The sequence below is a fragment of the Lolium perenne genome, chromosome 7, assembly GCF_019359855.2.
Source record: "Lolium perenne isolate Kyuss_39 chromosome 7, Kyuss_2.0, whole genome shotgun sequence".
Lineage (NCBI taxonomy): Eukaryota > Viridiplantae > Streptophyta > Magnoliopsida > Poales > Poaceae > Lolium > Lolium perenne.
Genome location: NC_067250.2, coordinates 71,886,245 through 71,958,061, shown reverse-complemented (window position 1 = coordinate 71,958,061; position 71,817 = coordinate 71,886,245). Strand labels below are relative to the sequence as shown.

General features: G+C 45.1%; 4 protein-coding genes and 1 pseudogene across 5 annotated transcripts; 3 read left to right on the top strand and 2 right to left on the bottom strand.

The window, feature by feature from the left end:
* Positions 1–25,115: 25,115 nt before the first annotated feature.
* Positions 25,116–26,244, top strand: LOC127317117 (uncharacterized). 2 transcript variants are annotated; one of them, XM_051347642.2, is made up of 2 exons: positions 25,116–25,266; positions 25,432–26,244. In XM_051347642.2, the coding sequence occupies exons 1-2, from the start codon at positions 25,167–25,169 to the stop codon at positions 25,989–25,991; spliced, it is 660 nt and encodes a 219-aa protein (XP_051203602.1). In that variant the 5' UTR covers positions 25,116–25,166; the 3' UTR covers positions 25,992–26,244. The 2 variants fall into 2 exon arrangements, with proteins under 2 accessions (XP_051203602.1, XP_051203603.1); XM_051347643.2 differs by having other exon boundaries at positions 25,121–25,260.
* A 3,325-nt stretch (positions 26,245–29,569) lies between these two features.
* On the bottom strand, positions 29,570–33,210 carry LOC127317118 (mannan endo-1,4-beta-mannosidase 6-like; annotated as a pseudogene).
* Positions 33,211–35,181: 1,971 nt separating this feature from the next.
* On the top strand, positions 35,182–39,503 carry LOC127317119 (putative BPI/LBP family protein At1g04970). Its single transcript, XM_051347644.2, has 6 exons — positions 35,182–35,636; positions 37,476–37,615; positions 37,976–38,321; positions 38,399–38,647; positions 38,855–38,980; positions 39,111–39,503. Exons 1-6 carry the CDS (start codon positions 35,223–35,225, stop codon positions 39,306–39,308), a joined length of 1,473 nt encoding a protein of 490 aa, XP_051203604.1. The 5' UTR covers positions 35,182–35,222; the 3' UTR covers positions 39,309–39,503.
* Positions 39,504–43,543: 4,040 nt separating this feature from the next.
* On the top strand, positions 43,544–45,580 carry LOC127317120 (heat shock 70 kDa protein BIP5-like). The gene has a single exon (XM_051347645.2). It carries the CDS (start codon positions 43,591–43,593, stop codon positions 45,571–45,573), a length of 1,983 nt encoding a protein of 660 aa, XP_051203605.1. The 5' UTR covers positions 43,544–43,590; the 3' UTR covers positions 45,574–45,580.
* A 4,272-nt stretch (positions 45,581–49,852) lies between these two features.
* Positions 49,853–56,836, bottom strand: LOC127317121 (protein HOMOLOG OF MAMMALIAN LYST-INTERACTING PROTEIN 5). The gene is made up of 7 exons (XM_051347646.2): positions 56,613–56,836; positions 56,418–56,518; positions 52,344–52,453; positions 52,090–52,165; positions 51,807–51,944; positions 51,147–51,218; positions 49,853–51,044 (listed from the first exon to the last, which is right to left on the bottom strand). The coding sequence occupies exons 1-7, from the start codon at positions 56,704–56,706 to the stop codon at positions 50,157–50,159; spliced, it is 1,479 nt and encodes a 492-aa protein (XP_051203606.1). The 5' UTR covers positions 56,707–56,836; the 3' UTR covers positions 49,853–50,156.
* Positions 56,837–71,817: the final 14,981 nt, after the last annotated feature.

The following is a 71,817-nucleotide window of genomic DNA, read 5'->3' as shown; positions in this document are numbered from 1 at the left end:
TAAATCTGGGACAGTGACAGAAAGTTCTAAGGTTGTGGATGTGTTGTTGCCACTAGGGATAAAACATCAATGCTATGTCTAAGGATGTATTTGTTGATTACATTACGCACCATACTTAATGCAATTTTCTGTTGTTTGCAACTTAATACTGGAAGGGGTTCGGATGATAACCTGAAGGTGGACTTTTAAGGCATAGATGCATGATGGATAGCGGTCTATGTACTTTGTCGTAATGCCCAATCAAATCTCACACTACTCATCATAACATGTATGTGCATTGTCATGCCATCTTTATTTGTCAATTGCCCAACTGTAATTTGTTCACCCAACATGCTATTTCTTATCGGAGAGACACCACTAGTGAACAGTGGACCCCGGTCCATTCTTTACATCGAATACAATCTACTGCAATACCGGTTCTTACTGTTCTCTGCAAACATCATCATCCACACTATACATCTAATCCTTTGTTACAGCAAGCCGGTGAGATTGACAACCTCACTGTCACGTTGGGGTAAAGTATTTTGGTTGTGTTGTCCAGGTTCCACGTTGGCGCCGGAATCCCTGGTGTTGCGCCGCACTACACTCCGCCGCCATCAACCTTCAACGTGCTTCTTGGCTCCTACTGGTTCGATAAACCTTGGTTTCTTACTGAGGGAAAACTTGCTGCTGTACGCATCACACCTTCCTCTTGGGGTTTCCAACGGACGCGTGTTGTACGCGTATCAAGCTCTTTTTCTGGCGCCGTTGCCGGGGAGATCAAGACACACTGCAAGGGGAGTCTCCACTTCCAATCTCTTTACTTTGTTTTTGTCTTGCTTTATTTTATTTACTACTTTATTTGCTGCATTATATCAAAATACAAAAAAATTTAGTTGCTAGCTTTACTTTATTTACTATCTTGTTTGCATTCTCCATATTAAAAACACAAAAAAATTAGTTACTTGCATTTATTTTATCTAGTTTGCTTTATTTACTATTGCTAAAATGGGTACTCCTGAAAATACTAAGTTGTGTGACTTCACAAACACAAATAATAATGATTTCTTATGCACACCTATTGCTCCACCTGCTACTACAGCAGAATTCTTTGAAATTAAACCTGCTTTACTAAATCTTGTTATGAGAGAGCAATTTTCTGGTGTTAGTTCTGATGATGCTGCTGCCCATCTTAATAATTTTGTTGAACTATGTGAAATGCAAAAGTACAAGGATGTAGATGGTGACATTATAAAATTAAAATTGTTTCCTTTCTCATTAAGAGGAAGAGCTAAAGATTGGTTGCTATCTTTGCCTAAGAATAGTATTGATTCATGGACTAAATGTAAGGATGCTTTCATTGGTAGATATTATCCTCCTGCTAAAATTATATCTTTGAGAAGTAGCACAATGAATTTTAAGCAATTGGATAATGAGCATGTTGCTCAAGCATGGGAAAGAATGAAATCTTTGGTCAAAAATTGCCCTACCCATGGACTGACTACTTGGATGATCATCCAAACCTTTTATGCAGGACTGAATTTTTCTTCACGGAACTTATTGGATTCAGCTGCTGGAGGTACTTTTATGTCCATCACTCTAGGCGCCGCAACAAAGCTTCTTGATAATATGATGACTAATTACTCTGAATGGCACACGGAAAGAGCTCCACAAGGTAAGAAGGTAAATTCTGTTGAAGAAACCTCCTCCTTGAGTGATAAAATTGATGCTATTATGTCTATGCTTGTGAATGGTAGGACAAATGTTGATCCTAATAATGTTCCGTTAGCTTCATTGGTTGCCCAAGAAGAACATGTTGATGTGAACTTCATTAAAAATAATAATTTCAACAACAATGCTTATCGGAACAATTCTAGTAACAACTATAGGCCATATCCTTCTCATAATAGTAATGGTTATGGTAATTCTTATGGGAATTCTTACAACAATAATAGGAGTTCACCCTCTGGTCTTGAAGCCATGCTTAAAGAATTTATTAGTACACAAACTGCTTTTAACAAATCTGTTGAAGAAAAGCTTGGCAAAATTGATATTCTTGCTTCTAAAGTTGATAGTCTTGCTGTTGATGTTTATCTTTTGAAATCGTAAGTTATGCCTAATGAAACTAAAGATATTAAGTCATTTGCTACAGCAAACGCCATCCAAGTTAGAATTAATGAAAATATTAGATTGATGGCCGAATTGCGTGCTAGGTGGGAAAAAGAAGAAGATGCTAAAGATAATGTAGATAAAGTTTGGACTATTACCACCACTAGTAATGCTAATGCTTCACATGTTGCTACACCTCCTACTATCAATGGTAAAATAATTGGTGTTGGTAATGTTTCTACTCCTAATGCAAAGCTTGCAAAACTGCCTGAAACTGCTAAAACTGCTGAAATTGCTTGTGATAAAACTGCTGAATTTTTTTCCAATGTTGGGGACAATGATCCCATTGCTTTAGATCATAATGGTTTAGATTTTGACGATTGTCATATCTCTGAAGTTATAAAGTTCTTATAAAAACTTGCTAAAAGTCCCAATGCTAGTGCTATAAATTTGGCCTTTACAAAACATATTACAAATGCTCTCATAAAAGCTAGAGAAGAGAAATTAAATCGTGAAACTTCTATTCCTAGGAAGTTAGAGGATGGTTGGGAGCCCATCGTTAAGATGAAGGTCAATGATTTTGATTGTAATGCTTTATGTGATCTTGGTGCAAGTATTTCCGTTATGCCTAGAAAAATCTATGATATGCTTGACTTGCCACCATTGAAAAATTGTTATTTGGATGTGTTGAGGTCAGAAACCCACCGACGAGCAGCGACGGGCAACACAGTAGAGCCGGGAACAACTTAAGGCTGCGGCTGGCCCTGGTCCCTCCGAGCGACGGCCCGCAAAGCCTCCGGCACGCACGTCCGATGCTGGTGCAAGGGCGTGCCACCTGACCTATACCTGGTCAGGAAGGTGATGGAGATGCCTCGCTTAGTTTCCTGCATGGCATACACGTAAACATTAAATACGAGCCTCGATCGGCTCTCAGGTTATCCTGTGAATCGGCTCAAGGAGCCGATCCACCCATGATTCGCACGAGGTGTACGAATATATGGTGGTCCTGCTTGATCAAGATAAAGCTAAAACGATCTACGACGATTTAGGGTTTTCACCGCATAATCGGATCATCCTACTCACGATTGGGCCTCGCGGTCACGTACGGTGATCGTAAGCCGATCCTAGACAAGGCCTAAAAACCAACACGAGGTTGATCCCCGGAACATCCTGTCTAGGGCTAGCAAACTACACCCTACGCATCGCTGGATCCTCCAACCCTTTGTAAGGCCTAACTATTGCAGATATTAAACTAATCCTTGAAGAACAAGGAGCAACCGTAACGGATCGGATCTACTAAATAATGATCAAGCGGGGTGCCGCCCCTACACCTAAGATAGGTGTAAGGGCGGCTAGATGTCTAAGGGTTGCACTACGACAACATATGATACGAAGAACAATGCTAACCCTAACACATCTAAGATAACTACGTTGCTCGCCATCAAAAAGGCTTCAGTACGAGCAACGCATGGCAACGAATAAACTTGTACTGCCTAGATCGCAAGATGCGATCTAGGCAGCATGATGCTTACCCGGAAGAAACCCTCGAGACGAAGGAGTTGGCGATGCGCCTAGATTGATTTGTGGTGAACGATGATTGTTGTTTATTTCATAAACCCTAGGTACATATTTATAGTCCGTAGACTTTCTAACGTGGGAATAATCCCAACCGTGCACGAGGCAAACTCTAACTAACCGACACGTAATCTACTATGTTACAGATACACGGGCACACTAGCCCAAACTTTGTATAACAGGCCGATTCACGTATTTCTTCCAAGTATATTCTTCAAATCCATCTTGATCGCGGCCCACCTCTGACTTGGTCAAATTCTGGTGATAACAGAATGTTAATCTTGCTGATAAATCTACAAAGAAACCTTTGGGGAGGATTGATAATGTTCGCATTACGCTTAACAATAACCTTGTCCCCGTTGATTTTGTTGTGTTGGATATTGAATGCAATGCATCTTGTCCCATTATATTGGGAAGACCTTTTCTTCGAACTGTTGGTGCTATTATTGATATGAAGGAATGTAATATTAAATATCAATTTCCTCTCAAGAAAGGTATGGAATACTTCCCTAGAAAGAGAATGAAGTTAACTTTTGATTCTATCATTAGAACAAGTTATGATGTTGATGCTTCATCTCTTGATAACACTTGATTCACACTTTCTGCGCCTAGCTGAAAGGCGTTAAAGAAAAGCGCTTATGGGAGACAACCCATGTTTTTATTTCTGCACTTTTATTTTATATTTGAGTCTTGGAAGTTGTTACTAATGTAGCAACCTATCCTTATCTTTATTTTATTGCATTGTTGTGACAAGTAAAGTCTTTGATAGTAAGGTTCATACTAGATTTGGATTACTGCGCAGAAACAGATTTCTTGCTGTCACGAATTTGAGCAGTAGTCTCTGTAGGTAACTCAGAAAAATCTGCCAATTTACGTGAGTAATCCTTAGATATGTACGCAACTTTCATTCAATTTGAGCATTTTCATTTGAGCAAGTCTGGTGCACCTAAAAAATTTGTCTTTACGGACTGTTCTGTTTTGACAGATTCTGCCTTTTATTTCGCATTGCCTGTTTTGCTATGTTTGATGGATTTCTTTATTCCATTAACTTTCAGTAGCTTTGTGCAATGTCCAGAAGTGTTAAGAATGATTATGTCACCACTGAACATGTGAATTTTGATTATGCACTAACCCTCTAATGAGTTGTTTTGAGTTTGGTGTGGAGGAAGTTTTCAAGGATCAAGAGAGGAGGATGATACAATATGATCAAGGAGAGTGAAAGCTCTAAGCTTGGGGATGCCCCCGGTGGTTCATCCCTGCATATTTCAAGAAGACTCAAGCATCTAAGCTTGGGGATGCCCAAGGCATCCCCTTCTTCATCGACAACATTATCAGGTTCCTCTTGTGAAACTATATTTTTATTCCGTCACATCTTATGTGCTTTACTTGGAGCGTCTGTATGCTTTTGTTTTTTGTTTTGTTTGAATAAAGTTGGATCCTAGCATTCATTGTGTGGGAGAGAGACACGCTCCGCTGTTGCATATGGACAAATATGTCCTTAGCTTTACTCATAATGTTCATGGCGAAGGTTGAAACTGCTTCGTTAATTGTTATATGGTTGGGAACAGAAAATGCTACATGTAGTAATTGGTATAATGTCTTGAATAATTTGATACTTGGCAATTGTTATAGCTCATGTTTAAGCTCTTGCATCATATAATTTGCACCTATTAGTGAATAAATACATAGAGCTTGCTGAAATTTGGTTTGCATGATTGGTCTCTCTAAAGTCTAGATATTTTCTAGTAAGGGTTTGAGCAACAAGGGGGACGGTGTAGAGTTTTATAATGCTTGCAATATGTTTTTATGTGAGTTTTGCTGTACTGGTTCATACTTGTGTTTGCTTCAAATAACCTTGCTAGCCTAAGCCTTGTATTGAGAGGGAATACTTCTCGTGCATCCAAATCCTTGAGCCAATAACTATGCCATTTGTGTCCACCATACCTACCTACTACATGGTATTTTCTGCCATTCCAAAGTAAATTGCTTGAGTGCTATCTTTAAACACTTCAAAATTTATCATCTTTGATTTGTGTCAATGTTTTATAGCTCATGAGGAAGTATGTGGTGTTTATCTTTCAATCTTGTTGGGTGATGTCTACGGGAGCTTCTATTCTTGTAGACAGTGTTGGGCCTCCAAGAGCAGATGTTTGTAGAACAGCAGCAAGTTTCCCTTAAGTGGATCACCCAAGGTTTATCGATCTCAGGGAGGAAGAGGTCAAAGATATCCCTCTCATGTAACCCTGCAACCACAAAGCAAGAAGTCTCTTGTGTCCCCAACACACCAAATAAGTGCACTAGTTCGGCGAAGAGATAGTGAAATACAGGTGGTATGAATAAGTATGAGCAGTAGCAACAGCGCCAGAAAAGTGCTTTGCTATCCAGGACTGGCGTGTGATTGATGGTGGTAATATTGCAGACAGTACAAATACAGTAGAACAGTAAACAAGCAGCGATAGCAGTATTTAGGAACAAGGCCTAGGGATTATACTTTCACTAGTGGACACTCTCAACATTGATCACATAACAGAATAAATAGATAGATGCTAGACTCTACACCCTCTTGTTGGATGATGAACACCACTAATTGTGTAGGATTACACGAACCCTCAATGCCGGAGTTAACAAGCTCCACAATATTCGATATTCATGTTTAAATAACCTTAGAGTGCAAGATAGATCAACATAACCAAATAGATCACATCAATACCATCATAGTAATAGTTAACTTCATAATCTACAAGAGATCACAATCATAAACTACGCCAAGTACTACATGATGCACACACTGTCCACTTTACATCATGCAGGAGGAATATAATACTTTAATAACATCACTAGAGTAGCACATAGATGAATAGTGATACAAAACTCATATGAATCTCAATCATGTAAGGCAGCTCATGAGATCATTGTATTGAAGTACATAGGTGAGAGATTAACCACATAGCTACCGGTACAGCCCTTAGCCTCGATGGAGAACTACTCCCTCCTCATGGGAGACAGCTGCGTTGATGAAGATGGCGGTGGTGTCGATGGAGAAGCCTTCCGGGGGCACTTCCCCGTCCCGGCGGCGTGCCGGAACAGAGACTCCTGTCCCCCAGATCTTGGCTTCACGATGGCGGTGGCTCTGGAAGGTTTCTCATACCGTGGCTTTTCCGTATCGAGGTTTTAGGTCGAGGGGGCTTAAATAGGCGAAGAGGCGGCGTCAGAGGGTCGAAGAGGCGGTGAGATGATAGGGCGGCGCGGCCAGGGCCTGGGCCGCGCCGGCCTACCTCCTGGGCCCACCAGGGCTCCCCTCTGGCGACTCTCGGGTGTTCTGGAAGCTTCGTGGAAAAATAGGATGCTGGGCGTTGATTTCGTCCGATTCCGAAAATATTTCCTTACTAGGATTTCTGAAACCAAAAACAGCAGAAAACAGCAACTGGCCCTTCGGCATCTCGTCAATAGGTTAGTTCCAGAAAATGCATAAATATGACATAAAGTGTGCATAAAACATGTAGATATCATCAATAATGTGGCATGGAACATAAGAAATTATCGATACGTCGGAGACGTATCAGCATCCCAAGCTTAGTTTCTGCTCGTCCCGAGCAGGTAAATGATAACAAAGATAATTTCTGGAGTGACATGCCATCATAACCTTGATCATACTATTGTAAGCATATGTAATGAATGCAGCGATCAAAACAATGGTAAATGACATGAGTAAACAAATGAATCATAAAGCAAAGACTTTTCATGAATAGTACTTTCAAGACAAGCATCAATAAGTCTTGCATAAGAGTTAACTCATAAAGCAATAAATTCATAGTAAAGACATTGAAGCAACACAAATGAAGATTAAGTTTCAGCGGTTGCTTTCAACTTGTAACATGTATATCTCATGGATAGTTGTCAATGCAAAGTAGTATAACAAGTGCAATATGCAAGTATGTAGGAATCAATGCACAGTTCACACACGTGTTTGCTTCTTGAGGTGGAGAGAAATAGGTGAACTGACTCAACATAAAAGTAAAAGAATGGTCCTTCAAAGAGGAAAGCATCGATTGCTATATTTGTGCTAGAGCTTTGATTTTGAAAACAAGAAACAATTTTGTCAACGGTAGTAATAAAGCATATGTGTTATGTAAATTATATCTTACAAGTTGCAAGCCTCATGCATAGTATACTAATAGTGCCCGCACCTTGTCCTAATTAGCTTGGATTACCGGGATTATCGCAATGCACATGTTTTAACCAAGTGTCACAAAGGGGTACCTCTATGCCGCCTGTACAAAGGTCTAAGGAGAAAGCTCGCATCGGATTTCTCGCTATTGATTATTCTCAGCTTAGACATCCATACCGGGACAACATAGACAACAGATAATGGACTCCTCTTTAATGCATAAGCATGTAGCAACAATTAATTTTCTCATATGAGATTGAGGATATATGTCCAAAACTGAAACTTCCACCATGATTCATGGCTTTAGTTAGCGGCCCAATGTTCTTCTCTAACAATATGCATGCTCTAACCATTAAATGAGTGGTAAATCTCCCTTACTTCAGACAAGACGGACATGCATAGCAACTCACATGATATTCAACAAAGAGTAGTTGATGGCGTCCCCAGGAACATAGTTATCGCACAACAAGCAACTTAATAAGAGATAAAGTGCATAAGTACATATTCAATACCACAATAGTTTTTAGGCTATTTGTCCCATGAGCTATATATTGCAAAGGTAGATGATAGAAATTTTAAAGGTAGCACTCAAGCAATTTACTTTGGAATGGCGGAGAAATACCATGTAGTAGGTAGGTATGGTGGACACAAATGGCATAGTGGTTGGCTCAAGGATTTGGATGCATGAGAAGTATTCCCTCTCGATACAAGGCTTAGGCTAGCAAGGTTTATTTGAAACAAACACAAGGATGAACCGGTGCAGCAAAACTCACATAAAAGACATATTGTAAACATTATAAGACTCTACACCGTCTTCCTTGTTGTTCAAACTCAATACTAGAAATTATCTAGACCTTAGAGAGACCAATTATGCAAACCAAATTTTAGCATGCTCTATGTATTTCTTCACTAATAGGTGCAAAGTATATGATGCAAGAGCTTAAACATGAGCACAACAATTGCCAAGTATCAAGTTATTCAAGACATCATACCAATTACTACATGTAGCATTTCCCGTTTCCAACCATATAACAATTAACGAAGCAGTTTCAACCTTCGCCATGAACATTAAAAGCTAAGAACATATATGTTCATATGAACCAGCGGAGCGTGTCTCTCTCCCACACAAGCATTTATTCAAACAAAAACAAAAAACAAGAAACATACAGACGCTCCAAATAAAGTACATAAGATGTGACCGAATAAAAATATAGTTTCAAGAGAAGGAACCTGATAATTTGTCGATGAAGAAGGGGATGCCTTGGGCATCCCCAAGCTTAGACGCTTGAGTCTTCTTGAAATATGCAGGGGTGAACCACCGGGGCATCCCCAAGCTTAGACTTTTCACTCTTCTTGATCGTAGTATATCATCCTCCTCTCTTGACCCTTGAAAACTTCCTTCACACCAAACTCGAAACAAACTCATTAGAGGGTTAGTGCATAATCAAAAATTCACATGTTCAGAGGTGACACAATCATTATTAACACTTCTGGACATTGCTCAAAGCTACTGGAAGTTAATGGAACAAAGAAATCCATCCCACATAACAAAAGAAGCAATGCGAAATAAAAGGCAGAATCTGTCAAAACAGAACAGTCCGTAAAGACGAATTTGATTGGGGCACCAGACTTGCTCAAATGAAAATGCTCAAATTGAATGAAAGTTGCGTACATATCTGAGGATCACTCACGTAAATTGGCATAATTTTCTGAGTTACCTACAGAGAATTTTGCCCAGATTCGTGACAGCAAAGAAATCTGTTTCTGCGCAGTAATCCAAATCTAGTATGAACCTTACTATCAACGACTTTACTTGGCACAACAAAACACAAAACTAAGATAAGGAGAGGTTGCTACAGTAGTAACAACTTCCAAGACTCAAATATAAAACAAAATTACTGTAGCAAAATAACACATGGGTTATCTCCCAAGGAGTTCTTTCTTTATAGCCATTAAGATGGGCTCAGCAGTTTTAATGATGCACTCGCAAGAAATAGTAGTTGAAGCAAAAAGAGAGCATCAAGAGGCAAATTGAAAACAAATTTAAGTCTAACATGCTTCCTATGCATAGGAATCTTGTAAATAAACAAGTTCATGAAGAGCAAAGTAACAAGCATAGGAAGATAGAACAAGTGTAGCTTCAAAAATTTCAGCACATAGAGAGGTGTTTTAGTAACATGAAAATTTCTACAACCATATTTTCCTCTCTCATAATAACTTTCAGTAGTATCATGATCAAACTCAACAATATAACTATCACATAAAGCATTCTTATCATGAGTCTCATGCATAAAATTATTACTCTCCACATAAGCATAATCAATTTTATTAGTAGTAGTGGGAGCAAATTCAACAAAGTAGCTATCATTATTATTCTCATCATCAAATATAGGAGGCATATTGTAATCATAATCAAATTTATCCTCCATAACAGGTGGTAACAAAAGACTACTATCATTATAATCATCATAAATAGGAGGCAAAGTATCATCAAAGTAAATTTTCTCCTCAATTCTTGGTGGACTAAAAAGATCATGCTCATCAAAACCAACTTCCCCAAGCTTAGAATTTTCCATAGCATTAGCAACAATAGTTTCAAAGCATTCATATTAATAACATTCCCATTAGCATGCATATAAAGTTCCATGGGTTTTTTAATTCTCTCTTCAAACACATCATGTCCTAATTCAAGATAAAGTTCATAAAGTTCTCTCATATTTGTGTTGTTTTCCATTATGCCTAACTAGTGTAAACAAGAAACAAAAAGATGCAATTGCAGGATCTAAAGGAAATAGCTTCGAACACTCACACAATGGCGCCAGAAAAGTACTGTTACCTAGAACCGAAGTATGAGTGCCTTTTACCTTTCCTCCCCGGCAACGGCGCCAGAAAAGTGCTTGATGTCTACGGGAGCTTCTATTCTTGTAGACAGTGTTGGGCCTCCAAGAGCAGAGGTTTGTAGAACAGCAGCAAGTTTCCCTTAAGTGGATCACCCAAGGTTTATCGATCTCAGGGAGGAAGAGGTCAAAGATATCCCTCTCATGCAACCCTGCAACCACAAAGCAAGAAGTCTCTTGTGTCCCCAACACACCAAATAGGTGCACTAGTTCGGTGAAGAGATAGTGAAATACAGGTGGTATGAATAAGTATGAGCAGTAGCAACAGCGCCAGAAAAGTGCTTTGCTATCCAGGACTGGCGTGTGATTGATGGTGGTAATATTGCAGACAGTACAAATACAGTAGAATAGTAAACAAGCAGCGATAGCAGTATTTAGGAACAAGGCCTAGGGATTATACTTTCACTAGTGGACACTCTCAACATTGATCACATAACAGAATAAATAGATAGATGCTAGACTCTACACCCTCTTGTTGGATGATGAACACCACTAATTGTGTAGGATTACACGAACCCTCAATGCCGGAGTTAACAAGCTCCACAATATTCGATATTCATGTTTAAATAACCTTAGAGTGCAAGATAGATCAACATAACCAAATATATCACATCAATACCATCATAGTAATAGTTAACTTCATAATCTACAAGAGATCACAATCATAAACTACGCCAAGTTCTACATGATGCACACACTGTCCACTTTACATCATGCAGGAGGAATAGAATACTTTAATAACATCACTAGAGTAGCACATAGATGAATAGTGATACAAAACTCATATGAATCTCAATCATGTAAGGCAGCTCATGAGATCATTGTATTGAAGTACATAGGTGAGAGATTAACCACATAGCTACCGGTACAGCCCTTAGCCTCGATGGAGAACTACTCCCTCCTCATGGGAGACAGCAGCGTTGATGAAGATGGCGGTGGTGTCGATGGAGAAGCCTTCCGGGGGCACTTCCCCGTCCCGGCGGCGTGCCGGAACAGAGACTCCTGTCCCCCAGATCTTGGCTTCACGATGGCGGCGGCTCTGGAAGGTTTCTCGTACCGTGGCTTTTCCGTATCGAGGTTTTAGGTCGAGGGGGCTTAAATAGGCGAAGAGGCGGCGTCAGAGGGTCGAAGAGGCGGTGAGATGATAGGGCGGCGCGGCCAGGGCCTGGGCCGCGCCGGCCTACCTCCTAGGCCCACCAGGGCTCCCCTCTGGCGACTCTCGGGTGTTCTGGAAGCTTCGTGGAAAAATAGGATGATGGGCGTTGATTTCGTCCGATTCCGAGAATATTTCCTTACTAGGATTTCTGAAACCAAAAACAGCAGAAAACAGCAACTGGCCCTTCGGCATCTCGTCAATAGGTTAGTTCCAGAAAATGCATAAATATGACATAAAGTGTGCATAAAACATGTAGATATCATCAATAATGTGGCATGGAACATAAGAAATTATCGATACGTCGGAGACGTATCATTGGGCAACTTTCACCAATGGACTAGTGGCTTCATCCGCTTATCCAATAATTTTGCAAAAAGAGGTGGCAATGGGGTTCCCAGTCCCAAATTAATTAACTTTCATAATTTTACAAAAAAATAGACACTCCTCCATGGTATGTGATTGTTGGACGGCACCCGAGGATTCGGTTAGCCATGGCTTGAGAAAGCAAAGGTGGGGAGGAGTGTCATCTAAATAAAACTAAAATAAAAGGGCACTCCTTCATGGTATGAGATTGTTGGCAGGCACCCGAGGATTCGGTTAGCCATGGTTTGTGAAAGCAATGGTTGGAAGGAGTGCCACCCAAAAATAAAAATCTTTCATGGGAGCCGCTCTTTGAAAGTCTGTCTGGCAAGGGGGTTAGAGTGCCCACTACCATTCGTTGACAACAACAAACACCTCTCAAAACTTTACTTTTATGCTCTCTTTATGTTTTCAAAATGAAATCTCTAGCACAAATATAGCAATCCATGCTTCCCTCTGCGAAGGGCCATTCTTTTACTTTTATGTTGAGTCAGTTTACCTATTTCCTTCCATCTTAGAAGCAAACACTTGTGTTAACTGTGCATTGATTCTTACATACTTGCATATTAGCATTCATCATATTACTTTATATTGACAATTATCCATGAGATATACATGTTACAAGTTGAAAGCAACCGCTGAAACTTAATCTTCCTTTGAGTTGCTTCAATGCCTTTACTATGAATTTATTGCTTTATGAGTTAACTCTTATGCAAGACTTATTGATGCTTGTCTTGAAAGTACTATTCATGAAAAGTCTTTGCTATATGATTCAGTTGTTTACTCATTGTCTTTACCATTGCTTCGAATCGCTGCATTCATTACATGTGCTTACAATAGTATTGATCAAGATTATGATAGCATGTCACTTCAGAAATTATCATTGTTATCGTTTACCTACTTGGGACGAGTAGGAACTAAGCTTGGGGATGCTGATACGTCTCCAACGTATCGATAATTTTTTTATGTTCCATGCTTGTTTTATGAAAATACCTACATGTTTTATACATACTTTATGTCATATTTATGCATTTTCCGGCACTAACCTATTAACAAGATGCCGAAGAGCCAGTTGCTTTTTCTGCTGTTTTTGGTTTCAGAAATCCTAGTAAGGAAATATCGTGTGGGCCCCTCGTGGCGCCCCCTGACCTACCCTTCCACCTACATATAGCCTTCGTCGAGATAACCCCAGTACCGAGAGCCACTATACGGAAAACCTTCCAGAGACACCGCCGCCACCAATCCCATCTCGGGGGATTCAGGAGATCGCCTCCGGCACCCTGCCGGAGAGGGGAATCATCTCCCGGAGGACCCTTCATCGCCATGGTCGCCTCCGAAGTGATGTGTGAGTAGTTCACCCCTGGACTATGGGTCTATAGCAGTAGCTAGATGGTTGTCTTCTCCTCATTGTGCTATCATTGTTCGATCTTGTGAGCTGCCTAACATGATCAAGATCATCTATTTGTAATGCTACATGTTGCGTTTGTTGGGATCCGATGAATATTGAATGCTATGTTATGTTGATTATCAATCTATCATCTATGTGTTGTTTATGATCTTGCATGCTCTCCGTTATTAGTAGAGGCTCTGGCCAAGTCGTTACTTGTAACTCCAAGAGGGAGTATTTATGCTCGATAGTGGGTTCATGCCTCCATTAAATCTGGGACAGTGATAGAAAGTTCTAAGGTTGTGGATGTGCTGTTGCCACTAGGGATAAAACATCAATGCTATGTCTAAGGATGTATTTGTTGATTAAATTACGCACCATACTTAATGCAATTGTCTGTTGTTTGCAACTTAATACTGGAAGGGGTTCGGATGATAACCTGAAGATGGACTTTTTAGGCATAGATGCATGCTGGATAGCGGTCTATGTACTTTGTCGTAATGCCCAATTAAATCTCACACTACTCATCATAATATGTATGTGCATTGTCATGCCATCTTTATTTGTCAATTGCCCAACTGTAATTTGTTCACCCAACATGCTATTTCTTATCGGACTCCGGTCCATTCTTTACATCGAATACAATCTACTGCAATACTGGTTCTTACTGTTCTCTGCAAACATAATCATCCACACTATACATCTAATCCTTTGTTACAGCAAGCCGGTGAGATTGACAACCTTACTGTCACGTTGGGGCAAAGTATTTTGGTTGTGGGTTCCACGTTGGCGCCGGAATCCCTGGTGTTGCACCGCACTACACTCCGCCGCCATCAACCTTCAACGTGCTTCTTGGCTCCTACTGGTTCGATAAACCTTGGTTTCTTACTGAGGGAAAACTTGCTGATTTACGCATCACACCTTCCTCTTGGGGTTCCCAACGGACGCGTGTTGTACGCGTATCAGTTCTCACCCGGAGGACGTGGATGAACCGAGCGCCGCCACACTGACGCCTTCAATAAGGGAACGACGTCCACAGACGTCGTCGTCGTGGCCCAACGGGCAAGGGTTTCCCCCGGCAATAGCACTCTGCCATCCACACAGGGAAGCGGTCGCCGTCGTAGCAACAACCGCCCCGCTGTCACAACATGTGTCTCGCCGGAACCACGCCGTCCACACGGCCGAGGCTCGCAACCAGCAACCGAGTCTCAGGATCGCCCGCCAACCAGCAGAACTCCCACCGTCTAGGGCCACCGCCCCGGCGTCCCACCTCTGCACACTTACAACCTAGGGGAGAACAAAGGACAACGCCGAGTGGCCACCGACCGCCAACCAAGGCGCAGGCCGGCCACCGCAACCAGCACCACCGAAGCAAGACACGAGGAGAACCGAACCGAACATGCGAAAGCGGCCACCTTCAGCCCCCATGGCTGCCGGCGCCAGCAGATCTGGGACGGAGTTGGCTCAAAGGGGACCAGGCCCCTGCCTTGGTCTGCACCCAAGGAGGCCCAAGAAGCCCCCACCACCGCACCAGGCGGCCTCCAAGTCGAGCCTGAGCGAGCGCTGCGCCGCTGCCTGCCGTGCATCACGCCGCGCCGATCTTCACCCGCGCCACCGTCGCCTCCACCAGCCCGACATGGCAGAGGACGCGCCGCCCGCTGTCGAGGTTGCTTCGGGGAGGAACCATCGCCACGAGCACGCCCAGGGGAGCGCTGTCTCCACGCCGATGTCGGAGCTCCGCGCCGCCACGCCCGACGCCCAACGCGGCGCCCTCACCGGCAGCGGACGGCCCGCGCCGCCACCATCGCGCGAGGGATAGGGAGGCCCCGTCGGTGCCGCGCGGGCTTTGCTCGGCGACGCCCTCTGGCGGCGGCGATGGGAGGGGAGTCGAGGGGTGCCGCCCTGGATGGGCTCTCGGTCGCGCGCACGCGACGCGAGAGCTAGGGTTTTCACCGGTCGTTTGAGTTCTCCTGATGTCCTTTTTGCAAACCCGTAAAACCACTAGTAGAAAAAGAGTCTATAATCCCGGTTGATAAGGGCCTTTAGTCCCGGTTTTGGAACCGGGACCAACCATCCGGGACTAAAGGTCCTCCCCTTTAGTCCCGGTTGTAAAACAAATCGGGGCTAAAGGTTCCGCCACGTGGGATGTTGGCGCGCGTCGAGAAAATGACCTTTAGTCCCGGTTTGTAACACCAACCGGGACTAAAGGTTATTTGTTAATTTTTTTAATCCATTTTGTTATGCCCAATTATTTTTCGCTCCTCCTTTTTTTTCTTTTTTTTCAGAATTTCTAGTATTTCAGTTATTTAACTAGTTTAGTCTCTAACTACACTTAATCCCTAACTATGCTTGTAATCTCTAGTCAAATTCCATCACGCGAGGGAGAGGGAGGCCCCGCCGGCGCCGCACGGGCTTTGCCAAACTTTTTAATTGTATTATAATTGTTCTTTAATATTAAATTTTTTAATAATTTTTTTGCCAAACTTGAAAATCTAAAAAATTGGCTAACTTTATGGTTAAGTACTAGTAATCTTTATGCATGATGAAATTATTAATTTAAAAAATATAAAATATAAAATCCTGAATTTCTGGCAAAAACTAAAATCTTCCTGCTTTCATATTTTCTTTTGGAATTTTGAGAATCTAAAAATTGGCTAACCGGGTAAACCCGGTGAATTCGGATGTAACTTTTTCCCATGATTATTTTGATATATTATACGTTTTTTTCGATGTCGTATGCAAAAGTTAATGCGGGTTTACCATTTTTCAAACCTTTTATGCCAAAAAAAATTGAAAATTTAAATTTGTTAATTTTCCCTAATAGTAGGTTGCATAACATACAAGAATCTGAAAACATTTTATTTTTTGAATTTTCTATCATTTTCTTTTCTATTTTACAGTGTTAAAAATGGCGATCCACCGGTGGGGTGCGTGGAGTTGCGTGGGAAGCCAAAAAAAATCCAAAAACCTTTAGTCCCGGTTGGTAATACGAACCGGGACTAAAGGCTTTTGCCCCAGAGCCCCTCTATTTTACAGTGTTAAAAATGGCGATCCACCGGGGGGGGGGGTGCGTGGAGTTGCGTGGGAAGCCAAAAAAAATCCAAAAACCTTTAGTCCCGGTTGGTAATACGAACCGGGACTAAAGGCTTTTGCCCCAGCCCCCCCCCCCCCCCCCCCCCCCCCTTAGTCCCGGTTGGTAACCGGGACTAAGGGCCCCAAACGGACCGGGACCAAAGAGTTTTCACGATGAACCGGGACCAATACCCCTCATTAGACCCGGTTTGGTTCAAAACCCGGACTGTTGCTCCCAGGGGCTTGGGACGAAAGGCCTGTTCTCCACTAGTGAACGTAATACGTCTTGTTTGACAACTAGGGAAACTAGCTCATCTTGATCAACTAGAAAAACTAGTTAGCTGGCTATGGCAAAGCAACTAGATCGATCTCTGTGGCTAGCTCAATAAACAGGCACTTGAACGACTTGCATGTATTGGGCGTCCTAATATTCCTCAGGTCGCCATGAGAAACCTGAGGCTATCTTTTGCCCTAGTTCGAATGTTTTCGTATGACCATAGCGTATATTTTTTAGACACTCTAATACATCCTGCTTATACTAGTTCTAGTATAATGCTTTACTTACAGGATGTATTTTTAGGCAATTAACTAGCATGGTGGCCCTCGCAAATGCGAGGGCATCAACTTTTATTGTGAAAGTGTTTAAAAATAAACCAATGGTTTTATAAATATTGAAGTCTTACGATTATGTGAAAGTCGATCAACATAACAAATTAAAGTGCAAATTTTCCATTGTGGCTATTACTTGTGCAGTTATGGAAAACTACATGTTGTAGTCTCAGCTCTAATAAGGATTAACCTATGAAATAGACTTATGATATTGTATTAATATGTCAATGAACTATAATAAAATATTTTATCATGTTTAACACATAGGCCGACTAAGCCGTAAAAAATTTAGGTTTACTTTATAGATAACTTTTCTTTGTCTCATTAAATTTTTTGTTACCTAAAATAGGTGAAAGTCTTCACTCCATTAGAAACTAAGTAGTCTTTACCATTTTTTATTAATTTGATGCCATTTTTAATAGTAAAGTCAGAAAAATATTTTCAACACGTTGAGTGATTTTAGGTTTCCACTCATTGAGTTGAGAGACTCATGAGGCTCTCCAAAGTCTTGTATATTCAAGGTTTTGACGATTTGTTGTCTATTACATATGTTTTATATTAATTGACTTGAATTTGTTTAAATTCACATGTATCTATAGACTAAAATACCTTTAGATACATGCAAACCTAGACAATTTAATTTAATATTTTAGAACGAAGAGAGTACGACTCATGTAGCTACTGAACATTTATGGATTTTATTTTTTACTTTTGTCATTGAAGACATCAAGGGGCCTCAAAGTAAGAGTACAAATGCAATATGTTTCTTCAAAATGACTTAATGAAGCGAAAACTGCAAACGGAAGCCGGGCTAGCTACATGTAGCACTTTATTTTTAAACTTTTGAAATTATAGTTTTAAGTTTCAAAAAAATCTGAAAAAAATCTGAAAAAAATCTCAGATGTAGATAATGATGAAATCTATAAACGTGCAAAATCTCAATGTGAAATTATTTGTATTGTAGACAACACAAAAATAACAAAATCTGACGGGTTTTATAGTTTTAAAATGTGCACTATTCACTATTCTCAGATCCACACATTTATTATTTTTGTGTAGCCTAAAGTACTAAGAATTTCACATTGAGATTTTTCATGTTTGTAGATTCCAACATTCGCTACATCTAGAAAAAAAATAGAATTTTTTAAAACTTAAAACTATAATTTCCAAAAAAATTAAAATAAAGAGCTACTATATGTAGCTCGATCTCCATTTATCCACTCTCCTTAATGAAGCTTGTAATAACTTTTATTTATTCCTGAGTTTTTTGGAGACTATTATAGTGCATGTAACCTGCTGGGATACGCTCAAATTAAAGTCTTGATTGCATGAATTAAAAGTCTGACAACCTGACCAACTTCAATGTTGTCTATCCCCTGGATTCCCATTGCAGTTCTACCTATACATCTACGCAACTGATGTAGCCCATCTTGTTTTGATTCCCACGATTCATGTTTTTCCCATGCAGCGATCAGCCATGCATGCACTGCTTGCCCCTGGTTAATAAACATGCATCCAGCTGCTTGTGATTGTCCTGCTGGGTGCCTTCATCGGCTGCTTAATCTCGGTGCCGTGAGCGGCTGGATAATGTTAACCGCGACGGTCATATAGCAGCTGAAGTAGAGGTACGTAGCATAGATTTGGCCAGATCACTAGCTAGATTTTTTTTGATGTTGAGATATATAGCTAGATCGGTATATGGAGAGAGGTTTTGTGTTTCAAAAGTGGTTGCACCTAAACCGTTCCATGCGTGAGGTCGGTATATTGAGAAAAGTTATGCTGGAAACGTGGTGCAGCCGGACTATTCAATGCGAGGACTCGGCATTAGACGTGTCCGTCTACATCAAACATGTGTAGGTATGTAACATATTGTCTAGTAAATCTTAGCCCTTATAATTTGGTCCCACAACAGGATTAACGGTTAAAATAATTTAGCCTATGTGGATTAACGTGATGTCTTTATTTTAAACTTCCGTATTTTGCTTTTAGTATATTATAGATAATAGATACTTTCTGCATATAGGATTCTCTAGTGTAATGCTTTACTAATGAGATGTACTTATTTTTAGGCACTTTTTTCTAGTATAATGCTTTACTAACAGGATGTACTTTTTATGCAATTTGGTTGTAACTTTTCATACATGTTTGCAGTAGGTTCGGTGGTTGTTTTATTTTTGGTTGCCTGTAACTTTTCTACCGAAGAAGCACAATTCATGGAGCTTCCAGCCGCCGGTGGATGGAGAAAGAAGATGTAGAGGATAGGGTTTCCTCTGTTTTTGGTTGGGATCTTTCTTAGCCTTTTTATTTTGTTACATCTGGACTAGCTGCCGATGGATTTGGTCTTCCCGCACATTGTCTCGCGCGTGGGACATGCGTGTCCCAGGATTCTTTCTTTCTTTCGATCGCGTGTCGCTATCTACTTTTGGCCCCACATGCTATTTTAGGAAAGATCTTGGTTCGGACAAGAGGGGCACCGTGTAACGCAACCTGGTAACTGCGCACGGCGTAGCAACGTCCAATATTCATTTCTTCTTGGTTGTACTTTGAGGAACTTGCAACGTTTTCTAGGGCTGTTGTTTTGTTTTGTACCCTCAAACCTTGGTGTAGTTTGGTTCGGGCCTTGGGCCTCTTTTAAGTTATTGGAATGACAAAAAAAAAGGTTAGCAATTGCCTAAAATGCCAGCCCAAATAAGGCATGAACCTGTCCAAACTGGAAGTTCTCTTACTCCCACTCATCATGGGTGAACGCCCACTACTTTTTTTTTGAGGTAAGAGTGCATTATATTGCATGGTTAACACATACAGAAATGTCTTGTGTTACAATATCCCAAATAGGGTTAGGCAAGGCAGAGGTCCAAATGCAACTACATGCAGATCTAGCTAAATTCGCCAAACCGTCTGCTGCCCTGTTGCTCTCTCTTTTGGCATGGTTGATGCGGTAGATGTATGCATCCCTCAGAAGCTTCTTTATCTCGTTGATTGTTGCCCAACACAACGATCTGTTCGGTTCAGTAGACTTAAGAGCTGGGTCCAGCTCAAGGATGACGAGCGTGGCACCCAGGCCTGACAACACTTTGATCCCCATCAGCGCCGCCTTAGCCTTTGCTTCTTCAACACTTCTACAGCGACTGATCGGCGCACATGCAGCGATGATGACCTTGCTCTTGTCGTCCCTGGCAATAGCTCCCGCTTCCCCTGGAACGTCCACTACAAGACAAATGATCACAACCAAATTAGGATTGGAGTGTTTCTTCTTCTTTGTTCTTTTTTTTCTCCCACTTATTTTTCAGTTTTCATTTTAATTTTTGTTCTTTTCTATTTTCTACTTACTTATGTTATTAATTAATATTTTTTTCCCACATTTTCCTTTTTTTCTTTCATGATAAATATATTTATTTGTATGAAATACATGACCAACTTTCTTCAACAATGTTTTCACATCATGAATATTTGCTCCGAAATACATGTGATCACTTTGGACATACTAGGACATTTTTACACATACATAAAAATTTATTTTGAAAATTTTCAATAGATTCAACATACAAAACAAAAGTATATCTACATGTGGCATAATTTTCATTTTTAAGCAAACATGTTCCATGGTAAATTAGCCCCGAGATTCGATATAACATACATGATCAGAACTCACAACTCTATAAGAAGAAAGCTATTAAAATAGGATAAACCATGTTTACTTAAGAAATTGTTGTTCTTATAGATTGTTTTTTGTAAAAATAATATTATAGAATAATTCTAATCCAAAAATAATATAATATTTATTAAAATGTAAACTTGAATAGATTAAGCTTAAAGCTTCTATTGCTTTGGTTTAGCACGGAGTAGGAGGAGTCTCGTAAAGACATGTAGGCACGCATGCACACACGCACTCAAGGGTGGAGGTGTCGCAGTAGCGCATCTGAGTTGTGTAGGTCAGGTGTGGGAGAGAGCAAGAGTTGAGGGGCCTTGCCTGCACCTTGTTGTTTTTCTATTTTCCGAAAGTATTCTTTTGTCGATTGAGTTTATTTACCACGTCTATCAAATTTTCCCTTTGATGAAAAAACAATAGTCCTCTTACCTGCTATACGTACTATATCCATGTACATGCTAAAATTAATGGATGTCTTGTACTTCCTCCTTTCCAAATTAGGATGCCTATAGTTTTTTAAAGTTTGAGCAACTATGTACAGAAAATATATTTCATGATGGTTTTAGAAATATTAATTTAGGATTATATGTTGACACTTTTTTTAGATAAAACCCTAAAAGAGGGGCAAAGCCCCCTGGTTCCATTAACATGCAACCAAGATTTCACAGTGACAAGATCTAGAGCGAAAAGCTCGAGAATGCAGAAAACATAAAAGGGCTCAACAGTTTGACATCCTCAGAGACACTAAGAGACAGAATTACATCCGAACACTTTCGAGCAGCTTCTTACAGGCAATTTCCTGATGCCAACGGTTCAGAAGGGAGGGTGCTGTAGGTCCGACATGATTTTTGTCAGTTGCAAGCCCAAACACCAGGCACCAGCATGTTCATATCCAGGCAATCCGAAGCAATTCCCCACGATGATGATCTAGGAGCATCAGATTTTCGGCTAGCAAGCTCGACAATTTGTCCAGGCACAACAACCTCCAGCTCCGAATGGTCGAGAGCAATCTGCTTGTTACCACTTTGACACCTGGCCATTTTAACCCCTGAAAAGTGAAAACACATCTCATTACGAGTTGACCAAAGTGTCCAGAGAACAGCAGTAGAGAACATATTCAAAACAGAATTTCTATTTTCACTAATCCACCATCTTGCTACTGATTCAAAGTCAGCGCCAATACATTTGTTAAAAATAGAGGAAACCATTTTCCAAAGGTATTTTGCTACCACACAACCAAAGAAAAGGTGATTACATGATTCTTGTTCATTGCAAAATAAGAAAGATAATCATCCACCTTCCTCCGTTTATTCAGATTGTCCCTAGTTAGGAGCTTGTTATTGGATAAGGTGTTGACACTTTTTACTATATAGTTGATCAAACTTTTAGAAATTTAACTTTATCCAAATATTATAGTCATCCTATTTTGGGATAGAGGGAGAAGTAGTACTCCTATTTACCTCTCCCTGCCCCTAAGAGCATCCCCACTCGTTGGCGCTCCCCACGCCCAAATCCGGCGATAATTTCGTCCGGATAGGACGAAAAAATGGCGTGGGGAGGGCCAGTTTCCCAGCCGCGATCCCAGGCCTAGCCATTGATTTAATTTTGGAAAACGTAAACTTGACGAAATACGGCAAAAACCTGACGAAATTTGGCAAAAACGACTGAATTTAGACTAACTTTAATGATATTTACTATATAGAGGGCGAAGTTCATACATAGAGGCCGAATTCGACTATATTTCGAATTCGGCTAGGGGAATACAACTCTAAATTTTAAAACACGGCGCTCTACATGCCCAAATGGCGGTAGAACACCGTGTAGTTGCCGTCGTCGCCATCGTCGTCGGAGCCGTCGTCGTCAAACTGCGGCGGCGCGACCTGGCTGCTGCCCTGGCCGGCGTCTCCCCACCGGCCGCTGGTGCGAGGCGGGGACGGCGATGGCTTGTACCATTCGTCGTCGGAGGCTTCGAGGTCGACGACGGGGACGGCGACGCCGGATGGAGGTGTCGCAGGCCGGCGGTAGCGAGCGACGTCAGCGGCGGGGGTTGGAGCGGCGGCGCGGGCGGCGAGTTGACGCGCGGCGGCCAGGTCCAGCAGCCGCCGCTGCTGCTCTGCCTCCTCGCGCTCCCAGTAGCGCCTCGACCACTCCAGCGCGGCGTCCTCGGGGAGGGCGTTGTCGGCGGGCACCAGGTCCTTGAGCGACCTGGCGATCGCCTCCGCCACGGCGGCATCCTCCTCGGCGAGCTTGTTTGCGGCGGCGTTGATGGCGGCCGCGGCGTCCTCCTTCTTCGCTGACTTCCTCTTCCGCCCACACTGCGGGGAGGAGGGTTGGTCGCGGATGACGAGGGCGCCGCTGTTGCGCCCTCTGCTCGGCGGTGGAGACGCCGGCTCCTTCTTGACGCGCGCCGGTGTCGACGGAGACGTCGCCTCCTTTTTCACCGGCGCCAAGGATGGCCTCGACGCCGATCCGGAAGACGACGAGCTGGCAGCCATGCGCCGTGGCTGCCAGATGTTTCCCCGGCAGCGGCTGGCCGATGCCCTCGATGGAGGGGGCATCGTCAGCAACGGGAAGTTGCCGCCCTCGATGTGCTCGAGGACGTTCACCAGCGTCCTATCCGGCGCGCTCCACCAACGTCGGCGGCCCGCGGCGTTGTTGCGCGGAGGCGGAGGCGGCGGGCCGTCGTAGGAGGCGAGCTCCTGCTCCCACCGCCGCAGGAAGTACGAGTTCCACGCCGTGTAGTTGTCGGGGTGGTGGCGTGGCTCGGCGCGCTCCTCGTCCGACATCGTCAGTCGAGCCTCCTCGATGGCGACATCGAGGGCGTGGCCCCGGGGCGGCGGCAGGATTGGTACGCCGCCACCCGCCGCCGGGAGGCCTCGTGTCCGGCGGGTAGGGGTACCCCGCCTGGTGGAGGAGGTGCCCCTCCCACGCGTGGAGCGACCGGCGGGGGAAGCCGTTGTTGGATGCGCCGTCGTCATCGTAGAACGCCATCGGGAGAGTGGAGGGAGAGTGGAGGGAGAGTGGAGGGAGAGTGGAGCAGGGATACGCGTCGCGGCGAGCGGAGCGGCGTATATAGGCGCGGCTGGCGCCGGCGATTTATGCCGCGTGGAATGCGACGCGTCCGCGGCGAACTGACCGGCGACAGCCTTTACTGCGCGCGGAAGATGATGCGTGCGCGGAATACGATGCGCGTGTCGCTGACCGGTCGGGGGCCACCTCCGCGGCGAAGACGAAACGAAAGCGCGAGAGAGATTTCTCGGCGTTTCGCGCGCTTTCGCTTCGTCCGGACTCCCCGAGCGCTCCCCGGTAGGCCGGGGTTGGCGTGGGCTCGCCGGATGGATGAAAGTCCAAATCCGGCGAAAAACCGAGAAACCGGGGGCGCGGCTGGGCCATTTTCGCCGCCCGGATGAAAAAATGGCACGCCGGGAGCCTGTTCGGGGAGACGAGTGGAGATGCTCTAAAAGAACTCTCATCAATTTGACTTGACATTAAATGCATCTATCTACCACCGTGCCGACCATTTCATGGATCCCGCGCAGCAGACTCACGGGAAAGTGAACTCTCTCTCTCAGTAGCAGAAGTGTTGGGTCAATCGCGGCAAGCTGCAAGGATGTATTTAATTGGCGGCAAATTAGTGATGCTTGATTCAGGCCACGATATAGAAATAATGAAATGTATACCATGGATTGATCATTGATGGATATATAGCTCTGTAGCATATTAGATGTGTCTACAGCCTACATCGATCACAACACGTGCACGTATAAATTATTCGCATGTACTCTCTCCATTTCAAAATAACTGTCCCTGCTTCTAGATATGAATGTACTACACACTATAATGCACCTATATTTTTTGGGCAATCTCTACTTTGTCAGCTGACCTAGCTCAATTAGCCAGTTGTTCTACACTCTCCACCGCACCTAAATCTGTGGATGAATGCCAATGCCCGGCTCCATGGGCTAAACCCTAATCAAGTTTGACAGCGATATATACCAACAGCCAGCCCTATCAGGGCACGCAAGTCACAAACTTTGAAACTTTAGCTCCTGTCCGTTAACTTGATGATAGGCGCCAAAACCGTGCATGCATTTGTTCAGAAAAAAAAAATGCATGAATTAATGCGTCCACTGTTGCCCATTCTATAAATAGGGGATCAGCTGAAGCAATATCATCTCATCCTAAGCAATATCATCTCGTCCACAATGGCTCTCAAGTCTCTACTTCTAGTTGGTGTCGTACTAGCTTCTTTGCTGCTTCTCTCCCAGCATGTAGCAGGTGCTAGAGAGCTCACGGAAGGTAAAGGTATGCCCAATTCTCTCTCTCTCTCTCTATCGTTATATTAACCTACTGTAGTTATCGTTCATTACATATTTGCATGTGCGCTGAATCGTGCAGCTTAACTATTGACTACTAAACTGATGATTTTTTTGCGGGGCTCAATTGATGATATTTTCTTGTATGATGAAGAATCTGAGGAGAAGAACGTGAAACCTGAAGGAGGGCATGGTGGAGGATACGGAAACAATGGAGGATATGGAAATAATGGAGGATATGGAAACAATGGTGGAGGATACGGCAATAACGGTGGAGGATATGGGAATAGTGGTGGTTACGGAAACTCCGGTGGAGGTTACGGAAACAATGGAGGATATGGAAGCAACAACGGAGGATATGGAAACGGTGGTGGAAACCAACACGGTGGAGGATATGGAAACAATGGTGGCGGAAACAGTGGAGGGTATGGAAATCCTAGGTATGGTGGGGGTTATGGTCCTGGTAACGGAGGTGGAGGATATGGACCGGGCTATGGTCCCGGGAGTGGTAACCAGGGATATGGTGGCGGAAATGGCAATCCTACCTACGGTAGTGGCAACAATGGTGGATATGGGAGTGGCTCTGGCGGTGGGTATGGTAGTGGCAGCGGAAACGGTGGTGGTGGTGGTGGAGGTTACGGGGGAGGATATGGTGGTGGAGGCAATCCTGGAAGCGGATACGGTGGAGGGGGTCAAAACGGTGGGTGGCACTAATAAGAAAAAAAAAGCTAGATATGCACATGTGATAAATAAAACATTTTGGATATGCTAGTACAAATGTGGTCCGGATGCTCACATATAGAAGCAAGGTCCATAAGAGCAACAATTGGAAGATCAAGCTAGCATTGTGTGGCCTCGATCGTGTCTACGCATGATATATGTGCTATATATGTGGCTTCTGGATGTCGTGGCACATGCATGTTGTACACAGTGGTATAAAATATTTGATCAGTTTGTCGTTTCCTAACTTGGTGGGACTATATTAATATTCATATATAGAATCCCTTCGATGTAAACTACTGCCTACTTTCTAAACAACATGGACATAACTTTAAATTAGTGAAAACTTAAAATCGTATAAGTTCATTCAATTTTATAAACAAAAATATAACCATTTAGAACATTTAGCAAATATACAATGGAAATATATTTTAAGATGGATCTATTTGGTATTGATTTAATAATCTAGATGTTCATATTTTTATCTATATAATTGATCAAATTATAATACGTCAACTTTTAATGCAAAATATATAAGTGACAGAATAGTGGGATTATATGGTCCTTGTAAAATGCGAGAGAGCCATCTTTAATATACTGATTTTTATTAAACTAAATTCACAATTTCAATGATGTATCTATTATGCAATAGAATACAATATGGACTATTAGCCACCATAAAAGCAATGCTAAATAAAATATCAGATATGGAGAAAACATATTGAATTGTCTTGAATTATGAGTAAATCGGTACAATGGTCATTTTGCTACAAACCAATTGACATAGGCATATGTGTAATTTTACATGGTATTAAATCAGTAGAATTTTAACCCGACTCTTCACTTTGCACATTGATATACTTCGCATAAAAGATTATCGGGCCGGTTTTCTTGTATGTGTACTATCCTCAGGTGTTATCAGTGGTAACTAACCGAGTTGCTCCCGCAAATGGGACGGCGTCATCTTAACAACACTATATTTTTCAAAAGAGATTTATGGTTCCATAGATATTATAAATAATACAACCAGTATTGACAATATATCTATTGCAAGATTTACCACATTATATTTTGCTTTATAGCGGGATTATCTTTATCTTGATTCCATTTAGTTTTCATATTATTACAAGTATCGTTTACCAATATATCAAATTGGACTTTTTTTATGTGGAACATAATTCTTAAAGTGCAGCTTGCCAGTATTTTTTCTAGGTGTTCACAAAACCAATTTAATGTTTAGACAACATTAAATATGTAAAAAAATAAATTACTTACAAATGTGAATGTTTCTTTCACTTCTTAACATGTGCGGAAACTAATAGTGAGATTTTTTTTTACTTTGTACATACCTATGTTATTTTTCCCTACTCCCTCCGATCCATATTAGCATTAAGTAATATGAACCGGAGGAAGTACAAAAAAAAAAGAGATCCTCATGAGGTTGACTTACCCCCATTTTAACTGGAAACACGTGGCATTCTTGTATTTTTGAAATAAGCGATTTTTAGACTGATGGGGATATGCCTTATGGGTATACCATGAAGGGGAGTCCCCTGCTGCACCAAGGAGGCTCACGGTACAACCAACTCGCCTAGGCTTGCTGGAGATGGCGACTAGAACTACTGAAGGCTCAAGAGACTAGCTTTGTGATTCGGTTGCCCTAAATACGAGTCCGAGTCCCAACCGACTCGATCTTTTTTTCTTGTAGATCCTAGGTGGCTGCATATATAAAGCCACCGGGGGCGCCCCTTGAGGGACAGTTTAGATCTCATTAGACAAACTAGACAGGACTTGCCTCGAGCGACTCCCTTCTATGATCATATAATGAATTGTAGTAGGATTAAGGATCCTCCACCGAGAGGACCTGGACCTGGGTACAACGTGTGCCAATCTTGTTCCCGGATTCTCCTATACATCACCTTTGCTCCACACCTCTTATGTGCTATCCTTGGTAGTATCTGTCGTGGTTATTCCCACGACAGTGGTGCCCACCGTGGGGGAAGCGGTGCATGGAGATCGTGATCCGGGCAGGATCCGTCATCAACTTCAACATCTAAATCATGTCTACTTTAGCGCGTTCCATATGCGATAATATGGCGGCGGCGTGTCCGATCTACATCAACATACTGATGACCGAGTGAGTAGTACAAAGAAAAATAAAAATGTTGCCAAATTCCAGCGGATCGCGCGCTCGTATCCTCCACATCCTGCGTCTGATGCATGTTCCGTGGGCCCCACCTTTATCTTCTCCCTCACCGCACATTCTCTTCCCCCATCCCATCACTCTCATGTGTATCACGGCCGCCCTAACGTCCTGTTGGCACTCCCAGTCGCCCCTTTGTGCATGTGCTTCCCCTTTGCCGGAGCGCTGCCCGCGCCGCCGCTCCGCCTCCACGGGGCGCCTTGCTTGAAGTTTTGCGCCCTCGTTGACCCGACATGCAGCTCGGCCTCCCGCCCCACGCCGCAACTCCGCCTGCCACCAACAAGAGCACCTACTCAACCCCTCCCTCCTACCCCGTGTTGTTCACGTCTGGTCGCGCGGTTCCCGACAGGCGGTGGAGAACCAGTGCGGGGCAGCTGTTCTGTCATAGGAGGACGGGATCACAGAACAGAGACGGTCGACTGCGGCATGTTGGCAGCGAGCATGAAGATATGTGGGCATCTAGGGAGGCTAGACCTTATTCCTTGAGGGAGGCGGGATCAAGCAACGACGGCGGCCAAGGTTTGGCGGTGAACTGGTGGTGTTAGAGGTGTCGGGTTATGCCGGAGGTGCTTCTGCGAGCGCCCCTGGCCACCTTCATCTCTATCATCCAAGTTAATGGATCATGACATTGACATAAACCTCCACCTCCACCTTCGTCAAGCTGCATGTGCGCGCTAAGGGTGCTACATTAAAGCTGAATGTGATGCCACAATAGTACTTTTTTTGCTATAGTTGTTTTGCAATTTTGTTATAATAGTATAATTTGGTTGTTACATGTGTCCAACGATGTCTCTACGAAATTGGTTTTCGCTACATTGGTTCTGCGTTTTTTGCTATAATATTATAAAATTGCTGCTACAATGTTGTTTTGTGCCTTTGCTACAATAGTACACCTTTTTTGCTACAACATCTCCGACAAGGTGTCAGGCGATGTCTCGTTGATGTTTCCAACGAAGTTAACTTTTGCTACAATAGTACTTTTTTTTGCTACAAGGTACATGGCGAGGCCTATGGTGAAACATTGTTGCTACAATCAGATTGATTTTGTTATATTAGTGCTTTCATGGATGCAAAAGTAGAATTTTAGGTGAGAATATATTTTTTGCTATTTTGGTAAATTATGGAAGCAAAAGCAAGAGGAATGGGGTGATTTGATCAGGCCGCCAAAAACGACCAATCGTACAGCTGAGGACTCAGGATCGGGGGGACGCCGAGTACTCTACAAAGAAAAAACACATTTTATCCCAGCTTACCACAAATAAATATCCCATACGAGTTCTACTGAACCAACGGACCGAGAGGATGAACTGATCTAGCACGGTACAATACAGGATATTAATTCCCCTTCAATATAGCCCGTGGAAAAGAATGACCAAGGCATGTGTACTAAACCGGTTGCATATGTGTGAAAATCAACAGATTTCTAGCACTACAGAAAAGTTAACCAAATGATAAGCAATAGATATCGCTCAAGATACAAACACCATGTTTGCTATACCCTATACATATCCTACCAGTCGGCTATTCCTTTCTAATCAATCATCTCCAAGATAATACTTTCAGCAAGTTTGGGTTGATGGAGCAGGTTTCTCAGTATGCACGACAGCACAATCCCTAGGACGGGGCAACACAATCCCTAGGGCGGCACAGAACATTGCCAGCCAGGGTCTCCCTCTTTCTTGTACAACATCTGCAATCGGCAAGAATGCTCCATTATCAACTTATAAGTCGAGGGATGGTCCCGAGCCACCAGGGAGAAATTGTCGCGGTACATATGCGTCCCTTCGACCATCAGCTGCCAAATGAGAGCACCACCGCCCGCCTGCAGCTTCCTTGCTGAATTGTAGATTTTGTCGTACACAACTTTTAGAAGAACATCTCTATCAGCTGTGCTGTTAGAATCCACCACATGCTGCTGCATGTAGCCGACTTCCGAGAACAGGACAGGTTTTTTCAAGATGTGTTCGCTATCATTAAGGTGAGAGTCGACCCAGCTGGAAAGATATCTGATTTTATCTTCCATGCTTGCCTTTGGTAGCCTGGCAACAAAAATATGCGTCAATGGCATATAAATTCATGACACGTTTGTACAAAGATAGGGAAAGATACATACCAGCTGTCAGGGTAAGCATGAACCGATGCAAAATCAATATGCTTGACTGCGGAGTTCTGTATGAAGTCTGAGCATCTCTTTTATCCAAGCCTGCCAAGGAATATTTGGTCCAAGTGCTGAGTGCTATCTCTTAGAAAGATTTATGTGTTCCTGAAAGTGAAAATAGATACCACTTTACCTGGACATGAGGAGCTGATGAGTTGGAGACACACCTAGGCTCATTCATGAGCTCCCACGCAAATATAGCAGGTTCATCACAGTATCTGATTCCACTGTAAGAGTTCCTTCTGGTTAATATTGCCTGTTGGTAATACATTATATGGCAATGGCGATGAAATTGTCAAATTTCGGCCAAATATTGGAGAATAACATGTTTCTTTATAGGGCTTTTGCAAACATAGCTGCATTTCTTATTTATACCAGGTGGATTAGAGTCTCAATAGAGGACAAAGATACTGAAATCTTGAGTATATGACCATATTAGATACATCTGTGTCATGGAAAAGCCAAAATTTCTAATATAAAAATAACACACATTCTATCAAGTATTCATTTGCCTTCCGAGATAATCTACACTTATCCAGTGAAAACCATGGTATGTGTACAAAACAGATCGAACAAGAATGGACAAATGGAGGCCGAGCTAGATGTACCCCTTCTTTGAAAATTCGAAAATCATATTTTAAAGTTTTAAAAATTCCGAAAAAAATCCTGGATATAGTATACATCATTGGCCACATCCAAGATTTTGTCAAATTTTTAAAAAACTTTAAATATGTTTTTTAAATTATTATAAATAAATGGCTACAGATCGAACCCACTACGTCGTTGCTGATGGCGGCGTCACAAGTAACGTGTGAATATCAAAATTAATGTTCTACTATGTTAGTGCAGCACTCCATAGGATTGCAATGGATACAAAACTAATAATCCCTCTATCTCACGATAACTGTCATGAGCCTCACAAGAATCCATTTAGAAACAACATTTCATTCCACAAGGAAAAGGGTATATTGCATGGTACTTTATCATTAAGTCTTCTCTAGAACTTGTTACGTGCACATGGTGAGTTTTGGGGACAGCTAAGGAAAAAAAAAAAGAGTGGTAAATATGAGGTGCTACAATACACAAAGATAATTTGTTTTGATTTAATCGAATACCTTCACGTAATCCCTGTAGTACCCCTTAATGATAGGGTGATAGAAAAAGGAATCAGTTGAATTTGTCATGTTAGCTCCAGCTGCTTGTGCCCACTTAACATACTGGGCCTTCCCTCCAAAGTTATTCAGGTTGTTGACAAGGCAAAGAATCAGCCTGATATGGTTTCTCCGGGCTTCATATATCACATAATCCAATTCCTGGAGTGAACAAAACTCATATTAATATTCACATGAGGAACATTGTGTACATACGCTACTTTAACCCTATTAGCTGATGTACTGACATCTTAAAAGTGATTCTAAAAATGTCTGCCGGTTCATAGAGGATACACTTTGGGGCTGCAAACAACCACTAAAAGCAAACTGACAACTTATTAGGCCAACGAACAGAATGTAGAAATTCCATGTGAATGGTGGGCCTGGTGCAGCGGTAGAGCCTCACCGCCTGTGACCGAGAGGTCCCAGGTTCGAGTCACGGTCTCCTCACATTGCACTTCGTGAGGGTAAGACTTGCCACTAACACCTTCCCCAGACCCCGCACAGTGCGGGAGCTCTCAGCACTGGGTAAGTCCTTTATAGAAAAAGTGGAAACACCGCGCAGTTGACAATTGGTCATCTCCAGCAAAAATATCTCTTAAAAGTAACACTCAAATCCTATCTACAGAACAAAGGGGGCACGGAACCCTTTTTTAGTGTAGTTTCAAAAAGTCATACTCAAATAAGTTTTAATAGATATTTATTGTGGTTCAATAGCGAAGCACCTGCAATATGCTAGTAATCATGAAAAGTTTGACGCCAGTTCATACTCCAGAAAAGATACAGGACGCTCAAAATTCAGAACCGTGAGCCTATGCTTCTTGTCAGAGAACTGTACGGTATGTGGCATTGCTCAGGTTGCTCAGAGCCAGCAAGTATTAGGAGGTGCGAAATAGATTGCACTAGGAGAAGTACATGCCAGCGGTCTTAGTGTGAAGTTGTACTGTGGCATGCAGTACTGAATTATGGATTTGGACTAAGGAAGCATAGAGCATAGCACGATGCAACCTGCTATCCAAAAAATGACGCGGCATACAACCCCTACAATTGGATTACATCAGTGTGCTGTGGAATCAATACGATGCGTTTATCAGTGGCAGTGACTCTAAGTAATGCAATTAGATAAGGGGACTAGACTAGAGGCGAGATCTGCGTGGACCTGGAAGACGGCCTCGCTGAAGCGCCCGGGGGAGATCTGGAGCGCGCCGGGGCCACCGTCGGCGAAGGCCCAGGTGCGGCAGACGGCGAGGCCCATGCGTCGCCCCCGACGCAGCATCTCCGACACGAGCGCGGGGTTGCGCGAGGAGAGCAGCCAGTAGGAGTTCCAGCCGTTGAAGTAGAGGGGCGCGCCCGTGGCGGCGTCCACGAAGTGGGTGCCGTCGCGGCCGGCGAAGGACATCCGCGGCTGCAGCCACGGCACCGGCAGCTTCAGCTTGGCGGCGGGGTCGCGGCCGGGGAACCAGTTGAGGTAGAGAACGGCCAGAAGGAGGAGCAGGCCCAGAAGGCTGTAGAGCCGCCTCTCCCGTTGCAGCGCCATTGGCCGACAGGGCTGGCTCCGCCGCCGCCGCCGCTGCCGGATGGGACCGTGCCAAGTGCCGGGATTTGGTTCGGCCGACCGCGCTAGTACGGTTTTGTCGGTACTCACAAAATTATGCAGCACCTTCGTTCTAAAGGCGCCCGACCATTTGCCACCACGCCTTCGGAAAATGCCGTCTGAACCTAGCTCAGCAACCCCACGCATAGTGATTGGACTATTTGCGGAGACGCAAACGCGATATTAATATGCGTCTCGGTGGTCGCGCCGTTGATGTGTCTTTTTAAGCATGCTAGTACTAGCGACGAGATTTGGCAGTCTGCACCACGTTAATGGTGACGTACCGCGCGGCCGCTGCCCCCTCTGCCAAGAAAATTAATGCCGTTGCCAAGTGTGTCATGCCCCTCGGCTTTCTCCGGCGTATATAAAGAGGGGCGCGCACTCGGCTGTCTCATCCCCTCCTCAACGCTAGCCGCAGCACAACCTCCACCGTAGACACCAACTTTTCCATGATGAGCAACGTCAACGGCGGCCACGCTACTCCGCCTCCACCTCTGTCTCCACCGTCGACTCCACCTCCCCCGACCGACAGCTCCGACACCGAGGAGTACAACGACGAGAACAAGGATAGCGCCGACGACGTTATCGACGCGGCCATGAACGCGAAGTTCATGGCTGACGCGGAGCAGGAGGCAGAGGAGGAGCGGGCGGGCCAACCGATGTTCAACGAGGAGCAGTAACACCGTAGGGAGGCGGCGGCTACACAGGAGGAGTCGGACGACGACGACTTTGACTGGAGCGGGCCTAACCCGGAGGACAAGGCGGTAGAGCATAGGGCCTTAGTCGCGTCCTTCGAGACACCGAAGAAGGCCGAGGATGACGCCAACGAGGCGTTGCGGCATCGGCTACTTGAGGACGCGGTGGCCCACCGAGCTCTGGCGATCGCGCGACGGATGGAGCGGCAGGTGGCGGAGGAGGGAGGGAGGGAGGCAACAACTGGTCCGGGCTGTCAACCACCCCGAGGGGCGACAAGTAGTCTAGGAGCCTTGTTCATTCGTGTTTCCCTTTATTTTGTATGTAGATTATGCTTTTCAGTTGAATGAAAAAATTGTTGTAAAAATAATTCGGTGGCTGGAGGCACCCAGGCGCAAACAGATGCGGGGTAAAAATATAACCATTTCCATATCCGCGGGCCAACGCAGCCGGTCGATTTTGGTTTAGCCGATGCAGTACGGCTAAAACTAACCGCGTCCCCGTAGATGCGAATTAGCCTTGATACATCTGTTTAGTTTGGGTATGCCCAGCGGCTCGATGCATTCTTTGCCAAAAATATTTTACATTTATAATAAACCATTTACATAGTACCGAAAATAAGTAAAAAAGAAAAGAAAATAGCCCTAGCTAATCATGTCATGGCTGCCTACTTATCGTCGTCATTGTCGACGATGTTGATTACATGGTTCGCTTGCGTTGCGTGTGTTCTCAGTACCTGTAAAAAAGATTACGGATCAACCTAGTTTACGGGTTCGGCCAGTTTTACGAAATCTGCTCCCAAACGTCTATGTGGGCGAAATATGCGTGATGTTTTTATTTTCCTTTGATCAATCCCTTGTAACAAAACTTTGACAAGCATCTAAAGAGTGCAAGCACTAAAAAATCTGCCGATCCACTGATTAACTTATTTATTGACCGATTAACTTATTGATTAGCTGATTAATTAGTCAATCAATCAGCCGACTTGGCTTTAATCATTGAAACCGAGCTTTCTCAACATTGAGTGCAAGTATCAACACGAAATCAGAAAACAACAAACCTGCACTATCGTTCGTGCTTGGAGCTTAGCTAAGGTTAAAATCTCATAGCTGTAAAGAAACATACCCAGCATAACGTTCCCAAAATAGAGAACATTTGGAAAATCTAATATAGCCTCCACAAAACAGAGAACGTTAGGAAAATCCAATATATCCTGAAAATATCAACATATACTTTCCCTATATTACAGGCAGGTAGTACCAAAATGAATTTTCAGTATTTATAGTTCTTTTTGTATTTTTTTGCCAATTTAGATTTGTGTCCGAATAAATAAAAAACGCGACTTTACCAGACTGCCGGCGCAGCGGCGCTACCTGCCTTCTTCCTTCCGTCGCCCGCCTCCCCTCCCTCCTCCACCCCACCCGCCATGGCCACCCATCGCCACCTCCTCCCACTCCTCCTCCTGGTCCTCCTCCTCGCCCCCTCCCCCGCCGCCGCCAACGAGTCCCACATCTCCGCGGTGATTGGCTCCAGCGGCCTGGACTTCGCCAAGGACGTGCTGATCGGGGAGGCGGCGCGGTCCCTCACCCCGCTCCGCCTGCCGGGGGCGGAAAAGTCCATGCGCGTGCCCTTCCTCGGTGGCGTGCGCGCCGCCGTCTCAAACATCACGCTCTTCCACCTCGACGTCGGGGATGACTCGGCGCTCCGCCCGGGCGACTCCGGCCTGGTCGTCGTCGCCTCCGGGGTCAGCGCCAACATCAGCATGGCCTGGAGCTACTCCTACGACTCCTGGTACTTCGGGCCCCTCCAGATCTCCGACAGCGGCACCGCATCCATCCTGGTAATCGACTAATTTCTCTGGTTTTTCCCGGCTTGAACTAGAAGGTGTAATCTGTGTGGGCTCCCGGGCTAGATTTAGTTTGGAAGCATCATGGAATTGCAGATTAATCATGTACTCAAATTACAATATCTGACAACAAACAATCATGGTTTGATGAGGTAAAACAATACTCAGCAATTCAGCATCAGACTTTCAATAGTTATTACTTGACCAGCTGCTGTTAGGGGGGGGGGGGGGGGGGGGGAACTAGTGTAGGAATTATACTCAATGCTGATGATACTCAATGGTACAGCGAGTACAAGCTGGATACCAGTACTGACTTAGAGCATCTCTAGCAGATAACGCATCCCGCCGAACCGCAAAACACGGATGCGGTAAACCGCAGCGTCATTTTGCAGTGTGAGAAGTGTCGTGGCAGAACAGTTCTTGCAACTAGTACAGTAAAAAAAGACTGCTCTTTTACCGTTTTGCGTATGTGGTATCTATTCTGCCAATTTGCGCGGAACCGCAAATGTTTTGTTGTTTATGTAATATTTCTGACTATAGATGAAATTAAACCTCAATATACTGCAACGTTAATAAAATCAATTATTGTTCCAATATCACACAGTACACCAACATCCCAATTTACAATAATGGTTCAAATCAAATAAATGAATGGTCCAATATGGGGAAAATAATAGTTGCAGACAGACATTGCACAAATTGGAAATGATATGAGGAAACAAAGAGACTAGAGGCCAAACAACTGCCAGCGAAGATTCATTTCTACCCGTGAAGATTCATTGCTTAATCTAGACAAAAATCTAAGAAAGAGGCATAATCATACCTTTGAGCGGCGGTCCGGCGGCAACTTGAACGGCAGGCTACGTAACAGAGCGCGGGAGGGTAGCACGGATACGGCCGCAAACGGCATGAACACGCGGTTCTGAGCCTCTCGCCTCCTCCCATGGAGCTACGGTTGGAATCCATGGCGGCGGCGGTAGGCGGCGCTCACGGGTGAAATAGGACGGGCGCCTCAGCTCCGACGACAGGTGAACAAAGGTGTTGGCGGTGGATCTGCTCCTCGGTGGCACGGCGTGGCCGGAGCGGCGTAGATTTAGGGCAGTTGGTGGCGGCGGCGGTGGCGGCGCAAGGCTTCCTAGCGGAAGCGAGCTGAATGTTCAAGCGCGGGTCTTTTTCTTCAATATGCGGAAAGCGGCAATTTTCGTGTGCGGAACCGAGGATATGGAATACTCGGGCTCGAATATGCGGAGAGCTGCAAAACAAATTCCGTGCCGACCATTTTTTTTGTATTTGTGCATGACGATTTTTCGGTCCGATCCCGCAAACTCACGGTTATTTTACAGGTTTCGGCGGGATGCGGTATCTGCTAGAGATGCTCTTACCATCTGTCTTGTTGCTGGTCGCTTTATGCATTTCTTTATTCCTTGAATTTCTTGAAGAGCAGTGTGAATTCTATACATTTCTTATTAGCATGATGAAATATTTGAATACTAAATCATCCCGTCTGACAAAACACTATCCATTTTACTGACAGTTTTTTTATGGTTTGATTTATGTTCGGCAAATAAGTCTAATAACTGTCATCAGCATTATGGTCTTGAAATCTCAGATTAACCTTCAGTCAAGTGGTGGCTAATGTTTCATATTATTCAAATTAACCTTTATAAAGTTTGCCAAATGCTCTAGATATGGCTTATGATGATATTGCTTTTTTTGCATAGTGCAAACTTCCTAGGCCAACTGATACTAGGTTACTTTCTACTATCTTTTTGATGATGTCTATCTATTCTGCTACTGAGAAGAAGCAGCTCATGAATCTTTTGTGTGTGTAAGGTTCAAGGAATGGAAGTTGGGATAACCATGGAAATCAAAAATTACAATGGAAGTTTGGCTCTGAACGTCTCGCAGTGTGGCTGTTATGTGAAGGACTTGGAGATATCTCTGGATGGTGGAGCATCTTGGTTTTATCAAGGGTATGCCCTCCTTCTGTATCTCTTCGGAAAAAATGCTGAACAAGATATACAAGTACAAATTGTTTCTAAGCGTTTGAGGATATCTCTCGTGGTGTAAAACATGCATAATTTAGAGAGACTGGGACTAAACCATTTGAGACATGTCAAGTAAAACTTTATTTAATTGAACTTTGTGCATCTTCTGAGACTAGAAAACAAATGGAATGTCATACATGCCTTTGATCAGTCGCATTTACAGATATTGACATATGATTTTTTTTTCTAATGTGTCAATTTTTGTCTTCTCTATATACTTAGACATGTCAATAGGATAAAACCTCCTATTTTAACATTTTTTTCCTATTGGCCTTCTTTTTGAAGGTTAATAAATGCTTTTGAGGATGATATTAGAGCTGCGGTTGAGAAGGTAGTACCGGAAAATATCATTGGCAGCACTTCAAAACTGGACTCGTTTCTTCAAGGTCTCCCTAGGAGTGTCAGTCTGGACAACATCACTGCTCTGAACATGACTTTCATGAACGATCCACAATACAGAAATTCCTCCATTGAGTTTGATATCAACGGGTTGTTCACTTCTGCGGTTGCAAAGACTAGCAATTTGCAGAAGCATCCTCAGCTTTCATTATCTTGTGGTGGAGCATCAAATATGCTTGTGCTTTCACTCGATGAAACCGTGTTCAATTCAGCATTAGATGTTTACTATAAGGTAATCAAACGTTTTCAATAATACGTCAAGAATGTTTGACCTTGTGGGTTTTACATTATCCCCTTTTCTTTCTTCAGGCGGGTTCCATGCATTGGGTTGTCGACAAAGTTTCTGATCAATCTCTACTGAATACAGCTGGCTGGAAATTTATCATTCCACGCTTATATTGGAGCTATCCAAATGATGACATGGTCCTGAACATTTCGATGGCTTCATCCCCAATAATGTGGATTACATCTGAAAATATTGGTGCTACCATTAACGCGGACATGATAATTGATGTTTTACATGGCACGGAGACAGTTCCAGTTGCATGCATATCTGTGGTGAGAAAACCTCAAATTCTGGACTTCACTTACGATGTGCTCTTGTTGCTCCATTGCTCCAAGAATGGAAATAAGAAATCTTAGGAAGTCTGTAGCCATCATTACTTGCAATTTTAACAGTATCTTAACTTCAGCATATTTTCTTTCGTAATTTCAAATTATAGAGTCATATTTCCAAGTAGGATTCTAACAACTGGAACATTGTAGGTCGTAAGCGCCTCAGGAGTTGTGGAGGCATCAGGAAATAAAGTATACGGTAGAGTTGAGTTAAATGATTTCTCCCTGTCCTTGAAGTGGAGTAATATCGGAAATTTTCATATGTCTTTGATTCAGGTATTCCACCGTCTTTATGCACATTTATTTTGTCTGTTTTCTTATCAGCATTATTATTGCAGAGCTGAATTACTCTCCTAGTGGACTTCTGGTTTCTGATTCTATTTCCTCACGAATGTTTCATTTGCAGGGAGTGATACGGGTTTTCCTGAACACTGCGTGCATGCCATACCTGAACTCGCGGCTGGGGCATGGATTCATCTTGCCTGTGGTCCATGGCTTCACTCTGAAAGACGTCTACGTGATTACCTCTACCCAGCAGTTGACGCTCTGTTCTGATATCGCCTTCGCCAACGTGAGTAGCCTGGCGAGTTTGCCGGTTTTGTGATAACCGTCCGTGGGGTTGTACAGAGCATGTAACCCTCTGTTCAGGGCTGCAAGCTAGGCCCTGGGCTGGGGGTGTCTGCACATATGTGTACATTATTGTCCATAGCCCTCTCTGTCAAAACAGAAACAAAGATAATTCTCATTCATTTGTACATATTTATTTTCTGCTGTTTTATATGATTCCTTTTTTTGCTCCTGGTTTCCTGGAAAAATGAAGTGGTGTTTTTATCTGGTGTATGCTCGTCTCATGTGCATAAGCTAACTGCATTATGGTTTGAAACTTGTCTGTATATCATGTGTTCACTTTTGTTTAAGCATTATGGATCCTAAGGGCATCTCCAGCGGGGCGATGCAAACGGACGCTAAGGGACCACCTCCAGCGTCTGGTCCGCCCGGCCCGAAAATGTGTCTGGTACCACCTCCAGCGGGGCGACGCATAGTGACTGCCGTCCGCGGACGCAAACGTGGCCCAAATATACGCCAGATTTGCGTCTCCATGGACGCAGCGGTCGTCCGCCCGGCCCTCGCACGGGCTCGCCTGGCAGGGGCACAGCTGCTTCGTCCTCCGCGGTATTACTTACGGGCGGCGTGCTGCAGCCTTTTCAGGGCCGCGTTAATGGCGTGTCTCGGCTTCCGCGAGCGTGCGCAGCTGGACGGTGTCGCAGTAGCAGGACATTGAAGGCGATATGGCTTCCGAGCCTCTTAAAGGACAGTAGCAGGACATTGAAGGCGATATGGCTTCCGAGCCTCTTAAAGGGACGCTGTCGGCGCCCATTTCCCCGACCACACCATTGCCAGAGCCAATACAATCCACCCCACCCCCACCGACGCCATGCGGAAGATATGCTGGCCCTTCCACAAGACCAAGAACGACCACGAGGCTAGCGGCTCGCAGTCCGCCAAGAAGCCACGGATCGGGCGGTACGTCCGCATCGACTTCGCGCGTCGCCTTTCGGAGGAAAACCGGCCGGTGCCATGGCTGGACGCAAGCCTGCCTGGAGGAGGCTTGTACCTCAACTCCAGGCGCGTGCCGGTACCCCCAGTGTCGCGCGAGGGCTGAGAGCGCCGGGACGAGGTGCGCCGCCGCCGAGCCATCTTGCCGCCAGATCTCCAAGAAGATCCGGCGTACGCGCTCAACTCCTACAACTGGATCTCCTTCGGAACGTGGGAGTTCGACGCGCGCCGCCGCGCTGGCTAACTCGGGGACGTCGAGTACTTCGACCGCGAGATCACCGCGGAAGAAGAGGGGAAGTGGAGAACGACCAGGAGGACGCGGACGAGGACGAGGACGAGCAGGTGGAGTGCGCAGAGTACGACCACGACGACGGCGGGCCGGCGTGGGATCCGGAGACCCAGCCGCCCGACATTACCGAGGAGGAGGCCATTGCCATGGCACTAGCCAACAACGAGCGCGACGAGCTCAACGAGCTCGCTTTGTGGGACGGGCTCGCAATCCAGCTCCGCGAGTCCGCGCTGCTGCAGGGTAGGCCCACGACTCCTTCGACCACGCTGACACGTTCCAGCGACCGCGCTCCGGCTGCTGCTCCGGCCTGGGATCCCTGGCCACCTTCACCACAGCCTCCTGCGCAAGCGACGGCCTGGCCGCAGTTGCCGCAGCCTGCCCTACCTCCTCCACCACCGCCGGCGTACCAACTTCCATGGCCAACGCCGGAGTTCATCGACCTCGTCAGCGACGACGACCAGTACGCAATACCTAGGTTTTTTATGGCCTTTTTATGTTTTTTATTAATGTAAACTATGACTTTATGAATGGGAAAAAAATTATGCGTCGTTCCGCTGGAGCCACCCCCGCCGCAAATGGACACGCGGACGATTTCGACTATTTTGCCAACGCATCCGTTTGGGCGTCCGAAATACGTCGCCCCGCTGGAGATGTCCTAACAAGTAGATGGTGCAGGAAATGCTGGCGGACAGGGGACCTTTATGGTTCCATGACTTCCATCGATCCTCAGCTGTCTAAGGGAACATGGGAACTGCGCTGCATGTTCAAGAATTTTTTTTATACCTTTAATATCTCGCGGGTATGGTAACTTCTCTACAATTTCTATCTTGCCGTTGTCCACTTTAATGCATCTTTCTGAAACTCGGTGTCCAAAAACAACACCTTCTGTCACCATAAAATGATTTCCTAGTTTAGGACTAAATGTTGGTCCTCACAACGATGCAAAACTTTGTTAAGATTGAGCAAGCAATTATTGAAAGAGGTAACTTACACACAAAAAATCATCCATAAATACTTTTATAATTTTCTTAATATAATTAGCAATATAGCATCCATGCATCTTTAAAAGTAGCAACAGCATTGCACAAACAGAATCGCCTTCTCCTATAAGAAAAAGTACCAAAGGGATAGGTGAAAGTTGTGTTTTCATGATCTTTTTTGTGCACCGGAATCTGGGAGAAACCTAAATAACCATCTAGATAACAAAGGAGTGAGTGTTTAGATAATCTCTCTAGAATTTGATCAATAAATATCAAAGGATAATGATCTTTACGAATAGTTTTGTTTAGCTTCCTGAAATCAATGACATTCTATAATCACTAATAGTACGTTGGGCTACAAGTTTATTTTCATCATTTGGAATCATAGTGATTCCACCCTTTTTAGGCACACAAATGAACATGACTTACCCATTTACTATCAGCTATGAGATAGATAATACATGCCTCAATGAGTTTGATTACCTCTTTCATTGCCACTTCTTCATTTTTGGATGATAGTCAACAACATGCTTTGCATCTTCTTCAAAGTTAATTTTATGCATGCATAAAGCGGTCTTATACCTTTCAAGTCATCAAGTGAATAGCCAATTGCTGGCCTATGAGCTCGCAGTATTTCAAATAACTTTGTTTGTTCTTTAGCTGAAAGGTTAGCATTAATAATAACAGAATATATTCTCTTCTCATTAAGGAATGCATATTTCATATCTTTAGGCAATGGTTTAAGTTTAAAACTAGGGTTCTCTTTTGGTGGGGATAGTTCTCTTAGATCATCACGTGGAATATGTAATTATAGTTGTGGTGGTTGCTGAGATAGTATTTGTTCCAATGCTTCTTTCTCTTCATCACAAATGGCTCCTCCTGATTAAGCACATATCGTTCCATCGCGTCCGATGAGGCGAATACCACAGAAGCAAGAGTGTCCACTATATCTTTTTATTTTTTATTTTTCTAAATGCTTATCAATAAATTTCAAAAAAGTAAAATTATAGTCTTTCACCAACAAATTTAATGAATACCTTCTCTTTTGGTAAACTAATTTCAGCACCCACAGTATGTAAGAATGGTCTACCAAATATGATAGGACAAAAAGAATCTTGGGAACAACCAAGCACAATCAAATCTATGGGGTATTTGATCTTCCCCTACTAATACTTCAACATATCTAACCATACCTAAAGGACAAATATACTCTTTATTAGCAAGTTGGATAGTTATACTTGTCTCTTCCATGTGTATGGGATCAATGCCAGGCTTGATTTCAAAATATAGAGAATATGGTATCACACTTATACTTGCTCCAATATCACATAGAGCATGATAACCTGAAGTTCTACGCCTTAGAAAAAATCATTATGTCTGCTAATTTAGTGCTGAGATGATCATCCAGGTGCTTCCGCCCCCTCCCTGCAGCGCTTCGAAATTTCAGTCTGGACAAAATTAAAGAGTCCTATGAAATTTAGACGTACCCTCTCTGATTTATATTACTTGACGCTAATATAGATGTATCTAATCACATTTTAAGAATAGATATATGTATTTTTCATCAAGTAATATGGATTGGATGGAGTAAATAATTTGACGATAAAATTTGAAATTGCGGAAATTTTGGTGAGGTTCGAAACAACTGTGGTATCCAGTTCTAAACCTTGTCGGCCAACGAAATTTGGAGTGGGACAGATATGAAACCTGCGAAGTTGGGCCATCAACGGATTCTTTTTGGAAACGGATCGAACAATCGAATCAATTGCTCGTCAACACCACGCAGTGGTAGCCTGGTTCCCGCCAACACGTCACAAACACTCACAGCCGCCCGATCATCGCATCCCACGGCCCAGATCGCCCCGCCCGCGTGTTGCCACGATCCCGAGGAGCAGACAGCGTCGGAGACCACCTCCGATTCGACCACCTGACGCCGTCGCGCGCGGTATGTTCTGCCGCCATAAATAGCAGCGCCTCCACCTCCTCCTGCTATGTACTCCTACTTCAGCTAGCTACCTTCGAGAAAAGATCGATCGATCGGGCTCGCGATCACCGGCGCCATGGCTCGCGATCGCCGGCGACATGGCTCGCTCGTCGCTGCTGTTCGGAGTATGTTGCTCGCGGTGCTGCTCGTCGCGGCCACGGCGATTCCCTCTGCTGGAGCGGCGCAGGCGTCGACGGCGACGAAGGGCTCCGGCGGGCCAGTGATCGGCATCGACCTGGGCACGACGTACTCCTGCGTGGGCGTGTACCGGAACGGGCACGTGGAGATCATCGCCAACGACCAGGGGAACCGGATCACGCCTTCCTGGGTTGCTTTCACCGACACCGGCGAGAGGCTCATCGGCGAGGCTGCAAAGAACCAGGCCGCCGCCAACCCGCTTCGCACCGTCTACGACGCCAAGCGCCTCATCGGCCGCCAGTTCGCCGACGCGGAGGTGCAGAGGGACATGAAGCTTCTGCCGTACAAGGTCGTCGAAAAGAACGGCAAGCCGCACGCGGAAGTGGAGGTGAAGGACGGCGACGTGAGGCTGTTTAGCCCGGAGGAGGTCAGCGCCATGGTGCTGACGCGGATGAAGGAGACGGCGGAGGCGTACCTCGGCGAGAAGGTGCGAGACGCCGTGATCACCATCCCGGCCTACTTCAACGACGCCCAGCGCCAGGCCACCAAGGACGCCGGTGCCATCGCGGGGCTCAACGTTGTCCGCCTCATCAACGAGCCCACCGCCGCTGCCCTCGCCTATGGCCTCGACAAGGTGGATGAGAAGAAGGAAAAGACCGTGCTCGTCTTCGACCTCGGCGGCGGCACCTTCGATGTCAGCGTGCTCGCGCTCGACGGCGGGGTCTTCGAGGTCCTTGCCACCAACGGCGACACACACCTCGGAGGCGAGGACTTCGACCAGCGCGTCATGGACCACTTCATCAAGCTCGTCAAGCGGAAGCACGGCATCGACGTCTCCGGCGACGCCCGCGCGCTCGGCAAGCTCCGCCGCGAGTGCGAGCGCGCTAAGCGGGCGCTCAGCAACCAACACCAGGTCCGAGTCGAGATCGAGTCGCTGGTCAACGGCGTCGACCTGTCGGAGCCGCTCACGAGGGCCAGGTTCGAGGAGCTCAACGCCGACCTCTTTCGCAAGACCATGGCACCCGTCAAGAAGGCCATGGCGGACACCGGGCTCTCCAAGGCTGACATCGACGAGGTCGTGCTCGTCGGCGGCAGCACCAGGATCCCCAAGATCCAGCAGCTCCTCACAGACTACTTCGACGGGAAGGAGCCCCACAAGGGTGTCAACCCCGACGAGGCCGTGGCCTACGGCGCCGCCGTGCAGGGGAGCATCGTGGTCGGCGACAACGGCGGCTTGTTGGTGCTCGACGTGACGCCGCTGACGCTCGGCATTGAGACGGCCGGCGGTGTGATGGCGAGCGTGGTACCACGGAACTCGCCGGTGCCGATGAAGAGGACGCAGATGTTCACCACCTACAAGGACAGACAGACCACAGTGACGGTCATGGTGTTCGAGGGCGAGCGGAGCATGACGAAAAACAACCGGCTGCTCGGCAAGTTCGACCTCACTGGGATCGCGCCGGCGCCAAGGGGCACGGCGCAGATCGAGGTGACCTTCGAGGTGGATGTCAACGGCATCCTTCACGTGCGGGCGGCGGACAAGGGCACCGGCAGGTCGGAGAAGATCGAGATCGTCAGCGCCACCGACCGCCGCATCAGCCCGGAGGAGATCGACCGCATGGTGCGCGAGGCGGAGGAGTTCGCTGAGCAGGACAAGAAGGTGATGGAGAAGGTGGACGCGAGGAACAAGCTGGAGGCTTGCGTGTACGATGTCCGGACGACGGTCGACGGCGAGATGGGATGGAGGATGGACGGCAGCGATAAAGAGAGGGTGAAGGAGGCGGCAAGGGAGGTCAGTGAGTGGATCGACAACGCCAATTTGGACGCTGAGAAGGACGACTACGTGGAGAAGCTCAAGGAGCTGGAGGATGTCTGCAACCCTGTCTTCGCCGCCGCCTACCAGAAGTCCAGCGGCAGTTAGCATTGGAATTCCGTTTACTAGCTAGCTTTTTGTTCTTTTTTTTGTCCAGTAAAATTAGACTATGTATTGATCTGTACATAAATTCATTATTGTTTGGCTAGATTTATATTCAGAAATTTTCGAACACATAGAATCCCATAGGATTTTCGAAGGAATGAGTTCAATTTCACCTAAGAACATGGTGAAATTAAAATAGAAGGTTCATGTCCTACTAAAATGCTTCAAGAGGAAAACTGACGGCACATTATACGAGTCTGGTGAACCGTCGCCTACTAACACAGTGCAAATCATATGACGTTCCATAATTCATGTTGTGGTTTTTTAGTTCAAATTATGAAACCAAGGGAGTACACAAGATGCCTCCCTGCAGTAGTACTGCAACATCTTCAGAGTATTGTCAAGCCTATATGTATTCGATGAGGTTGGCAAAGCAGCACATCCGATTCAGCCATACGGTGTGGTTCGACTTCGACTTCCTTCCTCTTTCTATTGCTAAGACCATTCTTTTCCTCAGGGGGAAAGTAAAGGCCCTTCCCCCTTTGGAAGGCTGTGGGCGAGGAGGGATTCGAACCTCCGACACCGTGGTTCGTAGCCACGTGCTCTAATCCTCTGAGCTACAGGCCCACCCGTCTTCACTGGATCTCTTCCCAGGGGCACCCCTTCATTTCAGGTTAAGAAGATGGGAAAGCGCCTTTCTCTCTATAAAAACAGCGTGTTCCAAGGCGTGAAGTGGGAGAGAGGGTATGTGATGATTGAGGTTTTGAATAAGACGACCTTTGCATTTTATATTTGGATCTTTTTTGTATTTCTGTTTAGCTCATTTTATCCTAGTTTCACATAGTCAGTAACTTTGTCTATATCACATTTTCTGCAGCAACTACTGGCCGGGCAAATGAGTGTGCATATATAGAACATGGGGGCATGTGAACCCACTTTTTAAAAAGTTCCGTTTGTGATGTCAAAACATGTTTTAAAAATCGAAACACAAAATGATTTTCTAGATGATCTGAAATATGTGCCCTGGACGTGAGTTTCGTGACGAAAAAACTTTTTATTTTGTCTCGGCAAAAAAGTGAAATTTTGCAGGGCTATATAGCAGTATATATGTGACGTATTTTGTCTTTTTTAGATTCTGAAATAAAAAAGTGATTTCTCCGCGAAAACTTTCTACGCACACATGAAACATGCGTACGTACCCGGATATTTTTATTTCAGATTTTTTTAACATTTGGAAAATGCATTTTCAACTAGGGTTCACATGCATCCATGTTCAAATCGGACTTTTCTCCGGGCAAATACATTAGCTCATGTTACCGCTACCAAGTCCACTCAAAGTACATTCAGGGTTCTAGTGAAGGAAAACCTCAGGAAAAGCAGGCACCCTCGATTCAAACTTTCACGATGAACACTGTTATCGGACATAAAGTTCCACAACCAGGAGCAGCACCTGCTGAACAGAAACCCTGCTTCTCCAATCGACACAATAGCGAAAAATGTTCAACAAATTCTGCATCAACCTGCCAATCGCCCTAGCTGGACAGTGCCATCAACGACATTTATCAACGATGTTTAGACTTTGCTTGTCTGTGATGCTTGTGAGAGGGGTTTGCACTTAATGTGTGTTCAGCGTTATGAGAATGAAGGGCTGCCTGATGCAGTGGTATTGTCCAGCGTGCCTAGCATGTAGTAAGGGCAGACCTCTGCCTCCAAAACATGGTAAGGTTACAAGATCAACGGTTGCGCCAAAGGCTACTCTGACAGTGTTGTAGCTTTGCAGAGCGCTTGAAGTTGGTGATGCCCTGAAATCAGGTGGTAAGCTGCATCCAGTTCTCTTTGTCAGGTTCGTTTCTGATCCTTCGGTATGTTATCTTGCATTAACTTGCTTGCCTGACCAGGCCATTGGTAATATCGATGATGTAGCCACGACTATTTATCCTGTAACTTTGTGTAGCACTTGACATAAGTTCCTGCGACTTTGATGATTAGAACATGTCACATAAATAACAAGTGAACTATGCATTACAAAACAGAGGAGTGGGGGCTGAGCGGCATCTTTTTTTTTTTTGAGAATCGACCACTCTTTATTCATTGATGGTGGGCGAACGCTGGGCGTCGGTCGCCGGATCTGGGGCCAAAAATCGGTTGCCCTCCGCGCCGTCCGATGGCGATCCGACGTCCAGAATCAGTCGCATTAGGAAGTTTACATTATAGCCCCCGATTTTGTGGAGAATCAACCCGCAGTACTATATTTCTCAGATAATAGTTTAAATGCAGTTTTACATTTGCCACCCTCCTTTTTCTGGAAACCAACCCGCAGTACCTCCCTAATGTGAAAGAGTATTACAACAAAAATCATCTTTCCGCGTACAAAAAATATATACTATTACAACAAAAAGTCGCAACATTTTGAAAAAGTAATGTCACAAAATAAAGTGGTTAAACCAACAAATTGTTTTGTTGGAGATCAATTTACAACAAAAGCAGCCATTATTATTAACAAAAACCGGAGACTATTACAACAAAAATCCATATGTTTACAAAAAAGAAGAAAACATTAATTTGTTACATATTAAATTACAACAAAAGTCACCAACTTTTTTTACAAAAAGTCACAAATGATTACAATAAAAAATCAATATGTTTGCAAAATTGATGCAAAGTGGTCAAGCGATATTTAATTTGCTACAGATTGAATTACAACAAAAATCACCTACTATTTTATCCAAAAGTCACAAATGGTTACAACAAAAAGATCACTTTATTAGCATCAAACAAAAAAAAATGTTGTCTCTTTACAACAATTGTTAACAACAAATCCTACAAAAATTACGGATTGTTTACAACAAAAAATTCATCATCTAACTCATGTGTTTTGCAGCGAAACCATTGTTGGGCCGAAAAAACAGACCCATTAAGCCGAAGCGGGAGCGAGGCCGGACGACCGATCACTGGCGAGCGATCGGTCGCCGGATCGTAAGCGTTTTCCGGGATACATAAGCCATCACCATCAGGTGGGTTTAGGAGCCACAACCGGCGTCCTTCCCCTTGGCTAACACTACTCCGAGCAAGTTCGATGGGCCTCTCCATTAGAGGATCTACTAGAGCACATTTGTTTCATTTATCCTTATACATTAGTTTAATTTGCTATAGCTCATCTAATTCGAGAATAAAGTTGTGTGATTTTTAATGAAAAGTAATCTTGGCTCCCGAGCACCAGCCCTCTTTGGCATATTAGAAAATTCAAAAAAAATATTTAAAGGTTTTGAAAAAATATGATTTTTTAGAAGTAGCTAATGATATATCCCACTAACTGTAAAATATCAATTTCAAATGTTTTGTATTCTGAGCTACACAAAAATGACAAAATCTGTCTTTTTTAGAGATTTAAAATCACTATGCTCGGATCTACACTTTTGTTGTTTTTGTGTAGCCCAAACTATACATTCTTTCTAATTGAAAATTTTCTCATTTGTAAAATACATTCCTGGCTACATTATGATTTTTTCAGAATTTTTGAAACTTAGAAATATTATTTTCAATTTTTTTTGATCACTTGTGTCGTGCACCAAATCTCTGTCCGTTTTCAAAATGGTATAATTGTCTATCGTGTTGCCTTTCTCTTTGGAAAAAACATTGGAAGTATCCTACTTTGCCTCGTTCCCATCAGTGCATATTTTGAGTTGGAAGTATGGAGAACATGGTTTCCAGTATTGGCCCGTATTTAATTATTTTGCAGGTTTAGTATGATGAATCCGCGAGCGGTTTTGCTGATGTCGATAGTTTGACGGGTTCCTAACATCCTTTTGAATCAGAATGTGTCGGCCATCTTCCCGATTGTATTTTTTTTGTATGTGTTTTGAATCACAAGGTGTCGGCCATCTTCCCGATTGTTTTGAATCACAATGTGCCAGCCATCTTCCCGATTGTATGTATAGAGGATGGACGTAGCTGTGATGAGGTTTCCTGATGCGCAACCATGCCCCAGATCCAGCATATGGCGATTGGTCAGAGAAACGTTTTGACATGTGCAACGTAGCTTAGTATGGAACATCAGTTCATCGGAGTAGTTTGCAATCTCCGTAGTGTACTAAGAAATGGGTGCTGCGGACACTTGCCATAAAGTTAAACAGAGGCTGTGTACCAATGCCGACTTTGCTGCAGGCGTGACCCCTTGACTTCTACAAAGCAGGAAATGCAAACGTCACATAGCAGTAATTTCCAAAACTTTAAAAATGGCATGGCAATCAAACCAGAAAATGGACACACACGAAAACAGGCCTTGAATGAAAAGCAACCTTTATAAAGAGATCACAACACATCACCACTCAGGATGTGCCATTGAAGCAATGGCCAATATGGCCTTATCACAAAACTCCAACAACAAATAACTCAAGGTGGCACAAGAAGCCATATAGCATACTAGGAAAAAAATCCCCACAACCAGCGATCTTGTATGTATGCGCTACCTTTCATCCCCACAACCAGCGATCTTGTATGTATGCGCGATCAGCCATACACCTCCATGTGCTCATACTTACACTATGGTGTATTTACAGAATATGTTTCCTTTGACGACCAGACAGCTAATGTGTTTCAGCAGAAGGGTTTGTCAGGAGATCCAGAGCGCGCTTCAGGTGCTCCACAGCAATAGACACATCATCAAATGCAAGAGCTCCAACCGCAAACCTCGCAGCCTTGTGGGCCTCCGCAATCTTCTCAACCGCTGGCTGGTAGCTGCTGTCATACATATACTGGCTAGCTGGCGGTGCAGCAGCAGCAGCAACGACAGGGCTGACCTGATGATGTGTAGCCTCATCTCTGGGCTGGTATTGCATCGGTGCAGGATGATTTGATGCGGAAGGAGAGTATGATGGAGCAGTCGCACCATCATTTGTGGGATGAAACGGAGGCTGGTGGGTCGTGACGGAGGGCAGTGTGGTCTCGTGGAAGCTCGGGTAGGACTGGAAGTTTGGGTAGTTGTAAGGAGCAGGTGGGGTTTCTGTGGCATAGTAGTTCTGAGAGGTGTGCTGGGGTTCAACCGTGTAGGGTGGCTGCTGGTATGTGTGGGGGTAAGCTGAGATGTCTGGCTTGTCATTGCTCTGGGGGTTGTAATTGTCATCTGAAGGGTGGTCTGTTCTTGTGTATGGGGGTGGGGAATAATTGGATGGTGGTTTGTGGACTTCGTTGGCTGGGTAGTCCGTGGTTGGGTACGATGCAGAGGAATAGTTGGGGTGTGGTGTGTGCGTATCAGGAGGAGGGTAATCTGCTCCTTGGTACGAAGGGGAGGAATAAGATGAAGGTGGTGGAGGTGAGAACTGGGACTGTGGAGATGAGAACTCGGACCCTGGAGGTGGTGGTGGTGGTGAGAAATGTGCTTGGGGAGAGACATGGTCATTGAACTTCTCTGTACCTTGTCGAGAAGGTACATTTCCTGGCTGGACAGGGGAAAAGCTATCCCTTCTACTGAAATCCTGTATACAGAAAGATAATAACATTCACAAAACTAGAGCTTCCTTAAGACAACAAAAACAAAAAAAAAACAAAAAAAAGATAATACAGGTTTGCCAAATGACCTTGTCAACAGATTGAGATGGTGCCCCATTCCCATTCTGGCTGCTGCTGAAAGACTGGCTTCGCCCAATATCCTGATCAACAATAGACAAAAACACAACTGTAAATGAGAAAATGCCAAATCTGCACAGCTGTACTCTGGCATAACTGCTACTCCCTCCGATCCATGATAGGTGTCGCGATACTTATTATAGATCGAAGGGAGTATAATTCTTCCATGCACTTCAATTCAACAAAACAATGCAGCATTATGAAAAGGTACAAGCAAATGCTGATAGCCCCTCCGATCCATGATAAGTGTCGCTGATTTAGTACAACTTTGTACTAAAGTGGATACCTTTTCATAATGCTGCATTGTTTTGTTGAATTAAAGTGCATACCTGAAGAGCATGGAAGAATGATACTCCCTCCGATCCATGACAAGTGTCACTGATTTAGTACAACTTGTACTAAATCAGCGATTATTATGGATCGGTGGGAGTATTATTCTTCGATGCTTCAGATATACACTTGAATTCAACAAAACAATGCAGCAATATGAAAAGGTACAAGCAAATGATGATAGCCTAAGTTAACATAAGAGCATCTCCAACAGTCCTCAAGGCAGTTACTAAGAACATGTCGCTCAGCATCAGGATGATCGACAGAGCTAAGAAAGTTACCTGGGCATATGTAGTGGTGCTGTCAGGTGCTTCATCTTTGTCCCCACCAGGAGGGCCAGCTTCAGGCTTGCGACCTTCTTTGAGAGCTTTCCTTATCTCAGCAGCTTTCCAGATTGCATATTTCTGCTTCTGCTCAAGCTGATAAGGACAATTATAGTGTAAATACATACATAGAATTTGACATAGGTCAAGAACATTACATGGCAAACTTATAGTAGTCGCTGACATATTAGGCTTACATAATTACTTTTCATAAATGTAGATATGAGCATATTACACTTACATCAGGTTGAACCTCACCAAACTGACTGAGAATCTCAAAAAAGATGCTGGCTGCATAGAAGGTTTTTGCAGTGTTTCTGCAGAATGTGCAGATTCATTTGAAGTGTGTTAGAGAGACTATAAATAGATTGAAGAATAATACTCCCTCGGATCCATAATAAGTGTCATGATTTTAGTTCAAATTTGACTAAAAATGAATTAAAACCACAACACTTACTATGGATCGGAGGGAGTGAGAAAGGTTCAGAATAATACATGTCAGCGCGTCCAGCACGATCCTGTTTATCTGCTTTTGCAAAGACACTTGACGCAAACCCCTCTAAATGAAGATGGTCATCAGGCCCCAAGGTCAAAGATTTCTTATCCTGGAGAATGCAGAAACTTAATCAGGACTATAAATCTTGTTAGGAGTAATCTTGTCAATGTAGTTGGCTAAAAGAAGGAGCTAGCTTAGTCATGAAGTATCTAGGGTACGTAGAGATAAATCTAGAATTAGGAATGTTCTAGAGTGAGGTATTTAGTAGTATGAAATATCTAGAGCTTGTAGAGTATTCTAGAAATATGGTGTAGGGTTTGGATTGTGCCACATGGCAACAATCTAAAGGGTCATGTACAAGTATAAATAGGGGTACCACCCCTCCGATGTAAGTAAGCTTGGTACACTTGAGATATCTAACAAAGCTTCCTACTAGTAAAAGCCATGTGTGTACTTGCGTGTGAAGCACAAGCTTCCTAATAGTATAAGCCTTGCGTGTGTACATGTGTGAAGCACATCAAAACAGAGCTGTGTGTGAAGCACATCTGTTTAGCAGGAGAGTGAGTCATGGGTGATAGCTAGCTAGATAGCGTAGCGCCAACAATTGATATCAGCGCCTCAAGATCCAAGGCGGTGGCGGCGGACTCCATGCGAGGTGGATTACGATGGCACAAGGTGGAGCTCACCGCCGGCGTCACTCCGCTAGCACCTGGAGGTGAGATGGCACTACAAGGAGATGGCAGTGTGATACCGCCACGGGGATACGACGGTGCAATGTTGTCGCGAGGCTACGCTGCCTGCGGTGTGATGCCGCTAGGTGCCGATAGCGGTGGTGCGATGTCATCGTCATTATGGAGAGTTGGTGCGAAGCAAAAAAAAATGATGTGGGGGCAAGACAACATGGTGAAGGCGCTGCGATGGCGTCATCGGCGACAAGATGGTGGTGTGATGCTGTCATCTTTAGGAGGATCAGTGCGATACCGACGGCGGTGGTGTTGTCATCTTTAGGACGATCGGTGCGATGCCGACAGCGGTGGTGTGATGCCATTGTCATCATGGAGAGAGTTGGTGTGAAGCCAACAAATGTTGCATAGTGATGCTGCTACAAGACGTCGTGGGGACCAGCACTATGAGGGTGTCATCCACGACAAGATGAAATCGGAGTGTGCACAGGCGGTGGTGTGATACCATCGTCATAGAGGGCGTCGGTGTGAGGCCAACCACTACGGTGTGATGCCGTTGTCTCTAGAAAGGTTGGTGCGAAGCCAATGACGGTGGTGTCATGCCATTGTCAAGTGAAAGAGTCCGTGTGAGGCCGAGACTGTGGTCCACTGGCACATGGAAGACGATCGGTGCGATGCCGACGGCGGTGGTGTGATGCCATTGTCATCATGGAGAGAGTTGGTGTGAAGCCAACAAATGTTGCATAGTGATGCTGCTACAAGACGTCGTGGGGACCAGCACTATGAGGGTGTCATCCACGACAAGATGAAATCGGAGTGTGCACAGGCGGTGGTGTGATACCATCGTCATAGAGGGCGTCGGTGTGAGGCCAACCACTACGGTGTGATGCCGTTGTCTCTAGAAAGGTTGGTGCGAAGCCAATGACGGTGGTGTCATGCCATTGTCAAGTGAAAGAGTCCGTCTGAGGCCGAGACTGTGGTCCACTGGCACATGGAAGGTCCGGTGTGAAACCGAATCGGTGGTGTGATGCCATCTTATATGGAGTCTGTGAGGCTGACAAGCAGAATGTGACGTCGTTGGTTGACGTGAGGCGGTGTGAGGCCTTCACAAGATGAAGTGCATGGTCCAGATGATCTGGATTAGGGGATATAGTTGATATGACAAGATTACGGGGGAGATTGTTAGGAGTAAGCTTGTCAATGTAGTTGGCTAAAAGAAGGAGCTAGCTTAGTCATGAAGTATCTAGGGTATGTAGAGAGAAATCTAGAATTAAGAATGTTCTAGAGTGAGGTATTTAGTAGTATGAAATATCTAGAGCTTGTAGAGTATTCTAGAAATATGGTGTAGGGTTTGGATTGTGCCACATGGCAACAATCTAAAGGGTCATGTACAAGTATAAATAGGGGTACCACCCCTCCGATGTAAGCTTGGTACCAACGTTCAAAAAAGCGTACGCTCAGGCGCGCTTAAGCGCAGCTTAGAGCGAAGCGGAGGCCAAACGCTCTGTTTCAGGCCTGAGCGAGAGGAAAAGCGCTAAGCACGATTAAGCGGTCCGATTAAGTGCTGAGCTACGATTAGGCGCGTGGAAGCGAGGCAAAGCGGAGAAAAGAGCGTCGCTGCGCGTCCATGGTCGGAGGCAGAAATTATAAAATTGGGATGCTAGATGGGAGGGGAATACAACCAGATATGGTTCCTTGGCACCCCAATTGACCACTCCCCCATCCCCGAGAGAGAGAAAGAGGTGGGAGAGAGGCGGCGCACCCGGATTCCGCCGGTGATGTTCCTCCTTCGCCGCTGGTGAATCTACTGCCCTCCACATCTTCTTTCAGGCCGCCGGGACTATCCTCCCCAAGCAGGCTCCGTGTCCCCTTCATCCCCTCTCCGCCGACCACCCAGAGCCCTGGATCGAGCTCGACCTAGTCGATGCTAGATGCCAGCCGCTGCCGCCGCACATCAGATATTCCTTTTCACGCTGGGCTAGTCGTGTGTGTTGCTGCTGGGCTGTTGCTTCTGGGCTACTCGTGGGTGTTCGTTGCTACTTGCTACACGCTGCCATACTGGGCTCTTGCTGCTGGGCTGAGTTATATATATTTAGGGCTGTTGCTGCTGGGCTGAGTTATATACTTAGGCTTAGGGCTGATTATAGTCTTGTGTACGCCCAATTTGACTTCCGTGCTCCCGTCTACGCTTTTGCCCTGCACGCTTAAGCGGCGCTTAAGCTCGCTTAAGCAGCAGTTCCTCTAGGCAGCATCTCACCGCTCGCTTTACGCTCAACGCTTTTTTGAACCTTGCTTGGTACACTTGAGATATCTAACAAAGCTTCCTACTAGTAGAAGCCATGTGTGTACTTGCGTGTGAAGCACAAGCTTCCTAGTAGCATAAGCTCTGCATGTGTACGTGTGTGAAGCACATCAAAACAGAGTTGTGTGTGAAGCACATCTGTTTAGCAGGAGAGGGAGTCATGGGTGAGCTAGTAGATAACCTAGCTTCTAACAAATCTAAGGGAAAGAAACTTACTAGACCATAATAATTGAGATTAAGGGTATTACAAAGAACATAATATAAACATGGTTTTTAATGGCGGTAAGGTGCCCGAAGGAGTTCTACCCCCACTCTGACGCCTAAGCGCTTAAGGAAGATGCCTAAGCGCCTGAAGCGGGCAAACTTTCCAAGGCGCCTATGCGTCCTAAGGTGGACGCCTTAAAACCACGCATATAAATAACGGGTATCTACAGTTTCTGAAACCTAGATGCGTAGTTGCCACACCTTCAACCCATCCAAAAAAGAAACTAGGTACCCATGCAAGTGATGGTACATCAACCCACTGAAATAACAAGCCCAAATCAATCCAATCTTGGAGCACTACCGCAACATTTGTAATCCAGTGGGCGGCATCACAGTGGCATTAAGGCGTTGGATAAGACAGTATTAGTTAGTGATGCTGGTCCACAGCAATTCTGGTCCAACGGAAGATCAGCACGCATTGTTTGAGTTGGTTCCATTACTTGATGATTATGAGAAACAGTATAAATTTGTTGGGGCACATTCTAATAATACAAGCTTACATCGTTTGCTGAAGCTGTTCCCAGAAATCTATATGCAATATCAATCTGTCCAATTTTTACATGGCCCTTGGTTTCATGGTTCCTAGGATTCAGATGGACTCAACGGACTTGATAGACTCTATATTAAGATTTCAGTCAGACGGTGGCACAATAGATATAATCACCATACTACTCTTAATCTAGCTTGACACAAGCAGTGGCGTGACTGGTTGCTAGCATACAGGTGGTTCTAATCCACAAACCCTAATCGCCACAAACGTTACAGATCTAAACGTAATTGAGGTTAGCAAAAGGGGAAGGGGGGAGAGGTGTAGGAGGAGGAACCTTCTCGAGCTGGTTGATGAGTGAGACGAGGATGGAGTTGGTCATCTTGGTGCGGTCCTTGGGCGGGATGACCAGCCCCTTCTCCATCGCGTACAGCCGACCTGTTGAAATCGAATTTGAAATCTCAGGCCACGCAAACGCTAGCAGCGATCAGCGGCCTCGGGGCGGGGCGTGGTGTGGACGATGAGGACTCACAGTAGTATGCGACGAGGGGCTCGTGCTTCTGCAGCTCGTCGGCGCGCTGCAGGTAGGGCAGCAGCCCCTTGGCCGGCTCGGCGCCAGTCCCCATCGTCCGGCGGCGGGAGGCGGGTGGTGTCCGGATACCGTATAAGAGGTGGAGGTGGAGGTGGCGGCGGCGGGTTTAGCCTGCGGTGGGGGTGGGGGCGGCGGCGGCGGCGGCGGCGCTGGGGGTTTGGGTTCGGGGCGGCGAGTTGGTTGCGATTGCGAGGCTGCTTGGTGGGGAAGGAAAGAAGCGAGGAGAAGCTTCTCCTGATCGATTGTGGCGTGGGTCCTTTTTTTGCAGGGAGGTGCCTGGAGTTAGCTGGGGCTTCCATCTTAGTCCTTTCGGGCGATTTACACAAAAATAACCTTTGTTGAAACTATAGCTGTATAGCACCACCCACTGGCCAAACTATTTCACTCATCTAACCCTTTTCTTTGGCGCCCCTCCCATGGACGCCACACATGACCGAGTGGCGTCCGTGCTGCCGGCGGCACACTCCCATCCGACGTGGCGTCGTCGATGCTGAGGTGTGCTCGAAACTGACGTGGCAGGATGTGTGGCGCCCACGGCATCGGCGCCACACTTTGAAAGTGTGGCGCCCGTGGCAAGGGCGCCACACATCCACTTATGATTGCACAAAACATACTGTAAGACAATTCTCTAGGGACTTAGTCGTTTTGGCGACCCTGTTTGTGTGGCGCCCATTGCATGGGAGCCACACTTCACTATGTGGCGCCGATGCCACATGCGCCACACAAAGAGGGTCGCCAAAACGGCTAGGACTAAGCGTCCGGAGCCCCTGGATGTTTTCGACATGTAAGTTGATATAAGTTGGCATGTGTGGCGCTGATGCCATGGGCGCCACACAGTGCAATGTGGCGCCTATGCCATGGGCGCCACACATTGTCTTGTGCTAAACCATGAAAAATTCCACCATATTTCAACAGTTTTAAACACAACATTGCACACAACATGTAGGACACAACATAGTGGTTCAAATAACACATAAGGTTCGACGACATCAAGGTTCCAATTACAATAAGGTTCAGCGACATGAAGGTTCGAGAAGATCAAGGTTCACACAACATCATGGTTCGACAACAAGAACATAGCCAAAGGGACATCACTGCGTGGCAAAGGCTCCCTCCCCCTCGCCTTCTTCTGCTTAGATTCTTCAGCCAATTCTTCCTTCTCCCTTATGTCACGAGCCAACTAAACCACCGAGCCGAAGAAGTGGTGGCGCTCCTCCGTCTTTGCAGCTTCCGCTTGAGCTCTTTCCTCCTTGATGCGTTCAGCCTCCCTAGCCACCTCCTCTAGGTGCATCCTATTGACCATCTCCCTCGCTATTTGAGCAAGTTGCCAGTTCTTCTGGAATTTTTCCCTCCATAGACGGTCTCGTTCGGCCTTGATCTTCTCATTCCTTTTCTTCTCGCGCCATATGTATTCATGATACTCCCTTTGCATACGGCCACGCTCGGACATCTTATTGTCTTCCTCCTCCTTCTTCTTCCTCTCAAGTTCTTCCTTGTCCCTCTTCCGCACCGTCCTCACAGCCTCCTCCCAAACGGACTCGTCCTTCTCATTGCCCTCCCACGCCCCTTCCCCTTGGTGGGTTGAGTTACCATACCTGAAAACAAAATTGAAAAACCAAAGTTAGTCACGGAATAGGAAAATAGAAAGTACAATACAATTAATAATTGAGACACATACGGATAAGGCCTGATACGTCTCAAACGTATCTATAATTTCTTATGTTCCATGCTACTTTTATGATGATACTCACATGTTTTATACACACTTTATGTCATTATTATACATTTTCCGGCACTAACCTATTGACAAGATGCCGAAGAGCCAGTTGCTGTTTTCTGCTGTTTTTGGTTTCAGAAATCCTACAAAGGAAATATTCTCGGAATTGGACGAAATCAACGCCCAGGGTCTTATTTTTCCACGGAGCTTCCAGAAGACCGAAGAGCATACGAAGTGGGGCCACGAGGGCCCGTACCCATAGGGCGGCGCGGCCAGCATGGGGCCCGCGCCGGCCTATGGTGTGGGGCCCCTGCGCCGCCTCCAACTCTGCCCTTCCGCCTATTTATTCCCTCCATCGCGAAAACCCTATTACCGAGAGCCACGATACGGAAAACCTTCCAGAGACGCCGCCGCCGTCAATCCCATCTCGGGGGATTCAGGAGATCACCTCCGGCACCCTGCCGGAGAGGAGAATCATCTCCCGGAGGACTCTTCATCACCATGATCGCCTCCGGATTGATGTGTGAGTAGTTCATCCTTGGACTATGGGTCCATAGCAGTAGCTAGATGGTTGTCTTCTCCTAATTGTGCCATCATGTTAGATCTTGTGAGTTGCCTATCATGATCAAGATCGTCTATTTGTAATGCTACATGTTGTGTTTGTTGGGATCCGATGAATATGGAATACTATGTCAAGTTGATTATCAATCTATCATATATGTGTTGTTTATGATCTTGCATGCTCTCCGTTGCTAGTAGAGGCTCTGGCCAAGTTGATACTTGTAACTCCAAGAGGGAGTATTTATGCTCGATAGTGGGTTCATGCCTCCATTGAATCTGGGACAGTGACAGAAAGTTCTAAGGTTGTGGATGTGCTGTTGCCACTAGGGATAAAACATCGATGCTTTGTCTAAGGATATTTGTGTTGGTTACATTACGCACCATACTTAATGCAATTGTCTGTTGTTTGCAACTTAATACTGGAAGGGGTGCGGATGCTAACCCGAAGGTGGACTTTTTAGGCATAGATGCATGCTGGATAGCGGTCTATGTACTTTGTCGTAATGCCCAATTAAATCTCATAGTAGTCATCATGATATGTATGTGCATTGTTATGCCCTCTTTATTTGTCAATTGCCCAACTGTAATTTGTTCACCCAACATGCTATTTCTTATTGGAGAGACACCACTAGTGAACTGTGGACCCCGGTCCATTCTTTTACATCTGAATACAATCTACTGCAATAATTGTTCTCTGCTGTTCTTTGCAAACAAACATCATTTTCCACACCATACGTTTAATCCTTTGTTTACAGCAAGCCGGTGAGATTGACAACCTCACTGTTAAGTTGGGGCAAAGTATTTTGATTGTGTTGTGCAGGTTCCACGTTGGCGCCGGAATCCCTGGTGTTGCGCCGCACTACACTCCGTCACCAACAACCTTCATGTGGTCCTTGACTCCTACTGGTTCGATAACCTTGTGAAAGATCGAGATGTCGCCTAGAGGGGGGTGAATAGGCAATTAAAAACTCTTACGGATTTGTCTTGTAATAATGCGGAATTGAACTATCGTTTAGTTTACAAGCACAAACCCTAAATATGCTAAGCTCAACTAAGTATAACAATAGCAACTAGAGCTAAGCAAGATAGGCACAAGATATATGTAGCACAAGTGATAGCAAGATATATGTACTTCAAGCACGATGGCTATCACAAGGAAAGAGAGCTCGGGTATAGAAATAACCGAGGCACGCGGAGACGAGGATGTATTCCCGTGTTCCCTTCCTTTGCAAGAAGGTACGTCACGTTTGGAGGAGTGGAGGTCCCACGAAGGATTCCCCGCGCCACGAAGGCTCACCCTATTCTCCGAACCACACCCACGAAGGATAATGGCCCTTTCCTTATGGTTAGCTTTTCCTCCGCTCCGGAGATGGCAAGCTCCACAACCACTTCACAAGCTCCACGAAGGAGAAGCCCGGGCCTCTTCACAATCTTCTTGAAGAGATCACCGGAGCACCAACCGCCAAGCCAACTAGGAGGTCTCCCTCCAAGAGTAACAAGCTCACGGTCTCTCACTCGAACTAATTGTGGTGGAGAGCTCAACACTATGCAATGATGCAAAGCAAGAACACTAGAGGTGTTCAAGTCCTTCACACTCAAATCCCACCAAAGCAACGAATGCTAGGATGAGATTGGAGAGGAAGAACAATGGGGAAAGTCAACAAAAGAATCCAAGATCTAGATCCCAAGAGTTCCCCTCACTTAGAGGAGAAATGGATTGGTGGAAGTGTAGATCTAGATCTCTTCTCTTAGATCCCTCAAGAATGAGCAAGAATCATGGGAGGAATCAAAGGGGAGAGCAAGTTCTTCAAATGCAACAATGGAGGAGAGAGAATGGGAAGAACTAACTCAGCCCAAGGTGGAAGAAGGGCTATTTATAGCCCAAGAGCAAATATAACCGTTGGGGAAAAGTTGGGCTGAGTCAATGTAACATCCCAAATTTCAATAAAAGAAAGTTAGAAGAATTCCAGAGAGCAAAATTTCAAACCAACAAAAACTTTTTAAATTGCATATAGTGCCATGCATAGGACTTGTGCATTTGATTGATATGCCATGATGATTGTTATTACTTGTATGTGCTATACTCTAAAACCCTAATGTGATCATATGAAGATCACCAACCAAATAAATCAAAGAGGAAGAAAATCCAATAAATGAAAAACCCTAAAAACCCTCACATATGCCCTATGACATTTTTATAAATTTTGACCCTAGACCCATTTGGTCTTCACCACTAGTTGAATAATGTTACTAAACACTTATTACAACTTTTGGAATCAAAGAATCAAAAATCAAATAAATTTCAAATGCAAAACTTGCTCACATATGATAATGGTCAAATCTGCCAATTATAGCCTGATCACTACTTTGAGCCATTGCAAATCAATTTTCTCAAACTAACTCTTGCTAACTCTTTGCACCACTTCAAAGTCAACATCAAGGTGAACACTTTTTGTAAATATCACCATGCCAAAATCTTTCTTGATCAAGAGCTATGCTCATCCAAAGTTGCAACTTTTTATTAAGTTCAACAATCTCCCACTTATCATTTTTTTGCAAAACTTTGAATTCAACAATTCCACCACCACCTCTCATCATCTCTGGTCTTTTAGAACTCAACTAAACACACACAATTCAAATTGGTCCACCATTTGAATTCAATCAAAATTGGACAAAATTCACAATTTGCAAATATGGAACTATTTGACACTATTTGAAATAGTGATCTACCTCAACCCTAATCTATCCTAACCTAGTCTAAATGGTTCCCCTGCCCCCTCTAACCCATTCAATGCCAAATAGAAACCCTAGGAGAGGGCTAACAAGGCATGGACATGGCCATGCCGGCCATGTCGCCACCTTGCCGCACCACCTCCTCTCCCCTTGCTTCTCAGCTCTGGCCCTGGTGTCCAACGTCGCCACCATGCTCACCTACCTCGTCTAGCACCGACCAGCTCGCCGTAGACGCCGTAGCCTCGCCGGAGAAAGCGTGCCACGGTCGCCCCTGGATGCCGCTCGCGTCGCGCGTGGACGCGCACTGGACACGCGCCGTCCCACTCGCTCGCGCTCGCCCTGGCCCCGCTTGCTAGCCGTTGAGCATCGCCGTGCCACCTTGACGCCGCCAGACATCACCACGACCAGACCCTGGACCACCGCCGCCGGAGAAGGAGAAGGAAATCCCGTGAACGCCGCCGCCCGACATGGAAACGATGCGAGCTATCCAGACGCCGCCCGACCAAGCTGTCGCCACCATTCGCTTCGCCTGGACAAGGAGAACGTTGCCACACCCTCGCCTAGCTCGACCGCTCGCCGGAAACGCCGCGCCATGGTCGACCACCACCCTGCCCCGCAACCCTCACTCGCCTCTATAAATACTGAGCTCCCCTGAGCAATCCAGGCACACCATCGCACTCGCCACCTCTCACCGCTTCTCAACCACCTCACCACTCACCCAATCGTCGCCGGAGCAAGCTCAATCGGGAGATCACCGCCGCGGAAGCCCTGCAGCAATCGCCGGCGATCCCGACCACCTCAGGCGACGCCACCTGTACCAGGAGAATCGCCGTCGTCCACAACTTCGTCAAGCATACTGCCAACCCTGGCTGGAGCCGCCGTAAGCCCTCCGACCCCCTACCAGAGCCGCCGGTGAACTCTCTCTCTCGCCCGCGAGACGATGAACCTGAGTCGTTGATCCGTGTTCTAATCCAACACGCCAGAGGGATCCATACCGCTTCGGGTTTTAAGACTCGCTGACGGGTGGCCCCCTGCTGTCAGGCAGCCCACGCGGGCACAGACGCGTGGTGGGCTGGCCTTGGGCCGTTTTAAACCATTTCGGCCCGTTAGCTTTTCCCGCCGGCCTGTTTAATTCAAATTCTATTTAAACAATTCCAAATGAATTTCAATACTGCCCAAACTTTGAAATTCAATAGATTTCAATTGGCTCAACCAAATTTAATGAACTTTATATTGTTGGAAAGCTAATGAAAATATCTACACAATGCCACTGGTCCCATGACCAGATTAGTTGTAGAATTAATTGGATAAAAAGAAGAAGGCAGGGACTTTTCCCTATTCAAATAATTATTAAAAATCAACCAAAAATAGATATTAAGTTAATTCCAACTCTAATAGCTCACATTTGACTTACACAAATTGATTATGCAATAAAATGGTGTGGTCACTTTGCATGATCATGCCCTAGTTTAATTAATGGATAATATGGCTAGTTTAACTAGTTGATATTGTCCAAAACTATTAAGTAATTCATATGAAGTCTTATACTTCATTTAAACTTTGTCTCAAATGAATTCATGTGATGTTTGGACCCCTGGCCCAAACTCTCTTATATGAATTACTTAGAGATTTAAATCTTATGTAGTATTGTTAAATGCTATGTGGTGGTCTACCTCATTTAAATCATTTTCTCAAATGATGATGATGAACATTTGACTTAGGTCAACATAAGTTCATCTGTGATGATTTGGGAAATTAAATCTTAAGAAGATTTCAATGGGAGGAAATTATTTCTCAAGAACCCTATGGAAACTATCATTTACATACTAAATAAAAAGAAGTGAATTATCCTCAAGCAACACAACCCATGCACCCTAATTAGATTATTTGTGTGCATAGAATAGTTTGTGTGTTTATATGTGATGCATGGAATAGCCATTGAATTAGTGACTAATTATACTCGTATTCAAATTTAGACGCTAGCACCGGAGAGTACACCGAAGAAGAAGGTTGCTACCAAGAGGAGGAGGAGGAGAATTTTGAGAACTACCAAGGCAAGCTAATATTCTTGCAAAGTGCAAAGCCCCTTGGGGCAAGGCACCATGAATCTTACCTTTTCTTACATAAGCCTATCCCAAGTTTATACATTACAAGTTTTTACTTGTTTTCTCAAGAAGTTACTTTTATAGTTAACTTTGGTCAAAGTACAAGAGTTTACTAGAGTAGTGAAGTTATTCTCAATCAAGCAAAGCAAGATAGCACCCCTCATGAATTAGAGCTAGTGCTAATGAAATAAAACTTGACTACTCTAGATGGGAACAATGTGACTTGAAATGAATTTGAAACCTTGGAATGGTGATGCATTCCATTGAATGATTTTTGAAGGTGAATATGACAAAGAGAAGATGGTGATTTTTGATAAATATGATGTTGGTTTGAATGCGATACCTTTCCAATTAGTATGTACCCCCACAATACCTGATTATGGGTAGGGCTTAACTGGAAGTTTATGCATCTTAGTATGGGTTCCCTCTGAACACACGTCATAGGGGTTACGCTTGAGGCTGCCTCCGTTGTTGAGCAATGATGTGAAATTGAGGTGAATTGTACGGCCAAGCCCTGTGCAGTTCCCAGGTTGACAGTTGGTCTTCACTGGGAGGCCAAGCTCATGGGGAGAGGTGCTCATGGGGAAAGGTTATGGTTGATGATCCGCGTACTGTGTTACGATGATTCGGGGTAATCCCGACGGATGAAATCAAATGTTGTGGCACAAGTGTGCAACCTCTGCAGAGTGTAAACCTATTCGAATAGCCGCGTCCACGGTTACGGATGGTTGGAAAGGCCATACAGTTTCCGATGTCATATCTTTGAAAATGATGTTGAAAGAGGATGGTGAAATGACTTGTGGTGAATTGAATTGGAATCACCACTTGAATAGTGGGAATGACACTAATGTTCCCACTTGAGTTAGTTAGCACTTGAATAAGCTTTTTCTCAAATACTTGTGAACTAAAATTGGCTTTATGCAAATAAACTAGAGCTTAGCAAACCTTACTAGAATATCTAGCACTTACATTAGTATTAGTTTGCGAGTACTTAAAGTACTCACGGCTTTGTCCCTGGCTATTCAAATGGCCAGAGTATGAAGATGAACAAGGAGATGACCAGCAGGACGCCTACGACAACTAGGAATCTTCCGACGTCAAGCGTTGGCCTGTGGACTAGAGAGTCCTTGTATCTTACGCTTCCGCTATGAACTTGTGTTTGTTCGTTGATCAATAGATCAACTATTCGTGTAATATGGATGATGTGATTCCAAGTTGTAAGACATTATGGTTTGTAATGAATGATGACTGTGATACTTAACTATTATGCCTCGCAACAACAATATTCCTGGGATTGCGATGTATGACATAATAGGCATTCGGACTTAAAAATCCGGGTGTTGACAAGTTGGTATCAGAGCCATTGTTTGACCTTAGAAGACCTTAGTTAGAATGGGCGTTCTGAAAAACTTAAATTTGAAAATCAAATGAAAATAATATTTGTGAAAACTTACGTACACTCTTGTCTTTGAGACTTTGCCAAAATTTGATGAATCATGTTCTATCTTATTTGAATCTACTTAAAATTTTTCCACACTTTGCACTCTCTAACTTACTCATCCAATTCTCTTTCAGATGGAGCCGAATGAACCCATCAACACCAAGTTTTACTAGCTTGGGAACGGAGGGTGCTTGATCTTCGAGCACGACCTCAACGCCGTCTCTGACTTCCTTGGGCGCCCACACCCCGAGTTCCACGGGGTTCAGCTGGACGACACGCCCGGAGGAGAGTTGCAGTGGGTGATCACTGCCGACTTGAGGGGCAAGATGGAGCCTCCCACCTCGGAGAGGATCCTCTTCTCCTTCCGCGAGAGCAACTGGCTCGACGGACTCGCACGTGGCCTTAAGGAGGCACTTGCGCGCCTCTGTGGACAGAACGTGGTGCGCATCCTCGCTTCACGCTACGCGCATCTCGTGAGGCGTGATGCCATGGGAGTGCCCATGGAGCTGCAGCCGCACCCGGAGTTGAGGCACCATGCTGAGCACCTGGACTTCATGCTCTATCAGACTCAGAAGGACCTCGACGCCACTCGCGCTTACGCGAACCAGACCCATGCCCACATCATCGAGCAGGGTGATGCGATCAAGCTACTCAACAACGACCGCAAGAGCCTTCGCCAGCAGCGTGCCAAGAAGGACGCTACGATTGTGCACCTTCGCGCCAAGATCGCGTCACTTGAGGCCACTGTCAAGGCCCAGGAGGATCAGATTCGTGAGCTGGAGGATGACGACGGAGGTATTGACCTTCAGGGAGGAGGAGCCTTCCTGAGCGACGATGACGACTTCGAGGAGGATGAGAACACCGAGGAGGAGGATTACGAGTTCCTGGAGGCAGGACCTGACGACTACGTCCCGATCGATGTCGAGGATGAGGAGTAGTTGCACTAGTTTCACTTATAGTAGGTGTGAGTTGTATCCCGTCCTTTGTATCGTAGCATGAGAATGGTTCTTAAAACCATTGGAGTATGTGTGTGTTAGTTTGTAATGTGTGTCGAATGAATGAATGAATGTTATGTTTGTCATGAAAAGATTACAAGTTTTCAAAGGTTTTCAAACTTGACCAAAATAAACCATAGAATGTTCCCTCTTATCTCATGATCTTCTATATCTTTAGATGGCCCCTCCCAATCGCACCAACGACGCGATGATGCAACTGCTGCAAACCCTGCTTGCCGACAGGGAGACAGAAAGAGCCGAACGCCAAGCCAACCTCAACGCTTTGCAGAACATCGCCAATCAAGGCCATGGAAATCATGACCACCCTGGATCCAAGCTCAAGAACTTCCAGAACACCAACCCTCCGGTGTTTAGCAAGACCGAGGAGCCCCTCGATGCCGACGATTGGCTCCAGACTATGGAGAACAACCTGGAAGTAGCCGGAGTGGAAGCCAACAAGAAGGTCTTGTTTGCCACTCACTATCTCGCTGGACCAGCCCGCGCTTGGTGGACAAGCACCCGTGCCATGAACGGAGGTCAGTTCATGACTTGGGAGGATTTCAAGCTCAAGTTCAGCAAGTACCATGTACCCCCGGGTCTTATCAAAAAGATGAGGGATGAGTTCCGTGAACTGAAACAAGGTCGCATGACGGTGGTAGAATACCGCGACAAATTTCTCACACTGTTGAGGTATGCCCCTGATGAGACCGACACCGTTGAGAAGAGGAAGGAGAGATTCCTGAACGGACTGCATGATGAGATGCAGACTGTCCTCGTCAACATTCCCTTCGCCGACCTCGAAGCCCTTGTTGACTCCGCCATCCAGATGGAGGGCAAGCTGAACCAAGCCAATGAGAACCGCAAGCGCCGCATGGCGAATCAAAGTGGGTCTAGTCATACCCAGAAGTTTCGCCCCAGCTCAAGCGGAGGTTTCACTCCGAGAAACAACAAGCCACCGATGCAGAACTCGCGCCCCGGTTATCAGAACCGGAGTGGAGGAAACTCCAAGCCAGGAGGCTACCACAACAACTACAACAACAACAACAACAACTACAACCGCGCTCCGCCCAGAGCCCCCAACAACAACAACAACAACAACACCAACACCGCTCCCAGAACCGGAAGCAATGCCGTTCCCGTTGCGAACAAGCAGGACAAGACCACCATCACTTGCTATGAGTGTGGTGTAGTGGGGCACTACTCCAACGAGTGTCCCAAGCGTCTTGCCAAGCTTGCCGGCAACACCGCAGCACCTGCTCAGCAACAACGCCGTGTCTCCACCGGCAAGAAGTTCGCCCCCAACAACCCCAATAACCGCAACGGCCGCCTCTACCACATGAACACCGAAGAAGCCCAGGAAGCACCAGACGTTGTACTGGGTATGTTTTCTGTCAACCACATCCCTGCCAGAGTGTTGTTTGATTCCGGAGCATCTCATTCTTTTGTCACCGAAGACTTTGCATCAACAAGTAAAATTCAACCCCTCAGTTTGAAGCATGTTAGGATAGTTCAAATCCCCGGATCAACCACCAAAGCCAGAAAATTTTGCAAAAATGTACCAATCAAAATCCATGATGTAGATTTCTATGCCAATCTAATCATTCTGGGAACCAAAGGTTTGGAAGTTGTCCTAGGAATGGACTGGATGTCCAAGCACAATGGATTGATAGACTGTGCCAAGAAAGCCATAACCATGACTAGCAGCACCCGTATCGTAGTAGAGCACGTCTCTGAAAAACTACCCAGAAAATTCACCTGCAACCAAAGTGTATCCAAGCCAACTCTGGATCAAATCAGGGTCGTTTGTCGCTACCCTGATGTGTTTCCGGATGATCTACCCGGTATGCCCCCGGATCGGGATATCGAGTTTATCATCGAGTTAATCCCCGGAACTGGACCCATAGCCCAGAGAGCCTACAGCATGAACGCAACCGAGCTTGTGGAGCTGAAGAAACAGATAGATGATATGTTGGCCAAAGGTCTGATTAGACCAAGTGCATCCCCCTGGAGATCCCCCGTTTTGTTTGTGGACAAGAAGGATGGTGCAAATCGTTTATGTACGGACTATCGTAACCTTAACGATGTCACCATCAAAAACAAATACCCCCTACCCAAGTTAGAAGACTTGTTTGATCAACTCACCGGAGCCAGAGTTTTCTCCAAGATCGACCTTAGAACTGGATACCATCAACTGAAAATCCGAGCCACCGACATTCCGAAAACTGCCTTTACCACCAGATATGGGTTGTATGAGTACAACGTCATGTCGTTTGGACTGACCAATGCCCCCGCTTATTTCATGAATCTCATGAATAAGATCTTCTTGAACTTTTTGGACAAGTTTGTCGTTGTCTTCATCGATGACATTCTCGTCTACTCCAAGTCCGAAGAGGAACATGAACAGCATTTGGAGACTGTCCTTGAAACTCTTAGACAGCACAAGTTGTATGCCAAGTTCAGCAAGTGTGAGTTTTGGTTGGAAGAAGTTGGATTCCTAGGATACATCTTGTCTGCAGGAGGAATTGCCGTAGATCCCGCCAAGATCAAAACCGTTATGGAATGGCAAGCCCCAACCACCCAAACCGAGGTCCGTGCTTTTCTTGGATTAACCGGATACTACCGCAGATTTGTAGAAGGTTTTTCGAGCATCGCTCGACCAATGACCCAACTGCTGAAGAAGGACAGAAAGTTTGAGTGGACCGACAAATGTGAAGAGAGCTTTCAACAGCTCAAGAGTAGACTGACAACAGCCCCAATCCTGATCATGCCTGATATCGCAAAGCCCTTTGACGTATATTGCGACGCCTCCAAGACTGGTCTTGGATGTGTGCTTATGCAAGAAGGCAAGGTTGTATCCTACCTTTCAAGACAGCTAAAGCAACATGAACAGAACTACCCAACCAATGACCTCGAGCTTGCAGCCGTGGTCTTAGCCTTGAAAGTTTGGCGTCATTACCTCATGGGTAATCGATGCGAGATCTACTCCGACCACAAGAGCCTGAAATACATCTTCACCCAGAAGGAGTTAAACATGAGACAACGCCGATGGATCGAACTGATCAAGGATTACGACATGGAGATTCACTACCACCCCGGCAAGGCCAATGTGGTAGCGGATGCTTTGAGTCGACTGCCGTGTCAGTTGAACTCCATGCTCGCAACCGAACAGCCCAGCTTGCATCAAGAGTTTGAACAGTTCAGACTTGAACTTGTTAGCGAAGGATTCCTAGCCAGCATAGAACTGCAACCCACCTTGGTTAGCCAAATCAAAGAAGCCCAGAAGGACAACGCTAGCATTGACGGAATCAAGAAACAGATAGCCGCAGGAAAAGCCCCCGGATTCACCGTAGACGAAGCCGGAGTTCTTTGGTACAAAGAACGTCTCTGCGTACCCTCGGACTCAGACTTGAAGCAAGTCATTTTGCAAGAAGCCCATGACACCCTTTATTCAATCCACCCCGGAGGTACCAAGGTGTACCAAGACCTGAAGGAGCAATTCTGGTGGCATGGAATGAAGAGAGAGATCGGCAGCTACATCGCCAAGTGTGACATCTGTCAAAGAGTCAAGGCAGAACATCAACGACCCGCCGGACTGTTACAACCCCTCCGCATTCCGTAATGGAAATGGGACTCCGTAGGAATGGACTTTATCACCGGACTGCCCAAATCCAGCAAAGGCAATGATTCCATATGGGTAGTTGTCGATAGATTGACCAAAGTCGCCCATTTCATCGCCGTCAAAACCACTTACCAAGGCCCAAAGTTAGCTGAACTATACATCTCCAGAATAGTCGCCCTGCACGGAACCCCGAAATCGATAGTGTCAGATAGAGGATCACAGTTCACCTCAAGATTCTGGCAGAAAGTGCACGAAGGACTAGGAACCCGTCTGAATTTCAGCACCGCCTATCACCCTCAGACCGACGGACAGACCGAGAGAGTAAACCAGATACTGGAGGACATGCTGAGAGCATGTGTACTGGAATACGGATCCAAGTGGGAAGACTGCCTACCTTACGTAGAATTCTCTTACAACAACAGCTACCAAGCAAGCCTGCAGATGGCCCCCTTTGAAGCCTTGTACGGAAGGAAATGCCGTACCCCCCTGAACTGGTCGGAAGTCGGAGAAAGCCAAGTTTTTGGCCCAGATGTTTTTCGTGAAGCTGAAGAGAAAGTACACAAGATCCGAGAGTACCTCAAGACGGCGCAATCAAGACAGAAGAGCTACGCCGACAAGAGACGTCGGGAGATGACCTTCGAGATCGGAGACTTCGTCTATCTCAAGGTATCCCCCTTGAAAGGAATGCAGAGATTTCAACTGAAAGGAAAGCTCGCACCCCAATATGTCGGACCCTTCAAAGTCCTCAGCCGCCGAGGCGAAGTATCTTATCAACTAGAGTTGCCTGAAGAGATGTCGGCTGTACACGACGTTTTTCATATCTCACTCCTCCGGAAGTGCCTTGAAGTTCCTGAGAAGACCGAAGTGTTCAAGAACATCGATCACCGATCGGTGGATATCAACAAGGATCTGACTTACCGCGAAGTGCCGATTCGCATCCTGGAGGAAGCTTACCGAACCACCCGCACCCGAAGCATCAAGTTTCTGAAGATACAATGGAGCAATCATACCGAGGATGAAGCCACATGGGAACGCGAAGACTTCATGAAGAAGGAGTACCCAGATCTCTTTAGTACCTAACTTTCTTTTCGATCTCGGGACAAGATCTTTTGTAAGGGGAAGGGTTTGTAACATCCCAAATTTCAATAAAAGAAAGTTAGAAGAATTCCAGAGAGCAAAATTTCAAACCAACAAAAACTTTTTAAATTGCATATAGTGCCATGCATAGGACTTGTGCATTTGATTGATATGCCATGATGATTGTTATTACTTGTATGTGCTATACTCTAAAACCCTAATGTGATCATATGAAGATCACCAACCAAATAAATCAAAGAGGAAGAAAATCCAATAAATGAAAAACCCTAAAAACCCTCACATATGCCCTATGACATTTTTATAAATTTTGACCCTAGACCCATTTGGTCTTCACCACTAGTTGAATAATGTTACTAAACACTTATTACAACTTTTGGAATCAAAGAATCACAAATCAAATAAATTTCAAATGCAAAACTTGCTCACATATGATAATGGTCAAATCTGCCAATTATAGCCTAATCACTACTTTGAGCCATTGCAAATCAATTTTCTCAAACTAACTCTTGCTAACTCTTTGCACCACTTCAAAGTCAACATCAAGGTGAACACTTTTTGTAAAGATCACCATGCCAAAATCTTTCTTGATCAAGAGCTATGCTCATCCAAAGTTGGAACTTTTTATTAAGTTCAACAATCTCCCACTTATCATTTTTTTGCAAAACTTTGAATTCAACAATTCCACCACCACCTCTCATCATCTCTGGTCTTTTAGAACTCAACTAAACACACACAATTCAAATTGGTCCACCATTTGAATTCAATCAAAATTGGACAAAATTCACAATTTGCAGATATGGAACTATTTGACACTATTTGAAATAGTGATCTACCTCAACCCTTGATCTACCTCAACCCTAATCTATCCTAACCTAG

Excerpts from the sequence above, each read along its gene's own strand:
- LOC127317117 (XM_051347642.2), top strand. The coding sequence starts at position 25,167 with ATGGCTCTCAAGTCTCTACTTCTAGTTGGTGTCGTACTAGCTTCTTTG. Across the intron at positions 25,267-25,431 it reads AGAGCTCACGGAAGGTAAAG|AATCTGAGGAGAAGAACGTG; the intron begins GTATGCCCAATT and ends TGTATGATGAAG.
- LOC127317119 (XM_051347644.2), top strand. The coding sequence starts at position 35,223 with ATGGCCACCCATCGCCACCTCCTCCCACTCCTCCTCCTGGTCCTCCTC. Across the intron at positions 38,648-38,854 it reads CAGTTGCATGCATATCTGTG|GTCGTAAGCGCCTCAGGAGT; the intron begins GTGAGAAAACCT and ends GGAACATTGTAG. Across the intron at positions 38,981-39,110 it reads TTCATATGTCTTTGATTCAG|GGAGTGATACGGGTTTTCCT; the intron begins GTATTCCACCGT and ends TTTCATTTGCAG.
- LOC127317120 (XM_051347645.2), top strand. The coding sequence starts at position 43,591 with ATGGCTCGCGATCGCCGGCGACATGGCTCGCTCGTCGCTGCTGTTCGG.
- LOC127317121 (XM_051347646.2), bottom strand. The coding sequence starts at position 56,706 with ATGGGGACTGGCGCCGAGCCGGCCAAGGGGCTGCTGCCCTACCTGCAG. Across the intron at positions 52,166-52,343 it reads CGTGCTGGACGCGCTGACAT|AAACACTGCAAAAACCTTCT; the intron begins GTATTATTCTGA and ends CACATTCTGCAG. Across the intron at positions 51,045-51,146 it reads CATCTCAATCTGTTGACAAG|GATTTCAGTAGAAGGGATAG; the intron begins GTCATTTGGCAA and ends TTCTGTATACAG.